We start from the raw sequence: 72,089 nt of genomic DNA, 5'->3' as shown, positions 1-72,089 counted from the left end.
GTTCTGGAGGTCTTCAACTGTCAAGGTTCTGCTTAGGGCAGGGAGGGAAAGGAAACCTGTCCCCTCCGAGGGGCCCCAGTGGGTGAAGACAGCCAGGCATGGGGGGCAAGAGACTCTGCGAGAAAGTCTGCAAGAGACTTTCCAAATACAAACACAGAAACATTTCCAAAATTTAAAGAAAGCCTGATAGATGTAACAATAAATGAGGAACTGAAATTCAAATTTAAAGTCAGCTACCAACAGTTCTAGCTGCAAAAATAGATGCTTACAATTTATCCAGGATTATGGGTCCAGAACAAAAATCTTAATCTGTATTCCATTCATCATATTAGCGAAACATGGTTCAGTATGGGCATAAACCTGTTAACTAAGGAAAAAACTGTCTTTAAATAGCTTGAAATCTTTAATTCACACCCTGAGTTGAACGCATTGACTACCCAGCCTAAGTCTGAGATATAAAACTCTTTTATGTAGCAATAATTTTCAGCTCCACCCCACCATTTAATATTTATTTAGAACAGAGGCTGAGAATTTTTGAGAAGCAGAGTAGAGAATTAATTGTTACTGTTCAAGGAAAATATCTTCTTACTTCTATTCTATTGGTTCCAAACCTTGGGCATGAAACAATGGTCAAAAATAAAAGATCTCAAGAACCAAATGAGAAAAGACATACTAAAAGAATGGATGCTTAAGAAGAGACCAGAGATATTGGGTGACCAGAGATATTGGAAAAAATCTAATGCAGAATCTTGAAAGAACACAGGGAGAGAACACTGAAAAGAAACTCCACAGTAGTGACAAATATGAGTGAAGAGTACTCACTGTCCAAGTCACATAGTATATCTAATCAAGGTAAAGTTGAATATGCCAGTGACTTATTTTACCACAGCACAGATAGAAAGTGGTTGAGCCAGGATTTGAACCCAGAAAGTCTGATTTCAGAGCCACATTCTGTCCAGTGGAGTATAGACTTTATGGAAAAAGGAGGGAAGAGATCCAAGAATACCCTAGATCATAAATACAAAAAGTGGAAAGAATTTCAAGAAGATAAGGGTCATTCACAGTTATAAACTTTAGGAGGCTTCATAGCCTTGCACTGAGTAAAGGTCTTTAAAGGGAGTATTTAGTTTTGGCCTCCAGAGTCTGCAAGTTCAAGAGCACAGAGTCAAAACTCAAAGGAGTAAATAGACAGTAATCAGTGAGACAAGAAAGCAGCAAACACAAACCCCTTTGCTTAGTAGTTGGGGGCCCAGAGAAAGGAGAGAGAGAACAAGAGCTGAAAAAAAGATGGGTAAATTTGAGAATTTCTTCTTTAGGCTCATTTAATACAGAGAAACATTGATGGAAAGTGGTAGAGAGAAAACAGTGGAAGCACCAAAGCCCTTTATGAGGTGGAGGATAAAGAGATTAAGGATTCTGAAAATAGTTCAGAAGATCTAAGAAAACTTTTTCTCTGAGACAGTTGTTGGGCAGGCAAGGAGTGGAAAGACCAGAGCCCAAGAGGTAGTACAGTGGGTATGGAGTTTGTTTTGCACATTGATGACCCAGGTTCAATCCTCAGCACCCTAGATGGTCCTCTGAGCCTGCCAGGAGTGATACCTAGGAGTAAGCCCTGAGCACTGTTGAGTGTGGCCCCAAAACCAAGCAAACCAAAAAAGAAGTGTAAAGACATCTTCTGAGAAGCCGCTCCTGGCATGCCTGCCTAACAGCTTGGTGTTCAGGAACCACCAGGGCTATACTGGTGGTGCTCAGGGACCCTATGTGCCAAGGATCAAATCTGGGGCATTGTGTATGCAAGACATGAGGTATGCCTTGTATGTATATATGTATACTCTGGCCCTTAGAGCTATTTCCCTAGTCATAAAAATATATTTATCATGAACTTAGCTATAATTTTATGGTGACAGTAATAACTATGAAATAAAATAATTAATCATAAAAAAATTAAGACATCTTCTGAGATAGTGAGGTAAAGATTGAGTATGTCTACTTTTGATAACATCAGTGTCCACAGAAAAGGGTAGGTGGGTGAATCTAGTGCTGAAAAGATGTAGGTGGGGCTGGGGGTAAAGACTTAAGAATTAAGGTAATGTTTAAAGCAATCAGTACAAAGTCAATAAAAGTCATGTTGGAAAAAAAAAAAGTCATGTTGGGTTTAACTGGTGGAATTAATCTATCAGGTAACCCTCATCCCATGACTGTGATACCAGCCTTGTAAGAGCTCATCTGTAGCAACTTCACCTTTCTTTTCTCCTTTGTTTGGGACCAGCCACTGCCAACCTTCAAGCCCTCTGCAATGTTCTCATTACTGTCCTCACTCTAAATCCTTTACCCTCTCCTCAAACAGCTTTACTCCCCAAACATATACTTGATATTCCTTTGCTGGCCAGATCTTGCATCTAACATCTCTACTCAATGACAATTCCCACTTATCTTTTTGGATCCCCCACTTTGAAACTCACTATTTTTCTCAGTCTAGCCTAAGCCTTAGAATCTTTAGCAATATCTGCTTAAGAAGCATAGCATGTGGAAGAACTGCCAACAAACTCTAGTGGCCTGCTTTAGATCATCTGTGTTCTAGATAGTCGCAATTTACCCTACTGCTCCACTCTCCGTGTTTTTCTATTGACCACATGTACCCAAAAAGCAGATGGTCGAGAATAGTACCAAGAAGTTTTCTTGCTCACTGATTTCCAGATGAATTTATCTGCTAGAAGTTGGGTAGGAATTTGAGGCATCTAGGAAAGAGAGGGCATGGGGGTTTAATCTCTCCCACTTTTTCCTATGTGACTGCAGATTGCAGTAGCTGCCTTTGCTACCCCTATCCTCCTCACCACACACCATGCAGCTACTCTCCAGCAGCTACTACAGTTAAAACCACAGCCGCCCGGGGCTGGAGCAATAGCACAGCGGGTAAGGCGTTTGCCTTGCATGCGGTGACCCGAGTTTGATTCCCAGCATCCCATATGGTCCCCCAAGCACTGCCAGGAGTAATTCCTGAGTGCAGACCCAGGAATAACCCCTGAGCATCGCCGAGTGTGACCCAAAAAGAAAAAAAAACAAAAAACAAAAAAACAAAAAACACCACAGCCCCATCTCCACTCTTGTCATTTCCAGTAACACTTTTGCCCTTCCAGGACTAAGACATATGTAGCTAGCTCCTAAGTGCTTCAATATCTCTGTTATTTTCCCTTAAAAACTTTGTGAAGCATCCACTTAACCACTTTAGTTTCTTCACTTAAGTGTGGTAGCACTTTCCTGCTTAATTGATACAGTTCCATAATTGAATGATCCCAGTTAGCCTCACTTCAAGATATATGGGCAGGATTGGAAATCCAACAAGGTGTGGGATAAATTAAATATTGTAGATTATTTACCTGAATGTCCCATTGTAACTCTCAATTTTTTTTTTTTTTTTTTTGCTTTTTGGGTCACACCCGGCAATGCACAGGGATTCCTCCTGGCTCATGCACTCAGGAATCACTCCTGGCAGTGCTCAGGGGACAGTATGGGATGTTGGGAATTGAACCTGGGTCAGCCACATGCAAGGCAAACGCCCTGCCCACTGTACTATCGCTCCAGAACCTAGAGCGATAGTACAGTGTATCTAAAATAAAATTCCCAATTGCTTTCCCTTTATCTAAATGTTTCTTCCCTCAAACTTCCCCATATCACTTCCCTTTATTTATTATTTAATTCATTGAAGTAGTCACTTTTCATAGAATGTTCTAAGCAGCAGGAACTTACAGATGCTCAGAACATGGGTGTTTAGCATAGTGGTAGAGAATTTGGTTGCAAAGATGCACAGAACAATGACCCGTCTCTAACATCTCACTTACAGTAGAAGGAACCAGAGTTGATCATAAATGATATAGGTGCTGCTTTTTATTAAGTTGTTTTTATTTGTGTTTTATTTTTTTTGCCTGCAGAGACTATAGGTAGAGGGTGGGAAAGACAAAGAACCCAAACCATAGACCAAAAAAACTTTATCAAGAAAATAATGAATAAGGTGAGCCTTAAAGAATACATAAACTTTCAACAGTGGAGGGAGTAAAAGGGTAGAAGAATGTAAAAAACTAAAGCTCGCCGAGGGGGCGCGTACACTCGCAGGCTCTCCGGGCGGCTCTGTCTCACCACCCGTGTTCGGTGCTCTGGAACCGCAGTGTGTGGACTGGATCGGGATGGCCAGTGGTCAAGGACAGGCGAAGGAAGAACGAGGACCAAGCTGGTTGCTGATTAGTTACCGTTTATTCAATCTTCAATCTTTCTCATCTCCCGCACTCCCAGCTCCGGCCTCTCTCCGGATCTACTGCTCAACTGCTGCCTCTCTCTGGCTTCTCTCTCTCCTCCTCCTTGTCTCTCCCGGTGGATCTGCCCCGTGGATCCGGTCCCCGGAAAGAAGATACAAAACCAAAACCGAAGCCCTCTTTGGGCTGAAAGCACTCGGATTTACATCCCAAAGACCAGGCTGGGCTGCAGCAAGAAATCTACATGTCAATTACAAACTAGACAGCACCTGAAATTTACATCCCAAAGACTAGGCTGGGCCAGAGCCTGGAATCTACAATGTCAAGTCAAGCTGGCTAGCACCTTAGATCTGCAGGTCAAAGATCAGCTAGATTTCTGTGACAAAAGGTTTCTGACAAAACTCCAGAAGGCAGCTGGAAAAGGGGAAATATTCCAACAGAAGAACATACTGTAGGCAGAGGGAGCCTGAGCAAAGAAAGAAGGCATGAAGGATAGAGCAAGTTCAGAAAATGAAAACCTAGTCCAGGGGCCAGAGCGATAGTACAGTGAGTAGGGCATTTGCCTTGTACACAGCCATCCCGGGTCTGATCTCCAGGATCCCACATGGTCCCCAAGCACCACCAGGAGTAATTCCTGAGTGCAGAGCCAGGAGTAACCCCTGAGCATCGCTGGGTGTGATGAAGGAAGGAAGGAAGGAAGGAAGGAAGGAAGGAAGGAAGGAAGGAAGGAAGGAAGGAAGGAAGGAAGGAAGGAAGGAAGGAAGGAAGGAAGGAAGGAAGGAAGGGAGGGAGGGAGGGAGGGAGGAGGGAGGGAGGGGGGAGGAAGGGAGAGAGGAGGAAGGGAGGGAGGAGTGAGGGAGGGAGGAGGGAGGGAGGAGGGAGGAAGGGAGAGAGGAGGAAGGGAGGGAGGAGTGAGGGAAGGAGGGAGGGAGGGAGGGAGAGAGGGAGGGAGAGAGAAAGAAAGAAAGAAAGAAAGAAAGAAAGAAAGAAAGAAAGAAAGAAAGAAAGAAAGAAAGAAAGAAAGAAAGAAAGAAAGAAAGAAAGAAAGAAAGAAAGAAAGAAAGAAAGAAAGAAAGAAAGAAAGAAAGAAAGAAAGAAAACTTAGTTCAAATAGTTGGACCATGGAATTAACAGAGAGTGGGCAAGAAGACTGGGGTGGAGGTGGCGTGAGGGAGGAAGAAAATAATTGATAGAGCTTAAGCACAATGTAAGCTAAACTAGATACTGAAAGGTGCTAGCTATGTTTGATTGGTATAATACCTAATGTAGAGATACACTTCTGAAGTCAGTTCCCTTTTGGCCCCTGAACAACACTTGCTCCTGCTCCCTTTGCCTTAGATAAGAGGTGTAAAGATAAAAGAATCTCTCCCCTCAAATAGTAAGCTCTAGAATTTTTATTTATGATCAAAGTCTCAGTTCTAAGAAAATAAAAGGCCTCTGCCTTGTCAGTTCTTTACCTCTTGGGTCTTGAGATAACAAAAGGGTGGGGTGGGGATGGGGGTTTATGCCTTAAATTATACTTTTAGATAGAATAGCTGGAGAGACACCACGACTATCTTAAGAGCATTTCCTTTCCCCTTTCTGATGCCAGATTCACAGGACATTGTGGGGAATGGGAACAAAAGAGACCTAAAGAAAAGGGGCCCAACTGGCCAAACAAGTGGAAACAGAGATAAACAGATGGGACTACCTCAAACTGAGAAGCTTCTGCACCTCAAAAGATACAGTGAACAGAATTAAAAGACAACCAACAGAATGGGAAAGAATATTCACCCAATACCCATCTGATAAGGGGTTGATATCGAGGATTTACAAGGCAATGGTTGAACTCTACAAAAAGCAAACATTGAAACCCCATCAGAAAATGGGGCAATGAAATGAACAGAAACTTTCTCAAAGAAGAAATCCAAATGGCCAAAAGGCACATGAAAAAATGCTCTTCATCACTAATCATCAGGGAGATGCAGATCAAAACAACAATGAAATATCACCTCACACCACAGAGACTGGCCCATACCCAAAAGAACAAAAGCAACCTCTGTTGGCTTGGATGTGGGGAGAAAAGGACTCTCATTCACTGCTGGTGGGAATGCCAACTGATTCAGCCTTTTTGGAAAACAATATGGACGATTCTCAAAAGATTAGAAATTGAGTTCCCATTTGACTCAGCAATACCACTTCTGGAAATATATCCTGGAGAGGAAAAAAATGTATAGTAGAAATGATATCTGCACTTGTATGTTCATTGCAGCACTGTTTACAATAGCCAGAATCTGGAAAAGACCTAAGTGTGCCAGAACAGATAACTGGCTAAAGAAACTTTGGTACATCTCCACAATGGAATACTATGCAGCTGTTAGAAAAGATGAAGTCATGAAATTTGCATATAGATGAATCAGCATGGAAAGTTTCATGTTAAGTGAAATGAGTCAAAAAGAAAGGGACCGACATAGAAAGATTGCACTCATTTGTGGAATATAAAGTAACAGAATGGGAGACTAACACCCAAAATTATTAGAGATAAGTACTGGGAGGATTACTCCACAGCTTAGAAGCCAGCCTCATATACTGGGGGAAAAGGCAGTTCAGTTAGAGAAGGGATCACCAGCAAATGATGCTAGGAGGATTTTCTAGGGATGGGAGACGTACCCTGAGAGCAGACTATAGACTGAACATGATGGCCACTTAATATCTCTATTCAAACCACAACACCCAAAAGGAGAAAGAGAGCAAAAGGGAATGCCCTGCCATAGAGGCAGGGTCGGGGGGAGGGAGACGGGGTAGGGATGGTGTAAGGGATGCTGGGACCATTGGTGGTAGAAAATGGAAAATGGTGGAGGAATGGATACTCGACCATTGTATGCCTGAAATGCAAGCACGGAAGTTTTGAAGTCTGTAACTGTACTTCCCAGTGATGCCCTAATAAAAAAGTGGGAAGACCCATACTTTCCTGATGATTGTCACTGTGGTCATCAGGAGAACACCCAGTAGGAAGGGAGCAGGGCAGAGAACAAGTTCTCTGGACAGAACAAGGCATGTACATTAAACTAAGAATATAGCATCATGAGAGTCTTCTTTTCACATTTTCTTACTACTTAGATATGTTTGATTTGCCCTGTTATTACCAATTGTGTGAGCTTTAATAAATGTGCAGAAGAAACACCATTTGAAAAATTTTTAAAACACATGGTTGAAAGCATGATATGGGCTTCAACACTTTTGCTCTTATTTCTTTATTCATGTAAAACATTTTATAAATCATAAAGTTCCCTGGGATCTAAGCAACTTGTGCTTTTCAAAGTCAAAAATTATTGCAAGAGTTACTTTTAAATGGTAATTTTTGGTTGGGTGCCCGAATATCTGTAAATAAAGTGATTTAAATAAGTAAACTAGCATTTTTAATAAGCTCATGTTACTGTGCTACAGGCTTAAAGTATTTTATCAGATGATAAATGTGTCCTAGTTTCTAGTTTGAGTGAAGTTCCAATTACTTACTATGTCTTCTACTTCTCTTTGTCCCCATCATGTTGAAACCAAGAGAGCTCAGAAATGTTCAATATAATTTCACAGTTGAGATTTTTGAAAACACTTGCCTGGTTACTCTTCTTACCCCATTTATCTTAAAAATTTTCATGCAGTCCTGCACTGAAGTAATCATACATTTTATGGCAATAGAATTTTCAAAACAAATGAATTAATAAACGTAGACTTAATGCATAGTAATCATACTCTAATGTTTTGTCTTTGTTTTAATGAACTGACACTGTTGTTTTCAGTTACTTAGCTTCATAAGCTTCTTAAGACATAAAAATTTCAAATTCAAGAAAGCACCACAATAGTTGAGGGTTCAGAGTATTGATTTAGAGAGTAGAATTGCAGGGTGCATTTCAGCCTCTGATCACTTTCTTACCCAGGTAGCTACAATGAAGTCTCAAGTCAACTCAATCCCTGAGGAATCTGTATTCAATCTAGTTATTCACTAAAGAATAGATGAGCCCACTGTGAAGAAAGATAACTTTAGCAAAATCTCTACAGATTTAGGGGCTGGAGCGATAGCACAGCGGGTAGGGCGTTTGCCTTGCACGCGGTCGACCCGGTTTCGATTCCCAGCATGCCACATGGTCCCCTGAGCACCGCCAGGAGTGATTCCCGAGTGCAGAGCCAGGAGTAACCCCTGTGCATCGCCAAGTGTGACCCAAAAAGCAAAAAAAAAATCTCTACAGATTTTCCATGATGTGCAGCACTTGATCAAAGTTTATCAGAACTTGAAGCGGAAGAAATAGAAATAGTACAGTGGGGGGCTGGAGCAATAGCATAGCGGGTAGGGCGTTTGCCTTGCATGCGGCCAACCCGGGTTCGAGTCCCAGCATCCCATATGGTCCCCTGAGCACCGCCAGGAGTAATTCCTGAGTGCAGAGCCAGGAGTAACCCCTCTGTGCATCGCCGGGTGTGACCCAAAAAGAAAAATAAATAAATAAATAAACGCTATTATTAAAAAAAAAAAAAAAAGAAAGAAATAGTACAGTGAGAGGGTGCTTACCTTGCATGCAGCTGGCCCAGGTTTGATATCTGACACCCTACAAGGTCTCCTTAGCACCACCAGGAGTGATCCCTGAGTGCATAGTTAGGAGTAAGCCCTGAGTACCACTGAGTGTGACACAAAAAGTATTTTTTTAATTACCAGGACCAAAGATATAGCCAAGACCAAAAAAAAAATACTTATAATGATTAAGATATAGAATAATTGACCATAAAGTTTAAAGAATTATGATTACAATGTATTCAACACGCCAAAAACAGTAAAAGAAAAGTCTCACAATGGAGATGTTACTGGTGTCCACTCGAGCAAATCGATGAGCAACGGGATGACAGTGACAGTAACAGTTCAACAAAAGACATGAGAATAGAAAACTTTACAAAAGAACTAAAATAGTTTAATTACAAAGAAAACCCTTTTAGAACTCCAAAATTTTGTGCTACATATCTATAGATTATAATGCATAATATTATGAATGAATAAAGTTTGAAAGAGAGTGGAAATCATTTATATGACAGAGCAACAAAAAAAAAGTCTCTGGAAAGCAGCTATAGGAAAATTAAAGAACCTGAAGTAAAATCTTCCTAGGTCTTATACCTCATTTCTGATACTGCAGTGTGGAGAGAATGGAGTTGCTAGAGCAGCTGTGCACTGACGTATGCTGGAGGCAAATTGGAAGTATTTACATTTTCTGAGTCGAAATGGGGAAAGATATTTGAAATATATATATATATACATATATATATTATGGATTTACATAGGGAATTGTGAGTTCAAACCAAGATCCTTCATTTTGTGTTGGGAAGCAATGAACAATTCCAACCATAACATAAAGAAAGTGAACTGTTGAACAAAGGAATAGACACAGGCAAAGAAACATTCCTGTCTCAAAGGAAACTATTTCTAAAATAAAAATAAAGACAACTTAACAAAACCTATAAGATGCTGCAGAAGCAGTACTATGAAAGAAATTTATAGTAGGAATAGGAATATCTCAGCAAAATCAGAAGAATAACCAATAGAAAATCTAAGCTTATATCTAAAAAAACCTGAAAGTCAGTAAATAAAAGGAAATAATAAAAATTCAACAGAAATATACAAGATAGAGATCGAAATAACTATCAAAAACAACAATGAAACCATGAGCTGGGTCTTTGAAATAATTAACAAAATAAAGAAACCAAAATAATAAACTCTGAATACCAGAAAAATAAATGATATAATATATAATAAATTATAAGAATATATTACATATTGTTATATTATCTTATAATATGTAATATATTAGATATGTAATATCATGATCACAAAATCCCATTAATCATCGATTTCTCGAGCGGGCTCAGTAACCTCTCCATTTGTCCTTTCCCTGAGATCTTAGAAGTCTCTCTCGACTCGGCCCTCCCAATGATGTCACACTGGAGGCTCTTTCAGGGTCAGGGGAATGGGATCCAGCTTGTTACTGGATTTAGCATATGAATACATGATGGGAAGCTTGCAAGGCTGTCCCATGTGGGCAGGGAACTCTCAGAAGCTTGCCAGTTTCTCCCAGAGGGAGAAGTAGGTTATAAGATATCACACAGCCGCAAAGCGGCCACGCGCTTCTGGGAGCTCACTTTTAAGTCTCTGGATGTTGGCTGTTGATGGGATTACACACACCTGGGTTCCTCTGCCGGTACCTTCATGCATGAGGCCCATCCAAACGTGTGGAGAGGGGCCTCTAGCATGGCTGTAGCTAGGTTCCGGTGGTCTTCAGCCGCCGGGAGCTCTGCTCGGGGTGGGGAGGGAAGCTGGAGCCCATCCCTTCCGAGGGTCCCCGGGGAAGACAGCCAGGCATGCGGGCAAGAGACTCTCTAATGTATTATATATATGTAATATATTAGAAATATGTAATATATTAGAAAATGAAAAACAATAATAAATACCAGTGATAAATAAATACCAATAATACCAGTACCAATAATATAATGCCAAAACCAATAATAATGCCAATACCAATATTAATAAATACAAATAATAATTAAATATTAATAGTAAATATAGTAAATACAGTAAATTAATAGTAAATATAATAAATAGCAGAATAATAAATTCTGAAAACCAGAATAATAAATTATTCTAACCAGAATAATAAAGGAGGAAAAACACAAATAAATAAATCATAAAGGAAAAATAAATAACAACAGATACTCATAGAAATACAAACATTTGTAAGTAATTATTGGAACAATTTTGTGGTGATAAAATAAACAACACAGAAGAAATGGACATATTTTTAGAAACATGCAGACTACCAAAGAAAGAATTAGAAAACCTCAACAGACATCACAAATACTACCACTGAGTCAGTAGTCAAAAAATACACAAAACAAAAGTCCAGGTCCAGATGGCTTCATTAGTAAATTTTAAAACTTTCGAAGAACTGAAAAGAGAAGGAAAAGGTGATTGTGATGAGGGCTACAGTCTTCTCTCTGTTACATAGATATAAAAATTTTCAATAAAATATTATGAAATAAAATTCAACAGTATAGCCCCTCTCAAAGAGCCCGGCAAGCTACCGAGAGTATCCTGCTTACACGGCAGAGCCTGGCAAGCTATCCATGGCATATTCAATATGCCAAAAACAGTAACAAGTCTCACAATGGAGACGTTACTGGTGCCTACTCCAGCAAATTGATGAGCAACAGGATGACAGTGACAGTGATTAAAAGCATTGTATATCACCATGATCAGGTAGGATTTATTCCATGATGCAAAGATGGCTTGATAGACACAAAACAGCAAATATAAAACAACATATCCACAAGGAACAAAAAACCGTATGATCATCTCAGTAAATAAAAAAGTCATTAGACAAGATACAAAATTTATTTATGATTTTAAAACTCAACAAAATAGTATAGAAAAAATGTAAATCAGCATAATTAGGGCCATATGTGAAAAATAGACCGCTAGTATTATTCTTAATGGTGAGAAACAAAAAAATTTCCTCTATGATCAAGAATAAGAAAGACAAGTCCATTTTCACTACTATTCAATATAATCTTAGAAGCAAGAGTAATTAGACTAGAAAGGAATATTATAAGGAATCCTAGAAATAAATAGAATGATAGTTTTATCATGATATAATAATATACATTCCAAAGGGTCAAATGAAAGGCTTTTAGAAATTTTTTAAAACAGCACAGTGACAAACTGCATTATTAGGACAAAAAAACCATGTTGTTTTCTTATATGCAAATAGTGAAACTAGAAAAAAAATATAATACCATTTACACTTGAATCCAAAAAAATCTGACAATAAATTTAACCAAGCAAGTGAAAGACCTACAGGTAATAAGCCATTGTTAAAAAAATAGAAGATACTACGAGATGGAAAGATATGCTGTGCCTCTGGGTTAGAAAAATTAATATTGTTTAAAAGGCTATCTTACCTAACTAGCATATAAAGTCAATACTAGAACCCCTACCAAATTCTCAATGGTATTCTTCACAGAAATAGAACAATCTTTCATGAAATTTGTTTGGAACTACAAAAACCTCAGGTAGCAAAAACATTACTGAAAAAATAAAGGCACAAGAATGGAGATATCACTGATCCAACAATACTGTGAAATAGTAATAATTAAGACAACATGAAATAGGAATAAACATAGACATTCAAATGTTAAGGGAACTGAGAGTACCAAAATAAAACCACAGGTATATGGACAACTAATGTATGACAAATGAGCTAAGATCTTCAAAGGAACAAGGGAAAAATATTTCAATAAATGGTGCTGGGAAAACTGGAGAGCCAAATGCTGAAGATAGTGGTCAAGTTAGACACTATGTAATATGTGAGGCTATGAGTTTGATCTCCAGTGCCCTCACGTTCACTGAGTGTGACTCAGCCAGCTCTGCTGTTTGTACCTGGAATTCTGCTGTCTGTGATCCCAGCATCACAGGTAATTCCAGCTGCCCCATAACCAGGTGTGTGCAAGTACTGTGGCTAAAGGAAGCAATCCCTGGTGAGCACCTCCACTAAAAGGATGTGCAAGTCTGTGGTCAGGCGCATGACCCCTAAAACGCCCACGTGTGAGCATTGCAGCAATTCCCATCAGGCACCAGAAAGAGAACATGAGCATTCTGGTGGGCATGTATGACAGTACCACAATTCGGGGGTGAGGAGGGGCTCAGTGAGTACTACAGTCCTATGTCCACATACTGCAGCCTGATGTGTGTGACCCATGGTAAGCACCACAATGACCATGTGCAAGCACCTGAAACAAGTATATGCATAACCCCTGGGCACTGTAACAGAGGGATGGGCAGGGGTGGGAGAGTTAAAAGTAGAAATTTCATAAAAATATACGGGTAATTAACCCCCACCCCCAAAGAAAACACACAAATTCTAAGCTGAATACACTGCCACATTTATCACAGCACTATTTATAATATCTAAGAATTGAAATGCCTATTGAATGATGAATGGGAAAAAATGTTGTATACACAAAACTGAGCTCAACAAGTCAGGGGGGATGTGGGTAAATATAAAGATAATGGTGAAGGGAAGCAGACATTCTTCTGGAGAGTGTGGTGGTGGACAAGTAATCATTATCACTATCACTATCATCCTGTTGATCATTGATTTGCTCGAGCAGGCCCAGTAGTGTCTCCATTCGTCCTAGCCCTGAGATTTTTGCAGCCTTTCTTTACTGTTCTTCCCAATGGTGCCACATTGGAATGGAGAATGAAACCCATCATTGTTAATGTCAGGAGTCAGGATTGTTAATGTTAGGGTCAGGAGAATGAAACCCATCATTGTTAATGTATTTGGCATATGAATACACCATGGGGAGCTTGCCAGGCTCTCCCAGGACAAGTAATGCAAAAAACAAAAAACAAACAGAAAAAAACTATCATTGACAATAGTGCAAATCACAGTGCCTCAAATTTCAAAAAATTAAAATGTTAGATACATATATGTATGTATATCTATATCATATAGACTCACAATGAAATAGTGTTCTGCTATAAATGTAAAGTTTTGCTTTTTACAACAACAAGAATGGACTTTGATTTGAAGAATATTTTCACTAGATATAGAATATCAGGTAGGCACACAGGGGTGGTTCTCAGTCTCCTTTTCCTGATTCTAGAATTTAAAATAACTTGGCGCTTCCATGTATATTGGAAAACTTCCCTCCAGTGTACATCAGCATATTTCTGCACAGGTTGCTCTGCTGCATTCTCCCTGTGCTGGCAGAATGCAGGTGTGAGACTAGAAAAACTATGGCTTCGTGCTCTTTTACTTTGTAATGCCACATTTCAAACACCTCATACACTTCACCTCTCGGAAAATTTTCTCAGAAAACTTTAATACTGAATATTCAATATTCAATAATATTCATTTTTCAACATGAAACTTACATGCATATTATTCAATAGCTCTATAATTATATAGTTATGGCAAAGGTATTAAGAAAATTAATGACTTAAAACTTGGTGTATAGAAATAGAGGCTGGGAAGGCTTTGCTATATCTCAGTTAAGATAGCAGCATGATTATTAATTAACCCAACTTCCCAACTGATTAATAACTTGATGCTTTAGGGGCAGAAAAAACTAGTTGCCATAACAAATCTCAGAATCTAGAATTAACATAATAAATGTTTGCACTCACGTAGCAGTAAGAAATTGCTTGCTTACAGTCAGCCAGCAGGAGAAAAAGAGTAGCTGTAAGATCATGGGCTGGGTCCATAAGTGGTGTACATAATTTCCACCAACATTTTATGGGTCAATTCTCAGTCAACAGTTACATCCGCATTTAAGCAAGATTGGGAAATGCCATTAAGTTCTATATTCAAGAAAAACAGGAGACAAGTTTCATATCTCCACCATAAAATCGATTTTATTTTATTTTATTTTATTTTTTTGCTTTTTGGGTCACACCCAGCGATGCTCAGGGTTACTCCTGGCTTTGCACTCAGGAATTGCTCCTGGCAATGCTTGGGGGACCATATGGGATGCCGGGGATCGAACCCGGGTCGGCCGCGTGCAAGGCAAACTCCTTACCTGCTGTGCTATCGCTCCGGCCCCATAAAATCAATTTTAAATCACTAACTTTTCCTCTTTGTAACTCAATTATAATGTAAAAAATTATAGCTATCAATGCAAACTAGAGCAACATATATATTAGATATTTTGTAAACAAACAAATAACATTTTGTAAGGTCAGTTCTATCATATACTTCACTTTTCACCTTTAACAACTCCTGATCTACATACACCACCTTCACATTCTTAACTCCCAATGTGGGGAAAAATCACCCCTCTCCCCCACATGGTTCATTTCTTTGCCACTGTATTTCATTTTTTGGATTTACTTCTTTAATCATTTTCTCTTTCTTCAGTATTTTTACCTTGTCCTTTTCCATTAGTTTTGCTTTTTCAGCTTTCAAAATAGCCACCATTTCCCCTCCATTTGGAAAAACTTTGTTCTTCCTCTTGATCTAAGTGCCTTTTTCTTTCTTTTCTTTTACAGCCAGATCTAATTACTGACCCCAACGATTCATTGTCCATATACTCTTTAAGTTTTTACAATATGATAATCATTCCTTCTTGGGCTCTAAAGGTCATCAGCAAGTTCCTACATATCAGATTAAGATATGCTTTTCTCAGTTCTTCCTTGATATCTCAGAAATATCTGAGTTATTACAGATAAAAACGGCAGAAACTACTGGTTGACCGCCAATCTCCTATTTTTTCCCACTTCCTTACAACGTAACTCCAATTTTATTGGAAACAGTAACATGACAACCAGAGGGAATATATCTCAGTCTCTCTGTAGTTGAGATGGCCTGATGAAATGTAAGCCAGCATTCTTGTACTAATCGGGATAATCAGGTTAATGTCAGCTGCTGTAGTAGAAAATTCTAAAATTTCATACACTTAATGCAATAGTAATTTTTTCTCACATAATGTCTGCAATGTATACTCTTGGCAGCAGCAAATCTGCACCATGGTCATTCCATAAATTGATCTATTCTTTTCTGTATTTTCAAAATTCTTTACATAGTAGATGGAGGGAGGGTATAAAAAAGAGTATGAGTGGGGCTGGAGAGATAATACAGCAGGTAAAGTGCTTGCCTTGCACACAGCCAACCTTGGTTTGGTTTGATCCCTGACACTCCATATGGTCCTGCAAGCCTCACCAACAGTGTTCCCTAGGTTCAGAGCCAGGAGTAAGACCTGGCACCACTGGGTGTAGCAAAACCAAAAAAAAAAAAAGAAAGAAAAAGTATATGTGGAAGTTATAATTTAGCAATAGGTTGACATATAGCTTCAAGAAGGGCATAAAATTAACTTACCTGAATGCCCAGGAGGAGGAAACAGATTTGGTGACCAACTAGTAAATCCTTATTCCATAGCTAAGCCTTTAATAGAAGATTCTAGTCCTATCAAATTATCAGGCATGATTGAAATAGGTCATACTTAACAAGGCAAACTAGAGCAGAAAGCTAATGTGATAGCTTTTAAGCCAAAGAGCAGTTCCTTCTTTAGTCTGTCATAAATTTATCACTCCCAATTATTTTTTATTATTATTTTTCACAAATTATAAGTCAATCTGCATCCAGCCATTAGATTCAATAAATCAGACTCAAGATTTCCAAGTTTTAAAAAGTAAAGTTTGAAAATTATTGAGATATAAAGAAATGAGATAAGATGTACCATGAATTTTCCCTCCCCAATGAGAGTCACGACTGCACAACTTATGTCATTTGGTTGATTAACCACAGTAATTGTTTTTCCAATTGAAAAAGAAAAGTACAGATGCAGTTTATATGACATACAGATATCATAATGTCTCACTGATCAGATCAAAAATTCTCCATTTATTTAATTCACACTGTAAAGTCTAAAATCAAATGCACCACCTTACCCTATTTACTGTCTTACCATTTTTACTGGAAATTTATTGTCTATTCCTTACCCACTAAAAGTGGATGACAATTCCTTCAGACTATAAGGTGATATTTATCTGTGTGTAAGTTGAAGATGATCACAGACACATTTGAACTAAATAATTTCTACCTCTTTATCCCATCTTATTAATCATGAATCACGAAATCCCGGTAAACACCGATTTCTCGGGTGGGCTCAGTAACATCTCATTTCATCCTTTTCCTGAGATTTTAGAAGTCTGTCTGGACTTGGCCCTCCTAATGATGTTGCACTGGGGGCTCCTCAGGGCCAGGGAAATGAGATCCAGCTTGTTACTGGATTTTGCATATGAATACACCATGGGGAGCTTGCAAGGCTGTCCCAAGTGGGCAGGAAACTCTCAGAAGCTTGCCAGTTTCTCCCAGAGGGAGAAGAAGGCTAAAGATGCGCTTCTGAGAACTTGCTTTTAAAAATAACAATAATAATTCTTATTAAAAGCAACAATAATAATTCAAAGCTGAAAGTTGAAAGTTTCAACGCTTCCAATTGTTTGTTCTCAATAAATTTCAGCTTTCTTGCTAAAATCATGTTATTTTACATCATTCATCTTCCATATATATTGCATGACTATTTTAAGTTAGTCTCAATTACTTCCTTCAGGTTTTCCTTCAGAGTCACATCCAGGTAAACAAAAATTATTCAACTTATATTTATGTAACTAGGGCTCTCTGCTGGGTAATTTAATAAAGACAAAACATTCTTGTTTCTTAGAATATAAGTCCAAAATTGTTTAAGATTCAAGGAGTACAATTAACAAAAACCTACTGTGTTCTTTTTCTCTTTTATTGGTGGTGTGGGAGAACTGAGCCGCACCTAGTGGGCTTAATCCTGCCTCTGTGCTCAGGAGGCACTTCTGGTGGTGCTTAGTGATTGAACTGGGATTGTGAGATTGTTGGTATACCAGGAAAGTGCCTTAACCTCTCTAGCTCACACCTACTGTATTTTTAGCATTTTGTCCTCCTATGCTAGGGTACAGGAGGACGAAGTTGAATAAGACATAGACCCTGCCTTTGAATCATTCACACCCCAACAAGCAAATACACAACAATATATACTATAGTAAATGCTATGGAGCATTTGAGGGATCCCCAAAATGTCAAGTTTGAGGATGAGGATGAGAAATTTATGGGGACGACTGTTAAGAAATCATAGAGATGAAATTAAAAGTTAAGACTATGCTAAGGAAAGCTAGAGAAAAAATTCTATGAATAGCAAAATAGCTTTGAAATGTTAGGATTACACAGTCCTAACTTGGCTGGGCTATCTAGAGAAAGAGAAACGTCTTTATGCCTGAGGAAGGTACAGGTAGAGTTTAAGGGCCCACTACCCTTGTATCTCAGATGAGAAATCTACCAACATTGTACTGAAGGACCGTCCAGTCTACTTTGGCACTTTTAGGGACTTAGTCTTCCTGATGCGCACACTCAACTCTTAGGTGTTAATGGTGTTAATACAGCCCTATTGTCTTTTTTATTTGGGGGGCGGGGCGGAGGAAGCACACTCTGCTGAGCTCAGGATTTATTCCTGGCTCTGCATTCAGAAATCACTCTTGGCAGGGTTCAGGGGATATAGTGTGCTGGGGTTGGGTCTACAGGTAAGTACCCTACCTGCCATACTATCACTCCAGCCCCATCAGCCCCACTATTTTGTCTCAAGAGAATTGCTATACTCAAGGCCATGTGCTGTTTTCATGGTCACTAGGGCCTCACCAAGTCCCCTATTTCCAAAATCAGGAAAATTCTGGGGGTCCCTTTCAGCTAAGTTTTCATTGGGGTTGGTTAAAACCTTCATTAAAATTTTGTTGGAGCCAGTTTCTCTCTCTACCCAATCTTGCTTCTGTTCCTTCCTTTTAGTGTTGATCCTCAAAGCACTCCCTAATAAATATCCTACATGATTTTATCTCAGAGCCTACTTCTCAGGAAACCAGCCCCCACCACACCTGCCAACTCCTTCCCTTACAACCACAAGAAAACAACTGGGGGTATCTCAGTAATAGTGAACCATCATAATCTATATTGGGTTAGTAAGTGAATGGCCTTATGACCTATTTATTCCCAGATAATCACCTAACAATATTTTTAAAATGTTGATCTTTAGAAATTAAACTATAGCTAAGCTAAATTGAATTTTCTCCAAGTCCTGAACATAAGTGATCTTAATCTTGATTTATATGTGGATACAAGTCAATTAAATTTTGTTAAGGCACACTTACTCCCCGGGTTCTCTGGTGGGTTTATTCTCTCCCTTTGACAGGAAAAGCACTATTACTGTAGCACTGTTATCCCGTTGTTCATCGATCTGCCCGAGCAGGCACCAGTAACATCTCCATTGTGATACTTGTTGTTACTGTTTTTGGCATATTGAATACATCACGAGTAGCTTGCCAGGCTCTGCGTGTGGGCGGGATACTCTCAGTAGCTTCGAGAGAAATGGAGGAATCGAACCCAGGGTGGCTGTGTGCAAGGCAAATGCCCTACCCGCTATCGCTCTACCATCAAAATAAAATTTATTGCTGAATGAAAGGTGGAGGGAGTGGTCGTTGAAAAGACACAAATCAGAATTAAACAAAAATCAACAACTTAGAGCCAAAGAGATAGTACAGGGGTCAAGGCACTGGCCTAGCACATGGTCGACCCTGGTTCGATCCCCAGCACTACATGTGGTCCCTGGAGCATTACCAGCAGTGATTCATGAACACAGAGTCAAGAGTAAGTCCTGGACAATGCTAGTGTGCCCTCCCCTAGCCCGCAAATGAAGACATCACTAGCCATCTGCAAATCTTAGCACAAGTTGCTGCAAGGACTTTTATGCAGAAATGGCCAATAGACATTGCACAAAGAAAAGGAAATTGATATGCAATGGCCATTCTAACTTCTGAACAAATACAGGAAATGACAGGCTCCCTGTTTTCTCACTTTCTTGTCTTCTGTTTCTTCAAAATATTTCTTCAAAATGCACTCACAAGGTATCCAAAGGCCTGAATGTCATCGACCTTCAAGAGTTATTAGTTATGTGGAGCTGGAGAAATTACTAGTCTGAGTCTCATTTTCCTTATCTGAAAAGTGAGATAATGCAAGAGAAACTCTGGTACAAGGGCTACTCTTGTACTAGGTGTCACTTCTATTGGTGCTAAGGGCCCTATATGGTGTCAGGGGTCAAATCCAGGCCTCCCCCATTTAAAGAATCTGCTCAACCCACTGAGCTATTTCTCTGTATATGCCAATTGGGCAGTTTAATACAGCTTTGCGGATGATGGAGATAAATTTATCATGTAACTGGGCCCAAGTGATTTTCACTAAAGGTTTCCCTCTTAAATGTGTGCGTTCTTAATATATTTACATTTAAAATAAATCATGGTCCACAATTATCTAACTTGCTCTGAATAATCTACAGCATTCCTAAATGCTTTTAATAATTTAATCACCACTTCCCCAAAGATAGTAGATAAATAAATATTTCTCTGTTATAAAAAGAAAGCGCCTAGGTGCTGGGGAGATAACACAGCAGGTAGGGTGCTTGCCTTGAATGCGGCCGACCCGGGTTCGATTCCCAGCATCCCATATGGTCTCCTGGGGCACCACCAAGAGTAATTCCTGAGTGCAAAGCCAGGAATAACCCCTGATCATTGCTAGGTCTGACCCAAAAAGAAAAAAAAAAAGTGCTTAGTCTGCTACCCTGAAAGCTGATATAACCATGTGAAAGTCCTTTGCCCTTTCTTTTATTTGCTGTTTGCTACCCCCACACCTCCTGTCCCATGCCCACATGTGTCACTCCCACAAACATCTCTCCCATGGCTGGCACAAAGGAAGAACGTAAAAGACACATGATGCATAAACTAGAGCACCTTTATAGAATTTCTTAGTAGAAGGGAAGAAGACTCCAAGGCTAAGCCTGAGAGTGGTGCAGGTTACAGAAGAGGTGGCAGTCAGGAAAGCAGTTGGAAATCCAAAGGCAAAGGCCAGCTTCACTGGCCTGGAGGAAACATGTGGTTTCCTGAATTGTACCCATTGAAGCAACCATCCTTTGAAGCATGACACATATATATCATGTGAGCATGCTACTATTATACCTTTGGTCACATTGGGGTTTTGTTTTTGCCTCCTCTCTTCCTCAGAATAGAATATGGTAGATAAACATAAGTTTGCAGAGGATTGAACTTAGTGTAATTCAGAGTATACTCCTCATCCAACATCTTTAGAGGGAGCATTTTAAACAAGATTTTATTGATCTTATCTAGCTATAATAGTGAGATGTTAAGAAACAGTGAACAAATGTAAAAAGAGAGTGTATGAGTGTGTGCGTGTGTGTGTGTATGTTTGTGTGCAAGCACATCCACCCAGAATGACAACTCAGATTTCATCCAATTCTTGTGTCTTTTTTTTCCCGAGGATCTGCTCCTTTTTCTATGCTATCAAGTGGCACTTTCTATGCTCAACATTATTTTTTAATGGCTAGAAGTCTGGTAAAAGGCAGGGACAAGAAAAGAAGGTAGAAGATAAGGAAGGAAGTTTCTTATTAACCGAATAGGATAAGTGGGAAGTTTCTTATTAACCGAATCAATACTGGGTTAAGACATGCTGGACACATGAAAGCCCTATGGATGTTATCACTGTTATCAGTACAACTCCATACTAGTCAGTCCTTCTGCTCCCTTAGTCTCACAACAGCACTACGAGGCTGGCATGAGTTCCATATTCTTATGAGGATACATTCAGAGAGATGTATAAACAACTAGTGGTGTTGTTTAGAATTGCCTAATTCCAAAGAGTGAACTTTTTGTCTCCATCCACAACCTTAATTACTGGCCAAGCTTTCCGTCTGAAGAGATGAGACTCTGGCTCCGCTTAAGACTTTCACAACTAAAGCTCAAGGGTTTTACCCACCCTACTCCCTGAGCCTGTCATCTGTTAGGCACTAAGCCTAGCACCACGGCATAATCTACTTGATTACTATAATAGGCCCTGGTTGTCCCACCCAATTACCAGACTCAATGCCAGTGTTTCTCCAAGGGTCTCGAGTGGTTATGCAAGAAATAAAGCAAAGCAGAAAACTCTCTTGCCTCTTGGTGCAGCCAAGTTAAAGTTCAGAAGGGGAGAAATGTTTTCTAGCAGTCAGAGTTGAAAAACAAATTATTGCTACTATTTTCTGGTTTCCAGATCTATTCTAAAAACTGGCAATTGAACACCAACCACTTAATCATCCTTCCTAAAAGCTCAAGAATCATGACAAACTGCACTGAGTACTTGCTTTGAACTGCACTTCATCCCTCTGTCACAGCCTGGCTAGCTGTTACTTCTTTAGCAAGCAATGAACCCAGCTCTAGATGATATGTTAGTGGTTTACACCCTACAGACACTCTGTAAGCCACGGGTCCCAAGCCAACAGCATCTTTTCTTGGTTTTCTTGGAACCCCTTTCCTGAAATCTGGCCAACGTCTCTCAAAGACTAACTTCCAGGATTCAAATAACTAGCTCTGTGAGATCACCTAACCGTCCAAGTCTTCATTCTTCCTGGCTCATGCAATTAAGATAGCTGTACCTGTTTCAGTCTAGAAAAAAAATTTCTGCTTTTGTTTTTCTGGGTTAAGCCACAACGGGAAGTGCTTAGGTGTCTCTTGACTGTGAACTAGGACCATTCGTTGATGCAATGCCTGGGACTAAACTCCTGAGTCTCTTACCCTTAACCGCTTCACTTTCAGGCCCCAAGGAAAATTCTAAATAAGACTTAAGTGGTATGCAAATGTCAGTTACACTTGCCCCCTCCTAAATCCGCTAATTTTAAATTCAAAAGGTGGTGGCGCCTTCTCGGTCTCTCCCCTGCGTGCTGTGTTCTCTTGTCCACTCAGACCACCACCACCAGCAGCATGGCCCCACCATCACCTCCTCATACTCACTCCTTCCAAGTGGCTACTCTTTCGTTTCTCCATCTCCGCAGTTCGCTTGCCTCAAAGACAGGGCTGGCCTGGGTTGCTCTGACTCTGGACCCGATGTTTGTCTCCCCCCAGGCTCCAGGAGCACTGCACGTCAGCTCGACACATCTCTGCAGAGCCTGCACGAGTTAGCCGCGGGCTAGGATCCCGCCCCTAGAGGAGGGGTGTGCCCCGAGAGTTTAAATAGGAAGCACCAGCTATCCGGAAGATCCGGAGATCCGCGGAGTTTCCTCTGGGGTGCAGCCTCTCCACCCGGAGCCCTGCGAGGAGAAGCGGCCCGGGACGTCCCCTCTGCAGCCTACTGGCCTTCGCTCCGGCCCCGCCGCCGGGTCGCCTCGCCATGACACCGTCGCTCCACCGGTGTCACAATTTTACCCTGGTGGAGGGTGGCAACACGGCGACGATGAGCTGCGTGCTCTTCAGCACGGGCCTCCTGGGCAACCTGTTAGCGCTGGGGCTGCTGGCGCGCTCGGGGCTGGGGTCGTGCCCGCCGCGCTCCAAGCACCGGTCGCCTTCAGTCTTCTACGTGCTGGTGTGCGGTCTAACGGTCACCGACCTGCTGGGCAAGTCACTCGTGAGCCCCTTCGTGTTGGTCTCATACGCGCAGAACCGTAGCCTGCGGGGGCTGGCGCCAGGCGCCGACAGCTCCGTGTGCCACACCTTCGCCTTCTTCATGACCTTCTTCGGACTCGCCTCCACGATGCAGCTGCTGGCCATGGCCCTGGAGTGCTGGCTCTCGCTCGGGCATCCTTTCTTCTACCGACGGCACATCACTTTGCGCCGGGGCGCGCTGGTGGCGCCCGCGGTGAGCGCTTTCTGCCTGGCTTTCTGCGCGCTGCCCTTCGCGGGGTTTGGGAAGTTCGTGCAGTACTGCCCCGGCACCTGGTGCTTCTTCCAGATGGTCCACGAGGAGCGATCGCCTTCGGTGCTGGTCTACTCGGTGCTCTACGCCAGCCTCATGGCGCTGCTCATCCTTGCCATCGTGCTGTGCAACCTGAGCGCCATGCGCAACCTCTACGCTATGCACCGGCGGATGCGGCGGCGCCCGCGCTGCTGCGCCAAGGACCCTGCAGAGCCCGAGGCGGCGAAGCCCCTGGAGGAGCTGGACCACCTCCTGTTGCTGGGGCTAATGACGGTGCTCTTCACCATGTGCTCTCTGCCTTTAGTTGTGAGTAGCTCGGGGCCAAAGGGCAGTAGGGGTGGGGAATGGTGAGCGGCGGCGGCGCGGTTGGGGTAGAAGGGGAGGGAGAGAATGTGGACCAGAAGGGAAAGGAGAGAGTGTGGACCCTCCTAGCGCCTAGGGGAGCTGCCCACCCTCGTCCTGGAGAGTTTCTGCCTGTGCTGAGCTCGGCAGATCACGTTCACTTCCCCAGCCTGGAGGAGTTAGAATCCCCAACTATTGAAAGATGAAAGGAAACCCTGGAGAGGAAGGGCAAGAGTGGCCAGGCAAAACGTCTCCAGGTGTCTGCTTGCCCTGGGGAAGGTCTCTGGTTGATTATTTTTGTATCTTATAAGACTTGGGAACAGATTTCGTTCCTCTGGGCAATACTAGTCCTCTGGTGATAGCGTCTGTTTTTGTTGTTGTTGTTGTTGTTGTTGTTGGGTTTTTTGGTTTGTTTGTTTGCTTGCTTGCTTTTTAGGTCACACGGCATTGCACAGGGCTTACTCCTGGCTCATGCATTCAGGAATTACTCCTGGCGGTGCTGGGGGGACTATATGGGATGCTGGGGATCAAACCCAGGTCGGCCTCGTGCAAGGCAAAAATGCCCTACCCTCTGTGCTATAGCTCCAGCCCCTAGTCTTTTTTTTTTTTTTTTTTAAATTTCAGCAGACTGGACAGTGATTTCTGTGCCTTCAGAAATGGATGGGTGTCATCTGAGATTTCTGCTCTCAGAGGCAGGTGTGCAAAGGTAATGAGGGATCCTCTTGCGCAGAAATTTCCAGAAGGGAGTTAGTAAACTAAACGCGTAGGTTTGAACTAGAATCTGGAGCAGTGGTGGACCCGGCTTCTGGGGCGGCTGCGGGGGGACTTGGTGATGGCGCGGGAGACCCATGTGTGTCTCTCAGTCCCCGTAGAAAGTGTCTTGGCAGGTTTCGTTTTTGCTTTGGCAAGTGAGGTCATATGAAGGTCATCTTCTTGAGTTTTAATGAACTGATGAGGGTGTTGGTAGTGGAGTTTTCAAAACCCTGGTGCTTTTGAAACTGTTTGCTCCTGGGCTCCCAGCCAAGACGCCAAAGAGTAACTGAGACTTAAGGCACTTTTCCATCGTTGCTCCTGGTCCTGTCCCTCCCTCCCCAGCCCCAGGTTTTTGGTTCAACCTGAACAGCAAAGTTCCGATAAATTCATTGTCCACAGAACGTTTTTGGAGTTCTGACACTCCTGTAAAGAGCAAAGTTACGGATTTTCTTATGCAGGATTGACGTTGCTTTCCCAGGACAAACAGAAAATGAACTCTTAATTTGTAGGGAAAGAGTTGTCTCTGAGGTTAGGATCAGAACTCCTCCCTCCAGCAAATAAATCCATGCCTACGTAAGTATATAAATATGGGTATAGACATTTATATTAAACAATGATTCTCAAACTTGAGCATGCTCATTCACCAGACTTTAAAAAAAGATGTCTGTGCTCCATTTCCTGCAGTTTCCAAATCTGATGTTTTTGAAGAGTTCTTTCACAAGTGCCCAAGTGAGGTGGAAGCTGATGACCTCATTTGGAGAGCCACACTCTAAAGTCCAAGTTGGCATATCACAATCCACAAGTCAAATCAGTCCTGCAGTTTTCACATAACTGTAGCATTAAGAACAGTTCTTTTTTTTTTTTTTAGGACAGGTTTTTTTGTTTGTTTTTGTTTTTTTTTTCTTTGCTTTTTGGGTCACATCTGGCGATGCACAGGGGTTACTCCTGGCTCTGCACTCAGGAATTACTCCTGGGGGTGCTCAGGGAACCACATGGGATGCTAGGAATCGAACCCGGGTCGGCTTCGTGCAAGGCAAACGCCCTACCCGCTGTGCTATCGCTCCAGCCCCTAAGGACAGTTTTTACAGATAAATGTTCACAATAAATTTGATGATAGGCTAAGTGTACTCCTATCCTTGATTAAATCAAATACTGTTCCAAAGGGAAGACTTTCATTCCTTTCCTTAGATAGATATTTAAAAAAAAAATTGGACTAAAAAATTAGGCTAAATAATTATTATAATTTGGAGTCCATTAATATTAACCATTTGCCTTTGACTCATGAAAAAATATTTACAGAAAACATTTATAGATCCTTCTCTAAATTAACAGTTTTACTCATCAATACTGAGATAAATGCAGATAAAGCCATAATATAGACATAATGTCCTGATATTGAATGTTTTTATAAGAGTAATGCAAAAAGCAGCAGTATTCAAAGAAAGAACACAGTATGTGGAGATAACACTAAAAGAATTTTAATAACTCATAAGGGATTGTGAGAAATAAAGGACATGCATTTCAAAGTGATTTTCTAAAATAGTTGTAAAGTTCTAAAGCTGTGCAATGCAGGCAGCATTTCCCCAAGATGTATTCTCTCCTAGAGAAGATAAGGCTTTCAGTGTCTGACCTGGGCTCAATCAGGCCTCATCACTACCACTATGATAGTGGCCGGTTTATCTCTTCCAACTTTTCCCCTGTTCTTTAAAATGAGGATAACATACTCAGTGAGCATTTATAAGGTGATTTTCAAATCACTAAAAATTTGAGATCAGATTTTTAGTGATCTCAAAAATCAACATCACTGCTCATAACTCTCATGTATTATTATTGCCTATAAAAGTAGAAAATTACGTACTATGATCTCAAAAGAGAGTGTGGTGATTTAATGCAGTGACTACCAAATTTGTTTTAGTCTAAGGACTACTTTTTTAGTTTTAAAAACTATTAACGATCCTGAGAGCTTTAACTTACTTGGATTGTTATTTATCAGAATTTTTCAATAAAAATGAACATTTTAAAAGCATTAGAATTTAAAACATTATTGAAAAATTAATAAAATATAGTTACTTCTTGTGTTTTGCATAGAATGTATTTTTGCTCCTGTTATAGTTCTTACCAAATATTCACTCATTGTGTGTTGGCTCATAACACCTAAAATAGTTACTATCTGACCTTCACGGAAAACTTTTAAGCCCCTTCTCCAAAGTAATAGAGTTTTCTTACCTGTGCTGTGACTAATGCAGATAACAACTATATGCATTGATACTGTATTCTGCATAATAACTATGGGAAAGCTTTGAGAGTTTCTGTAGGTAAATTTTCAGATTTCAAAATTATTTAGCTAATGATAATAAAGTTACAGAGATGACTTCAGACAAAATAGGGGAAATGCACGGAATATGAGAACATATTCTGAAAAATACACATATATATCCTAAACCTATTACCATACAAAGATCTTAAAATCATAAGGAAGAATATATATGCATATACTCTTGTCAGTCAAGGGAGTCATTATTGTTATCACACTCAAGTTACCTTCATAAAGTGCATTGTAAGCTTACGTAGGAGAGGATGAAAATGGAAACATTGCTTCATAAAAATAATTTTGAACCTGTGGACACTCTAAAAGGATTCTGGAGAACTCCACTCAGAAAACTACTGTTCTAAGGTATTGATCTAGGAACTGGAAGAGGGCAGATTTTGAAAAGCATCTGAGAATAAATACTATGTTTCATCAGCTCAGTTAAAAGTTTCTTTGAGGTATTTTTTGTGATTATTTTTTAAATTTAAATTTTCTATCATACTAATTAAAGCTTGAGCAGGCACCAGTAATGTTTCCATGTGAGACTTGTTGTTATTGTTTTTGGCATATTAAATATAGCACAGGTAGCTTGCCATGCTCTGCCATGTGGGCGGGATACTCTAGGTAGCTTGCTGGACAATCCGAGAGGGATAAAGGAATAGAACCCGGGTCGGCCACGTGCAAGGCAAATGCCCTACCTGCTGTGCTATCAGTGCTACATTGCTACTGATTAAAGCAAGAGACTAACTAGATTAGATTTCCAAATTTCCAATTTGACATAGTAGGAAGAAAGTATAGAGAACATAAGTTGAAGCACTTTCTCTATAGTACATATATTATCATTGAAATTTACTTTTGATAGCCAGAATGTGTTTTGGAGATGGGCAGAGAAGGAGGAGTGGATGATAAGATGTATAGATTAGATATAATAGAGGATTTGAAGTCAAGTGGGGACAAGTACAGGCTTGTGTAAAGGCACAGATCAGAACCCACTGAAGTCAGAGAAGTGGGAGAGGATGTCCAGCATGGGCAGAAAACTCAGTGCCTGTGTGTGCTTCCTTTTATTGATCCTCCTTCCACAGCAGGCTGCCAAAGGCTGGAATGTTGGGCAAGAGACTAGCTCAGAGATAAAGGGTCATAAGTGGATTTAGAGGAAGAGAAAAGCAGATTTTGTAGGGCATAATGATGAAGGAACCAGGGAGAAGAGTGAATAAAAATCAAGGGCAGTAGTCAGGAAGCCCAGCAAGAAAAGTACATCTCGAGTAGGTAGATCACAGTGACATTTTGGGAGAGACTTTAAAATCTAACAAAAGGTGCAATTCCATGTAAATTGAAATCTCCTTTAAATATGTCAGGTTTGCATTCTGCAGATATTCCTTATTCTAGCCATCTCTGAACAGAAACAGTTTATAAAGTATATTCTAGCAAATACTATTGTTAAAAGGTTTTTTCAAAGGTCTAAATTGTATTTAAAATAATATGTGTAAATTAATAGAATATATTCATTGATCATGATTGTGAATTATAAATTATCATATTTTAGTAAGTTCAAACAGATTTAAATATATTAGAATGAAGATATAAGACATTTAAAAGACTTTCAAAACAAATCAAGTAGCTTGAAAATACAAATAGCCTAATAAAATGTAATAGACTTCACAGGAGTAAGTGCTTTATAGAATAAAAAGGTTTATTTGGGGTCTGGAGAGACAGTACAGTGAAAAAGGTGCTTGTCTGGCATGTGGTCAACCTGGATTCAGTTCAACTCAAGTTTGTTCTCCACATCCCATATGGCCCCCTGATTCAGGCCAGAAGTGATCTCAAGCGCAGAGCTGGAAGTAAACCTAGAGCACAGCTGCATGTGGTTCCCCAAAACACCCTCAAAAATTTTTAGAACCATATAAGTTTTATTTACATAATCAGATTCCAACCAGTCAAGCACTTTCAAATAATTAGAATTATAATTTGCTACCTTTTTCCTCTAAGGGGGAAAAAAGGGAACAAATGTAAAGACAAACTCATAAAAAGCTTTTGAAATCTAGTTAAGTGTAAAGCCTATTATCATCCATTTATCCATTCAGCGCATATCTGATCCCTAAAGCATTCAAGACTGTAATTCCTGGGGGAGATGAAAAATAATGACAGTATCACCTCTGTCCACATATATTATAACAGCAGGGATGGGAAGGAGAATTAACCCATAAGGGAGGTTAGAAGGAGTTCCTCCTAACTGATACAATAGCACAGTAGTAGCACTGTTCATCAATTTGCTCAAGTGGGTTGTTCATTGATTTGCTTGAGTGGGCACCAATAACGTCTCCATTGTGAGATTTGTTGTTACTGTTTTTGGCATATCGAATATGGCATGGGTAGCTTGACAGGCTCTGCCATGTGGGTGGGATAGTCTAGATAGCTTGCCAGCCTCTCTGAGAGGGACAGAGGAATCAAACCCAGGTCAGCTGCGTGCAAGGCAAATGTCCGATCTTCTGTGCTATCGCTCCAGTCCAATACAATAATAATAGCTAATTATTGTGTTATATGCTAATGATATGCTAAGGCCTGTTTTCAAAACTCATAACATCATTTAAATCTCACACCAATAAGGGGATTCAATCTTACCCAGACAGTTGAACTCTAAAGTTGATATGCTAAGTTGCTGCCTGAGAGAAGCTTCTTGAGAGGGAAAACATATGACATACCATATGAAGGGAATCCTGATTGAGGTGAATCTTGATAGGAGATAGAACTTGGGGCATATAGTCAGTGTCTATATCTATAATATAGAGATAGTGACTGTATTCCACAGAAGTTTCATGAGATGAAATTAATAAAGTAAAAATTGTCAGGAAAGATTCTAGAAAGAGTAGTCTTAGATGGGCATTAATCATCATTAAACTATGATAATAGGGTTTCCAGGGAATATGCCTTCCTAAATGCATGTGGTGGAAGCAGCAAATCTGCTGAAATAAAATGAAATCTAAATTAAATAATATAGAAAATAAAGTAGAGATGTAAAGAAACACGGGAAAGTATGCTTTCTCCAAGAGATTTTCCTTGATTGCCCTAAGTAGATCTAATCTGTGCTCTTATTCTGTGCACTCTCCCACAAATGCTGAGTTTACAAATTATCTGTCTGACTAGATTCCACTGTGTCCCAGTATGGTTTTGAATCTCAATCACTGTATCACTGTCCTCCCCTTGCTCATCAATTTGCTCAAGCGGGCACCAGTAACGTCTCCATTGTGAGACTTGTTGTTACTGTTTTTGGCATATCAAATACGCCACGGGTGGCTTGCCAGGCTCTGCCCTGCGGGCGAGATTCTCTCAGTAGCTTGCTGGGCTCTCCAAGAGGGGTGGAGGATTGAACCCAGGTCGGCCGAGTGCAAGGCAAATGCCCTACCCGCTGTGCTATAGCTCTAGCCCTAAATCTTAATAGCACTTGGAATATAATATAGTCAAGAAAAAAGTGGTGGTTTAATAGCATGGGGAAAAGTGGTAGTTCAGGTCTAGATAGTGTTGGTTGAATGGCTTCCTGCCATGGATGGGGCTTTGAGGAAATACAGAGATCTCAGGAGAAGATCAAGACAATAGGAATGGTTGGGCATAGACACCTAGACTTAATTCTCTGCCTGTCTGTCTGTCTCTCTCCTTCTCAAGTCCAAATAGACGGAGCCAACCACTAAAAAGAATAGGAGAGATAATCTAGGTGAATCGAACATATCCTTTTGCAAACCTGGATTTTCACTGGAATGTTTCCAGTCCCCTACACCTGGATGGAAAGCTTCTATTTCATTGACACCTTATGTGACATTCCACAGGAGGACTTCTGTACTAAGGATCTTCTTTTACTTATGTACTAAGAATCCTCTTATACTAGGCAGAAGGAGTAAGAGAGAGAATGAAACATAACAGTCTATGGAAAGAGAATCTGTTTTTACATTAGTAGGAGGAGTCTAGAAAAAAGTCAGTGAACTGCTTTTGTCCTATCTCAGCTCTTCCCCTTCATGGCTGGATGGGAGGGGGGAGCTCCAGCCCTGCAGCTTCACAGCAGGTAAAGATAAACTTTGGGTCATGGGGACTTTATCTGGGTCTCTTTGGAGCTCCCCACTTCCATGACATTCCATGTCTGCTCTGAACCCTCCAGGCACCTCTCTTGCAGCCCTCATCTGTGGCAGTTTTAGCTGTTCCTAAATTTATCAAAAAATAATTCTTTCAAGCGAAGCTACCTTGTTCTTAGAGAACAGTGATGTTTCCTAAGTAAAGTGAATTTATCACTCCCATAAACTATTTTCATATTTTAATGAAATTTTTTTTCTTTTAAACAGTATCGTGCTTACTATGGAGCATTTATAATCGACCCCAAGAAAACTGAAGCCTATAAAGAATCAGACGACCTCCTTGCCTCACGTTTTTTCTCTGTGATCTCAATCGTGGACCCTTGGATTTTCATCATTTTTAGAACATCAGTGTTTCGGATGCTTTTCCACAAGATCTTCATAAAGCCTCTTACATATAGGCCTTGGTACAATCATTCCTGCCAAACAAAAGTGGAATCAACTCTGTGACAATCTTTTATGATCTCTGGTAAGCTGCAGAACCGATCACATTTTACATCAACAGCATGATGAAAAAAATCTACATTTTAACTTCCTCAAGGTAATCTTCTGCAATAAAACATTCAACTGTATTTTCAAAAACATTTGCTATACCTAACACTATTGTCACTCCAGATTCATGCACAAGTTCACTCTTAAAGTGATGAGGCTAATTGTCTCAACACATGTGCTTGGTGTCCCAACATTTTTAGAAAGATGTTGAGACCTCTGGGCCTTGGAGTCCAATAAGGAGCACCATTGTTGGCAATTATATGATGGACATCCTTAAAAATTCTTACCTTTTCCATTTCTAGTGAAGTTATTTGTTTCTTTCATGTAAGAACTGTCCCTATTTAATTCTGTTCCTTGCCACCTGAATTTAGGCTTGCCTGAATTCAGAGAACTGAGTGCTACTCAGAGCACTGAGGTGGAAAAATGAGCAATGCAGGCAGTCCCCAGGACTTGCTCCAGTTACCATCTAGAGCACCTTCCTGACTCTGGTGGGGAGAAGTTAAAATAAGGGGATGCAAGATAAGATGTCCCACATCAGAAAAGAACTGAATTTTTTTTTTCTTTTTTGGAGTCCTGTGTTTTGTGTATTGATGCAGGGACGCCCACAGGAGTCAAATTTGGGAGTGAGGGACAAAATGTTACTTCAATATAGGGGACGTTTCTTTTGTAGTTTTATCATATCGATGGATTCACTGGAGGAGAGAGATTTATGGTTCTATGTAAAGCAGTGTTACTTAACTTACCCAAGAGCTACCCTTAGCTCTAACTCTGAGAAGCAGCAGGGCATTTGGCACAGGGTGGAGGCAAGGACTTTAACAGGGAACAGCTTCCTGCTAACAGCCCGATTCTGCTCTGTGGATACCTTCAGGTCTAATTGAGCATCCTGAGAGCGACATGCTATCAAACTCAGAGCTGAATGTGGCTCAGCTAAAGCAAGCCTAAGCACTTTAATGATACATGTAAATGTTTACAAAGGTTAACAATACTATAACCAAAAGGAAAAAGTGGGGAAATACAGCTGACGCTGTTAGACTCAACTGTAAGCGTAGCTTGCAGGTAAGAGCTGTCCTCTTTGGTGAAAGAGCTTAAGAGGGATGTCAGTATACTAGGGTTCCTGCGTGCCTCATGAACACAGATGCCATGACAGAGAGCCAGCTCCATGACGACAGCCCTGAGCTCCCCACACAGGCATTCTTTCCAAAGATAGGAGTATTTGCTTTATTTACAACTTTGTTGCAACCTCTATTTCACCTCTGATTTATCTCAGTGACGGTATTAATCTGGAAATGCACGTGTAATTTTTTTAAACTGTGAAATGACCAAATTTCAGGAATAATTGAGACTATGATATGACAGAAATGTAGTGGTTTTCAAAGTCGAATGTCCATTGAACTTAATGTGTTTATATGTCTGTGTTTCATTGTCAGAGAAAGTGCATGTGTCATGTTCTCACTTTGGAAGTAATTGCAAAAATATTGTTAAGCCCATTTTAAAAGGCCCCAAGGGAATCAATAAACATAATTTTGTAATATTTTTGGAGATGACTTTTCTTCAAAAGAAGAGGTTGAACTTTTCTGAGTAAACAGTGACCTACGGTCTTTCATCCCCGGGTAGTTTAATGGTGAACAGTTTCCTATACTCTTCTGTTAGCGTTTCATTACTATTAAGTGAATTTGTGTAGCTTTATCCAAGAACTTAGTGACCCTTTCTGTTTATTACAGCATGTAATATCCTACCTGATAAAATCCATGTGAACCTGGCAGGTGGAGGCACCCAATAGGGTGCCAGTGGGTGTAGGGGTCTATGCAATTGTGCTTCTGTGCATCAGACCAGGCTGCTGGGTAAGGATGAGAATAGAGCAGCTTCAGACCTAGTCCCACTGTTCTGGTTGTGAGCTACATTTGCTAGATAAAGGAATCTATTTTTCATGTTCTTTTCACTTGGAGAGGAGAGAAGATATAAAGTCACTGCACATGCAGGCCCAGGAGTCTCTGCTGCATGAAGGGAGAGAGATGAGCACTGAACCGGAGAACTGAGAAAGAGAGGGTGCATGAACTCTCAGTGTCGCCTGGGTTGTCCTTTCAAATATACTTAATTTCTTTCTGTTCTTAGACTCAATGTACTTAGAAACAAGAGCAGAAAAGAGGAAATTATATGGGTTGGGGGAGTTTATTTTTCCCTCTTGTTTTTTTCCTTTGCGGCTTTGTGGCCACACAATATCTTGTAGCCTGCTTCTCCCTCTGGGAGAAATTGGCAAGCTTCTGAGAGTTTCCTGCCCACATGGGACAGCTTTGCAAGCTTCCCATGGTATATTCATATGCTAAATCCAGTAACAAGCTTTATCTCATTCCCCTGACCCTGAAAGAGCCTCCAGTGCAACATCGTTGGGAGGGCCTAGTCAAGAGAGACTTCTAAGATCTCAGGGAACGGATGAATGAATGAGAGGTTACTGAACCCGCTCGAGAAATCGACGATTAACGGGATTTTGTGATTCATGATTCGTTTTTTCTTATATCCCCAGGGTATCTGGACAGAAATTGCAACTACTGATTTCTATGATGTTTCTGGAATATTTTTGGATTTGAATTTTAGGCTACTCAGCCAGTTTAATAAAGGATAACAATTGGAACTGTTATTTTGGTTCCAAAAGTCCATCAGAAACTGAGTGGACCAGGCATTACTCAAATTTTAGGACAGAGAAGGAATCCCATAAAACCCAAACACTCGGATGAACCAGGCATACACTCGCCATCTAAATTCATGCTCTCTGAACTGAACATCTCCACACTCTGGACTGTGACTCTCAAAAGACAGCGTCAGCACCTGCTGGAACTTGTTTGAAATGCAATTCTCTGGTCCCACCCTGGGCCTGCTGAATCAGATCCTCTGTGGGGCCAGCCAGCTGGCTGTGGGTTGACAACCCTCTGGGTGATTCTCAAACATGTTCAAGTTTGAGAATGAAACAGATAGAGAGGGGAAGTGTGGGTGGGCATGGGAGAGAAAGATATGGAGAGAGAGAGGGTGGTGCAGGAAAGTAAAGGAAAAGGAAGAAGAAAACAGTATTTTTTAGTTGAAACAAGAAAATGTACAGTACACTGTTTAGACTATTTCTTTGTTGATCTTTGGCTATGTAATTACTCATATCTGACTCCCAATTATATGTTTCTATAATGTTCTTTTTATTTTTCAAGGGGAGGAGGAGGAATGTTTCGGGCCAAAATCAGCTGTGTTCGAGGCTTACTCCTGGCTCTCCACTGGGGATCTCTGGGGATCCCCATTGATCACATCAGGGCTCTGAGAATCATGCTAAGGATTGAGTCCCGGTCAGCTGAGTGCAAGGAATTACATGCTGTACTATCTCTCAGTCCTCTATAATATTCTTAAGGCAGTTGCAGCATTCTTACAGAAGCAGCCTTTACTGATCTTCTTACTTGCTCCAGGAACTGAGGTCAGGGGAAGACGCAATCTGAGATGTGTTTAGTTTCTGCAGTTGCCTCTTTATAAGACCTAAGGCTGGCAGTTTTGTGCAATGAAAGAATGCTAAACCACTGTCAGAGATTATATCTAAATTATACCTTACATTTGAGATTTAATATTTTAGGTCTCTGTATAATAAAATACATATTTTAATAAATTAAGCTGTTGCAATGTGACCCTTTCAACTATTTTTAGAAAGTATCATCTGTTACATCTTTCTTTCGAGTTCCCCAAATTCACCATTTTTCCCATATTAACAAACACACACTACAGAAGACTATAAATATATAATAGTTATTAAATAAAAGGTGTTTTTCAATAATATCTCCTAAAATATAAGTAAATTCAGGAAGAGTTTACTAAAACTTACTCAGAAGTTCTGTAAAATAACAGGAATTTTCTCATTGTGGCACATGAGGTTTTTTTCTTGTAGGCTATCCAAAGATGAAAATAATAAATGCCTGAGAAAATTTCTTATGAATATAGATATTCTTCCTATTGTTGTAGACATTAAGTAAATTAAAATGTTTCCGTTTCATTCAGGTAATAGCCACTCATAGTCAACAAAATTAAACAGATAAAATTTTGTTTACTAGATAATTTAGCATTGCGTAAAGAACGTTATCTTCCTGAAACAGAATCCTTCCAGTCTTCTCTTGTCATTCCAACACTAGGATTGCAGTTCTGGGTAGTCTCAATACTGCGTTCAGGCAGAGGAAAGCTAGGTTCAATCCCTGCCTTTCTGTAAATGCCTAATCAAGGAAGCAAATCAACAGGTCTTTCGTCATATCAGTAAGGTGAAAATTCAATCTTCCAGAGAATTTTTGAAATCTGCAAATACTCAGGAATTAGTCTAGTCTCAACAATATTTGCCTTGATGGCAAGGAAGATAGCTAAGGTGGTGGAGCAATTACATCATACAACGTGTGGGATCCCGAGATCAACCCACCCCATCTCAACCCTTGACAGCAGCTGGGGTCAAGCCACAGATGGCAGGGAATGACCCATTAACCTCAGCACCACTGAGAATAGTCCCTTTTCCATCATGACTTTTGTTATGAGTATCAGAAATCAAATTTAGGAAAATGTAGCCCTATAGCACTGTCATCCCATTGTTCATCAATTTGCTCCAGTGGACACCAGTAATGTCTCCATTGTGAGACTTGTTACTGTTTTTGGCATATCAAATACGCCATGGGTATCTTGTCAGGCTCTGCCATAGGGGTAGGTGGGATACTCTTTTTTTTTTTTTTTTTTTTTTTTATTTTATTTTTTTTTAATTTTTTTTTTATAGTTTATTTTTAATTAGTGAGTCAACGTGAGGGTACAGTTACAGATTTATACATTTTTGTGCTCATGTTTCTCCCTTACAAAGTTTGATAACCCATCCCTTCACCAGTGCCCATTCTGCACCACCAGTAAACCCAACATCCCACCCCCCCTTCCCAGTCCCGTCTCCCCCCACCCCACACTGCCACTATGGCAGGGTATTCCCTTTTGTTCTCTCTCTCTGATTAGGTGTTGTGGTTTGCAATAAAGGTGTTGAGTGGCCATTGCGTTCAGTCTCTAGTCTATATTTGGCCCGCATCATCTTTCCCCCACATGACCAACAACCACATTTTACTTGCTGTTCCCTTCTCTGAGTTGCCCAGGATGAGAGAACAGCCTCCAAGCCATGGTGACAACCTCCTGGTACTTATTTCTACTATTCTTGGGTGTTCGTCTTATAGTCTATTATTCTATATTCCACAGATGAGTGCAATCTTTCTATGTCTGTCTCTCTCTTTCTGACTCATTTCACTTAGCATGATACTTTCCATGTAGATCCACTTATATGCAAACGTCATGACCTCATTTTTTCTAACAGCTGCATAGTATTCCATTGTATATATGTACCAGAGTTTCTTCAACCAGTCATCTGTTCTAGGGCACTCGGGTTTTTTCCAGATTCTGCCTATTGTAAACAGTGCTGCGGTGAACATATAAGTGCATATGTCACTTCGACTATACTTTTTGGCTTTTCTGGGATATATTCCCAGCAGTGGTATTGCTGGGTCAAATGGGAGCTCAACCTCAAGTTTTTTGAGAATTGTCCATACTGTTTTCCAAAAGGGCTGAACTAGCCGGCATTCAGGTGGGATACTCTTGATAGCTTGCTAGGCTTTCCGAGAGGAACAGAGGAATCAAACCCGGGTCGGTTGAATGCAAGGCAAACGCCCTACCCGCTGTGATGAAGAAATGATAATTTTTTAATTTTTGCTAGTAAAATGCTAAAGCCATCAAATACAATGTCTAGTTGAAGTAAAACGAAGTATATTTTAAGCAAAGGTAAATGAATCTTACAATGACCCTTAACTCATAGGAAGTGCTTAGAATCCAATTGGAAACAAAAGACAATTTAAAAATATTACAGAGTGGAGGCCAGAGAGTTCAACAGGCTGATCATACGCTTTGATGTGGGAGGCCAGGTTTGATTCCTGTCACCCCATGGTCCCTTGCACAATACCAAGAATGACCCCTAAGCACAGAACCAAGAGTAGCCTCTAAGTACTGCTGGTGAGGCCCCAAAACCAAAAAATTTAAATACACTGTAGTGAAATGTTACCATGTAATTCAGTGAGACATAGATTTTAATACACAAAACCTCAAAGATGATTTATGGGATTTTTTATTTGGCTTGTTGATTTTGATTTGGGGAACCACACCTTACTCCTGGCTCTTCACTCAAGTATCACTTCTGATGGACTCAGGGGACCAAATGGGGTCCCAAGGGTTGAACCCTAGTCAACCATATGCAAAGCAAAGACCCTACCCACTGTGCTATTTCTCGGGTCACTGAGGCTTAAGATTAGTCTGGTAGTACATTATATGAACAGCTGGATAAACAATGAAGTTGTTAGCATGTTGGCATCGGTTTCTTTTTGGCACAATATTTGGTATGAAAATACACGCAACATAGTTTATAAAGAATTGGAAGACTTCTTTCAATCCTCCCAGCTTATAAACCACCTGAATTGAGAATTCTCAATTCAGCTGAAAGACAAAATATAATGACTTATTGACTATGAGTGGCATATCCAAGGTAAAATGACTTCCCAGAAAACTAAGCGGAAACCAAAAAGCTATCTTCCAAATGTGAGCAAAATGTCACATCAGGCAAGCTGGAACTTAGAGCAGTGAATTTTAAGTGTTTTAAAAGTTAATCTGTGACTGTATGATATAGTTGGCAGTGAATATCTTCAACATTGACTTATTTAGAAAACTAATGTGAAAATTAAAGTACAAAGGGAAAAAAGAATTATAAACATGAGAAATGGAAAATAGACTTTCATCTGACCATCAATCGAAAGTAGACCAAATAGACAAAAATGTTTTCTCCTTCAATGTGTTTATATTTTTGTTATCTTCACTCAAAACTCAGATTTTTCTTCAAGAGTATATTTAGAAGGGTCTGTTTTATGCACAGGGTCTGATTTACGTACAGGTCTCTTTGGGGTGGTGAGGGGGTGTGTGTCTTAGAGATGCCTCCAGAAAAGCAGACAAGAGACCTGCTCTACCCATGTGTTGCTTTTCATTTGTAAGTCTTTTTCACAGAGCCTGGATTTGGTCCAACAAGAGGCTTGAATGACTGTGACAGAGACAGGCCATCTGTGTTTCAAATCTAGATTGTTAATAATCCTGCTTACTTGTGCTGAAGGAACCAGCGTTAGGATGAGAGGTGATAGAGGCAAAGACTGAAGATTGGCAGCCAAGAGTCAGCAAGGAGAAAAATGCCTCAAAAACAGCAAAAGAAAAATAATCCCTTATTAGCACTGTAGCACTGTCATCCGTTTTTCATCGATTTGCTCGAGCAGGCATCAGTAATATCTCCATTGTGAGACTTGTTGTTACTGTTTTTGGCATATCAAATATGCCACAGGTAGCTTGCCAGGCTCTGCCGTGCAGGCAGGATTCTCTCAGTAGCTTGCCAGGCTCTCCCAGAGGGACGAAGAAATTGAGCCTGGGTCGGCTGTGTGCAAGGCAAACGCCCTAACTGCTGTGCTATCGCTCCAGTCCTTTATTAACCCACTGATAATTTTTACCTTCCACATCATGCTTAAAGCAGTCATAATGCCAGCTTCATATTTACTGTAGCTTTGGGAATGGCACAGAGAACCCAGATTCTTGACCCACAGAAACTATGAGAGAAAATGTTTTTATTGCTGCAAAGCAGGTGCTAAAGCAAGACTGAGTAGCTTTGTTTTTTTGGTTTTTTTTTTTTCTTTTTTGGGTCACACCTGGTGATGCACAGGGGTTACTCCTGGCTCTGCACTCAGGAATTACCCCTGGCGGTGCTCAGGGGACCATATGGGATGCTGGGATTTGAACCCGGGTCGACCGCGTGCACGGCAAACGCCCTACCCGCTGTGCTATCTCTCCAGCCCCAAGACTGAGTAGCTTTAAGCTAAGGGTTTTTGTTTGTTTGTTTTTGTTGTTGTTGTTGTTGTTGTTGCTTTTTGGGTCACTCCTGGCTCTGCACTCAGGAACAACTCCTGGCGGTGCTCAGGGGACCATATGGGATGCTGGGAATCGAACCCGGGTCGGCCGCATGCAAGGCAAACACCCTACCCGCTATGCTATTGCTCCGGCCCCTAAGCTAAGCTTTGAGATAATTTTTCTGTAGTCATAGATAACTAACACAATCATCACTACTAAATGAATTAATGTCAAATTATTTGTACTTTTGTTTTTGTTTGGGGAGCCCACCCTCACTGTGCTCAGAGGTTACCCCTGGCTCCGCGCTCAAGGATCATTCCTGGTGGTGTCAGGAGGGCCTTAATGGGAGACCCTCAGCACCCTTGTAATATATAATATCTGAAAGTAATATTAATATCTATAGTGACATTATGAAGTAAACATTATAATTGTTTTTTTAAATGAGTCTTGAGGCCCATTGGTGTTACTGTTGGCGCCTCAAGACTCATTAAAAAAAAAATCTGTCTCAATGGAACAGATATCTCCAAATGCAGCAGCTATGTGTACCTGGGTCGAGAACTCAACATGAAGAACGACTTGGCGACAGAACTGCGCAGGAGTAAGAGAGCAGCGTGGAACGCCTTCAAGAGCATCGAAGAAGTGGTTAAGAGGATGAAGAAACTCTGGCTCCAGGCACATCTTTTTGACTCCACCGTTCTTCCTGCACTAACATCCGCCTCAGAGATCTGGGCCCTATGAAAACAGGATGAGAATGCTATTCGAATATCCCAAAGAGGAATCGAAAGAGCTATGCTAGGAGTATCACGTCTTACTCAAGTGAGAGAAGGAATCCAGAGTTCGACCTCCGTTGATGGTCAAGAATCAGGGATGCTGTCTTGTTTGCCAAGGCATCAAAAATCAGATGGGCCGGACACATAATGCAATTCAGAGATGACCGCTGGACTAAAGCTGTTACCAGCTGGATTCCACGGACGTCAAAAGATCGCGTGGCTTCCCACCAACAAGGTCAGACTTCTTCGTCAAAACCCTGAATGAACAATTTGAGGCTCTTCCTGTTCCTGGAGTGAGCAGATGCCATTGGGCTACCCTAGCACGCAACAGGGACAAATGGAGATGTTACTGGCGCCCGCCCGAGCAAATCAAAGATCAAAGGGATGACAAGTGATACAAATGAGTCTTAGGGGACAAGGAGGCAGTGAGCATCAGATATTTCCCTGGCACTGCATGTGATCTTCCAGCACTAACACCAGGGGTCACTCCTGAGTACCCTGGGTATAGCCCAAACCCTCCTTGTTAAAAATCAGATAGAAAGAAGACTTACAAATATACATATATATCTATATATATATATATATATACACACACATATATATATATCGTGGTCACTGTCATCCCGTTGTTCATCGATTTGTTTGAGCAGGCACCAGTAACGTCTCTCATTGAAAGACTTATTGTTACTGTTTTTGGCATATCCAATAAGACATTTTAAAATGTTTTATTTTATACAATACAATAAAAATTACATATAATAAGACATTTTTAAAAACTACCAAATATTCATCCTGGTTAGGAAAGCTGAATAAAAAAATAACTGTCTAAATAATAATTGGGTTTAAATGTAGCCATAATTAAAATCTCTACTTCTTGAGTTCTTTATTTAAAAGAAAAATAATTTTTGCCTACGTTGACAAATTTATACAAGTTTCTAAGCTTGTTTTTGTTTCTTTGTACACACTTGGTGGTGCTCAGGGCTTAATCCTGGCTCTGTGCTCAGGGGTCTCATGGCGGGGCTGGGGGAACCATATTGTGGTCTCAGGTAAAACAATATTTAGTCCTACAAAGATAAATGCTGAAAGAAGGTGAACTGAGAATTCTGGTTTTTGCATCTTTGCTTGATTGGTTTTGGTTTGGGGCTATACCTGTGGTATTTGGGGCTTACTCCTGGCTCTGTGCTCAGGGATCACTCTTGGTGGTCTTGGGGACCATATCTGGTGCCAGGAACTGAACCCACGTCACCCTCTGTGCTATATCTCTGGCCCAAACAGTGAACAGAGAATTCTGAAAGGAGGAACTAAAACAAACTTGGCAGAAATATTTAGCTTCACCAAAATCTAAGGCATGCAACTTAAAATGAAATAGCACTTTTTCTTTGTCTATTAAATTATTAAAATATTTTTAAAATAGTAGTCTCCAGTGCTGAAAGGTGTGTTGAAACTGATATCTTTAAACTTTGCTAATAACATGTAATTTGATACAAACCTCTTAGGAATTAACATGGAGATATAATTTATATATATACATATATATATACTATCAGTTCAGAAGAGATAACATTCCTCAATTCATTAATTTCACTGTCGTGATTCAATCCTAGAATAGAATCCCTGACATAGGAAAGCAACATGCATTAAATGGGCAGTATGGTTCTTAAATAACGTAAAGATGCCTAGAAATGGATGGAATGATTAAGACTTACCCAAGATACACAATTATTACACTAACTAATACTATATGGAAAGCATTTATAATGAAAGAAGCCAAGTAAGAAGCAACGTTTTCTGTGTATTATCTCATAGACAATACTGAAGGGCATATTTCAAATTTAAAACATCATATTGAAATAAAATAATTATGGACTACTAATTTTATAATTTTGTATTATAGTTATTTAGTATTCTTTTTTATTATCATTATTGTTATTTCCAAATGGGTTATTTCTTTTAACAGCATAAGAAACTATGAAACACTGGACAAATGCTGACAGCTCTGATGTTTTCACATTATTCCTCTAGAGGGAGCCCAAGTGCTTACAATACAGCATACCCATACCCATCTCTTTAAAAAAGGGCAGTTTTATAAGGGACTTCGAGGATATGTTTTTACTAGTCCATAAATGAATTAGTCTGTGTCTTATTAAAAAAAACAGCATCTCTATAAATCATTTCATTTCTATTATTAGTACTGCTATTTTTTCCTTAAAATATTTTTAAATTAAGTTATCTTGAGATAAACAGTAACAAAGTTTTCCATGATTAGGTTTCAGTCATACAATGTTTCAACACCCATCTCTTAAACAGTGTATATTTCCCAAGACAAATGTCCCCAATTTCCCTCCTTCTTCCACCCCCTCCAGTCTGCCAGTACTGTAAACTCTCCCTCACCTCTCTCTCTGTCTCTGTGTCTCTGTCTCTCTGTCTCTCTCTTTCTCTCCCCCTCCCCCTTTTGTTCTTACAGTTGTAGAGTTTTAAATACAGATACTGTAAGTTTATCATGTATATCCCTTTGCCTTTTTAAAAAATTTATTTTATTGAATCACCATGTGGAAAGTTACAAAGTTCTCAGGCTTATGTCTCAGTTATACAATGCTCAAACACCCGTCCTTTCACCAGTGCTCATATTCCACCACCAAAAAAAAAAACCCAGTATACCTCCCACCCCCCCACCCCCCAACCCCCCCTGCATAACTGATAAATTTCACTTCCTTTTCTCTTTGCCTTGATTACATTCCATATTTTAACACAAAACTCACTATTGTTATTGGAGTTTCAACACAGAACTCACTATTCTTGTTGGAATTTATCCCCCAAGAATACGGTCATATTGACAGGGAAACATTTGATAATTAGTTTTCCACTGATGAGAATGAAGCAATATAAAGTCGCTTTAGGATTTCTGTATTTTAGTAATTAAGTCCACGGAGATTTAAGTTGGAAATTGAATCATTTCCTTTCCTGGAGCAGCATGAAGCAAAAGCATAGTTCACAGTCTGGAGACATGGCTGCAAGCACTCGCTGGGACCCTGTCATATAGCTGGCTCTGGATCCTGGTCGTAGAGCAGCAAAGCAGCTGTGCAAAGGCATGGTCACCCGGGTCGAATCTCGGCGGAGCTCGAGCCGGCACCAGCCCCAGCTTGAGACTGCCCAGGCGTCCAACTGTTTCAAGTTCAAAGCACATTTTTTTTCCCACGCCACCAAGTTCATACCTGTTTAAAAGTTCCATAAAATCCTTTGCCTATTTTTATAATATTGCTTTTAAATGATATTTTTTCAGTGAATATATAACCTTTTGAGTAAAAGTTTTAGTAGAGAGGGAAATTATTTTTTAAAAAAGAAAGAAGGGAAAGGGCTAGAGAGATACTAGGGTGCTATCTTTGCATGTGGCTTACCTGAATTTGAAACCCAGTACCCCATGTGGGGTACCCTGAGACCCAACAGGAATGGTCCCTGAATAAAGTATAAGAATAAGCCCTGAACAGAGTTGGGTGTAGCCCAAAAGCCAAAAGAGAAAAACAAATCTGGGCCAGGAAAATAATAAGGGGTTCTACTCTGGATACCACATGACCACTCATGCATCATAGGCTGAATTAAGTGCTATCTGCATTTCTTGTTTTTGTTTTATATCCAATTGGGTTGTGTTTCACAGAGCACTGAGTGAAAGAATTGGTAGCTTTTCTGTGTGGTTAATCTGGTTCATCTCCCTCTGCATTCAAGCCAAACTTCCTCAACCTTTGGACTGAGATGTTTGAAAAGCCCTATTTAAAACTAGTAATCTCCTTCTTGTTCCGGAGGTCTTCGACTTCGGGGGCTCTGCTCGGGGCAGGGAGGGAAACTCAACCCACCTCCTCTGAGGGGCCCCAGTGAAGACAGCCAGGCACGGGGGCAAGAGACTCAGCCACAGCCATGCTCAAGTCCCCTCTCCACACATTCAGATGAGCCTCACGCATGAAGGAACTGGCAGAGGAACCCAGGTGTATGGGACCCGGGGCTGAGATCTCCAAGCCTGCTCGGATCAGGACTGGGCCTCTTCCGCCCAGGTCCCCGACTTTCCAAGAGCTAGGCAGTCACACCAGGAAAGTGCTCCCGGCGCCGTGTAATCCCACCAATGGCCAACATCCAGAGACTATAAAACCAAGTTCCCCTCCCCGGAAGCGACATCTTATAGCCTAGTTCTCCCTCTCAGAGAACCTGGCAAGCTACTGAGAGTTTCCTGCCCTCATGGGAGAGCCTGGCAAACTCCCTGTTGTGTATTCATATGCCAAAACCAGTAACAATGATGGGTCTCATTCCCCTGACCCTGAAAGAGCCTCCAATGCGGCACCGTTGGGAAGGACGAGTAAAGAGAGGCTTCTAAAATCTCAGGGCTAGAACGAATGGAGACATTCCTGAGACCTCTCGAGAAAATAGACGATCAGTGGGATGCTGATGAATCAATCTCTTTCTTGTAACTGATGTTTACCTTAAAGCTATTTGGACCAAGAACAAGTGAAGAGCCACAACTTTAAGTGTTTATTTCTCCTTCTATCATCTATCAATCAAGTCATTTTTCTATCCACCTAGATGGCATCAAAAGTGACAAAAGATGGGCATATCTGGAGTTTGGGAGGTTTATCATCGGACCTTGTACCTGAATAATGAAAACCTCCTTGGGCATCTAACAAGTTCTAGCAGCTCTCTGGACCCATGGAGGAGTAGCATGTGGGACTATGTTCGCGGAATCCAGGAGCAGAAAGCTTATAAAACACTTCTCTTTGGGGATATTATCCTCAGGACACTTGTTGTCTCTGATGGGTACAATCTCATGCACAAAGTAGGTCAGGATCCTGGACTTCTACCCAGCTGTGGAATCTTGCCCCCAAATATAGGGGTTATTAACCTGTCCCTAAGGACTTTCTTACCTATCTTCTTTGCTTTTCAGCAGTCTCCCCTTTTATTACTATTATTTAAACATATGCTCATTATATAAAATTATTATTGTAAGGACAACTGAAACAAAACTATGTTTCTATCATCTATAGTTTGTTGTTACCTTTCCTAATAATCTAGTATGTATACTCCCTGATAATACAAATGCAGGTATGTATATCATTTTGTATATATACATATATGTTCACATATATATTCATAAGAATCACTCCCAGTGGTCCTGGAAATGCTGATAGGGGTCTCTAGGGCCACACATAAGAGTGCACAGGACTCTTTTCAATGATAGAGATTGAACTCATGCCTTGAATATACTAGGCATGTGTTTTACCACTTGAGTCAGATGCTGGTTATCTTTCTGATATTTTTGTATATGTGTGTGTTTTACCAAACAGAGAATTACTGTGCTATTTTTGTCATTTGCTTATTTTAAAGTTCCCCAACTTTCCATGTAAATATATTATCATCTTGCCTAATACATACTCTCTATATAAAGTTTTTGTAATTTCTTAACCAAGAGTCCTGTGCAGTACATTTAAAAAAACCTGTCTGAACCACATGTTGCATCACTATGTCCTTTAAATTTCTTGATTTTTCATGATCTTTCTTTTTCCTTTATAATGAAACCCACTTGTTAAAGAGCTAGACAGTTTTCCACACTATTTGGACTATCTGCTTGCCATATGTTTTTCAACTGCTGAAATTTTATATCTGAAAGATAAAAGTAAAGACACTATAGATTCAAGTGGATTTTTAAGAAAAAAAAGTGTATTGATGATATTGTACATTATCTTGAATTTTATTATGTTAGAGATAGATATTATTGGTTGCTAAGATTTACCTCTGGCTTTAGGTAATAGTTTGAACTTTATATTGAACAATTAATATCATTTTCAATAAGAAAGTGATTTTTGTAAATTAGTTTTGGTCTTATATTAATGTCCAGTTCCCATCAATCATAGTCCTACATGGTTTTTTTTTGGTTTTTTTTTTGTTTTTTTTTTTTTTGCTTTTTGGGTCACAGCCAGCGATGCACAGGGGTCACTCCTGGCTCTGCACTCAGAAATTACCCCTGGCGGTGTTAGGAGACCATATGGGATGCTGGGAATTGAACCCGGGTCAGCTGCGTGCAAGGCAAACGCCCTACCCACTGTGCTATCGCTCCAGCCACAGTCCTACATGTTTTTTAATAATAACCAAATCTCTTGTTTCTGTAAATAATTTTAATAGAGATGACAAAGTGATGCTTTTCTAATTTTGTCATTCCTGCTATGTTCTAATCCCAAATTGCCAATGAGGGATAAGAATTGAGGCACATGGAGGCACATGGAGGTAAGAAACTTGCCTATGAAAGAAATAAAATTTGGAATAAAAGCAAATCTACCTCCAGAACTTAGGTTCTTAAAATTATTTTATTGCCTCAATAAATGTGTGCTTTATTAAATTATATTTAGTAATTAAATGAATTCTAGATTTCTAGAATCATAACCTGGGTCTCAGAGCATGCACAATTTTAGTCCTCTGATACAAATTAAAATGAAAGATATTCATTACTATTTTAATATTTTGAAAAGCAGTGTAAAATTTTATCACAACAATGGAACAAAGAGTGCATAGAAAATGATGGAGACATTAAAATGTTGAGTGAACTTTTTTGATGGCTACATTCATATATGATTTTTCTCCTCTGCTTTTTCCAAAATTTCGAGGGTGAGTTATTACTCCAGAGTTTTCCAAAGTAGATGATACTGTCTCCTGGGCTATGTAGAAATGATCCATGGGGGCTGTAGTAGCCTTGTGCAATTGAGGTTCTTGCTGTTTGCTCACTTCAAAAAAGATAGATTTTCAAGGAGGTGCTTAATAAATTTTTTTAAGTAGAAAATTAGTCAAATAAGTAATTAGTCAAATCAGGAGCCTCTGCTGACAAGTTGAATACCCTTACTTCCTTGTATATGTGCTTTTCTTTCTGCCAGATGTTTTGTTCTGTCCTTGAAAGCAAACTAAAAGAGTTTCAACCTTATGTTGAATTAGGTTCAGGTAATTTGTTTTCCTAAGTTTTATTATTAAAATGACTCATTTGAGCTCATTCCTCATGCACAGGAGATAGTATAGCTTTACCTGCTATTTCCTGTCTGAAGACAAAGAGAACCATTGTACTCTATTTGTCAAGGCTTTTTCTATTGATTCAGGGTTGTACAATCACTTTATCAACTATTTCTCAACCAGTCTTAGGAGCTTATAAGGTCCACCAAGCCTTGGGTACACACATCCATATGTATGCAAATGTATCTGGATAATAATTTGGCAAGGTAACCTATGTATTTCTGTTCAATACTTCCTGATAGGACTGGAACAATAGAATGGGGTAGCGCATTTGCCTTGCACTCGCCTCATCCGGGTTCAATTCTTCTGCCCCTCTCGAAGAGCCTGGCAAGCTACCGAGAGTATCCTGCCCGCACGGCAGAGCCTGGCAAGCCACCATGGCGTATTCAATATGCCAAAAACAGTAACAACAAGTCTCACAATGGAGATGTTACTGGTGCCCATTCCTGCAAATTGATGAACAAAGGGAGGACATGCTACAGTGCTACTTACTGATGATGCCAGAGTCTAGCCCTTTTCCTGGTTTTAAGCTAAGATGTTCTATGCTAATGTCCTCGTAGAAAGAACAACATGACATCACAGGTGTTAATACTTGGTTTATGATTTTTGAAAGACTAGGGTTAGAGGTAATCCCAATCAAAAGAGATGAGAAAGAGCTACTTTACTATGTCTCCTCAAGCCAATGCTACAAGCTATGAAAGAAAGTATAACTTCAAAAGACCAAAGAGAATTTATGTGTTAACTCAAAGGTTTCTTAGATAATGTGGCGCAAAATCTCAGAGAGGTTTATTTGAGAACACAGAAAATACACACTTTGTTTTAGGGCAAGCAGCCAAAAATGAAAGTTCTGAGTTTCTTGTCAAAGGTTAAGAGTGAGAATATTTCCAACAAGCACAAGAGTAATGATAAAATAAAGAGTGACCAGGTATTATTGGTCTTCAAATTTGTTGTGTTCTACTTTGAACTTCAAGCTGCTATAAATTTCAATTCCAGAATTTTTCCTCTGGTTCTGCTTCTCTACTAAGATGCCTTATTGTCCAATTATAATTTCCCTAAATTATGTGATCATATGTATTAAATAGAAAATATAAGTGACCTGAAGGTTTGTTTCTACTGAAACTTTTAGGCTTTCTCATCTAAAGGGAAGATTTTGAAATGGATGTTCTTGAACTTCCTTTATTTACCCTTTACCTTTTTGTTACCACCTTTAGAAGAGTGGGACTTCCTAGTGGTAGCAGTGTTAGAATTGTCATGAGATGACATAAGGGATGATGAGAAGCTAGTGTCAAAGCAGTCAAGGACATGAGAGATAGTACAGCAAGTAAGGAACTTGACTTGCAAATGACTGAGCAGAGTCTGATCACTGGCACCCCATATGAAGCCTTGTAGTCCTTCAGGAGTGATCTCTGAGCACAGAGGCAGGAATAAACCCTGAGCACCTTTGGTATAGCTTAAAGAAAAAAAATAGGAAAGAAAAAACAATCACTTGAAATGGGACACGGAATCATTTCATTAGAAATTCTGTGTAATATGATAATTTCTGATCTTCAAATAAAAATTTGAAATTGAGAAACCCTTATGGAAATTGTTAGCATAACATTATTGGTAAGTCTCAAACAACTTTCAAGATCTCATTAAAGAATCTAATTGGAAGAAATTTACATCAATCCTAATTCCCTGCCTTCCAATCAAGTAGATAAAATAGTCTTCTCAAATAATATTTTTCTAAATAAAAAGCTTCCTTGCATTTCCCAATTTGAAAGTAACATATATTCTTAGAAAAATCAACCAAAAGAGACAAAAAAGTACTTACCAGAGAAATTAATATATCGTTAAATATTCTTCTAGAAGCTACTCTAGGTACATAATTATCTAGATAATTTTATATAAATGGAACTACATGCATGTTTTAACTCAATATGTGCTGAATATAATTAAGAATACAGATTAATACATATCATTTTTGAAATTAATGTATATTGCATTTCATAGGCATACCAACATTTAAACCAGTCCTTTTTTGGAAGGACTGTCTAGATTCTTGCAACCATACATTCTTCCACCTTCTGTATATATGTTTATAACCTCTTTGTGTACTTTTCAGAAGATGGGTCCTTGGGGATAGGAATTTTAAAAAATGTCTCCTTGGGATAACACATTCCTATAACATTATTTAGGAGTTAAACATATTCATAGTTTATAATAATGTATGATCTGTTACTGCCAAAAATGTTTGTACCACACACACTTACCCAGCAGTGAGTCCATTCTCTCTGGTTATACTGAGTTTATGCAAATTTTTCTAAATTTACTGACAAATCAGTCAAAAGGAGTATCTAAATTATGTTAAGTATTTTCCAGTGAGTTCTCCTTTCTGGCTTTACATAGACCGTCTGTCCATTACACAGGGGCCTAGAATAGAAATAAGATGGTCTGACTTCCATGCTTCCAGCTTTATTGAATTTCCACAAGCCCCTCAACATTTTAGGCTTTCGTGTCTAAAGGAAAGATTTTTGAAATGAATGTTCTTGAACTTCCTTTGCAGCTATGAGGCAGGGTTGGTGAGAATTATTGCTTGACTAACTCAGTGCTATTTTCAGGACCTTTTCTCCTACCTACCTCTACTGTACAAGTCACTGGGAACAGTCTATTCCCCCTTTCTCAGACTTCTTGGAGCTAAGGGATGGCCAATTTACTATGTTCTATCCATAAGAAGGGACATTTTATAGGGATGGTTCAACAAATCTTTTGCTTTCCTGATTAAAACTTTAAAAACAGGCATAAGAAAAAACTAACTCACCAATACTAGTCCTCCTACACCCTATGCCTTCAGCACTAGATTTAACCTGAACCTGCAGGGCGATGTGGTGACATAGTAGTAAAGCAGGGCTCCATGCATGGTGGAACCCAGCACCCAGCAAGGATCTGTAGGCTTATCTTATTGGTGTGAGGTGGCACATGGTTAGAGCTACTCTGACTCCTACCATATCTGCTTCAGGTTCTTCACTTGATCTTAGCCAAAAGGCCGAGAAGCAGTTGCTTCAGGTTCTTCAAGTCCTATGCCAAGCACCTGTGAAACTCCTCACAGAGACCAGCTTCCCCTCTGGCATGCCTACGCAGGCACTCCTGACAGACACAGCATATCCTGCTTGTCTTTAAGGTTCTCAGTTGTTTATGAGTTCCAGTTTGTTCTCTTTTCCCCACAACACAGTTGAAAAGAAAAAAAGGGCTTTATTGGCAGGAAGAAATCTAAAAAAGTTGGGAAGTTTGTCTGGACAGCATTGGTTATAGAGCAAGTTGCAGAAAGAAAGAGGAAGTGGGAGTCTTTATGCTGAATAGAATGGTGGTGGCATAATTGTTACCCTAAGTATATATTTAGAAGTAGTCCAGAAAAAAATCATGTATGTTTATGAGGGAGACAGACGAGCATGCACAGTTGAGGAACATACTATGACTATGCATAATTACATATTGCATGGAAAAAACATGGCCGAGAAGCATCATCAGGAATACCTTATTATAAATTAAGGAGACAAGTGATGATAGCTCAAGAAGGGTCCCAGTGTACAGCCTCCACTGACTAAATTCTGTCCAGCCGGGGTTCTGGTGTCCTATCAGTATGAAGCTCTATCTTGGTCCAATCAAATCCAAGTGAATTTCTCCTGGAGAAGGACTGTCATGTCATCCAAACTACAGACCCTTTGCTAGTGTTGCTTCTGCTTCTTTGATCCTAGAGAGTCCCTCTCAGTTTTGATTAAAAAAAAAAAAAAGGAGGCACAAGGGTCAGAGAGATAATTGAGCAGTTGGGAGCACTGTCTTACATATATGAGGCCCTGGGGAGATCGTCCCTCACTACATGGGCCCCTGAGCACCAGCCAGGAGTAGCCCCTGAGCATCGCAGGCTATGACCCCACAACCAAAAGCACAGAGGCACAAGATTGCATAAAGCTTTGATTATTTGATCACAGTCCCTTGGGTTCTGTTTCTCTGGCTGAATCCCAGCTATTCCAAGAAGCAGTGGTGAGCCCAGAGGGAAGAGCATGCACAGAGAAAGGCAGCATTCAAGAATGGTAAGGATAGGGAAAGCAAGGACAGGGCTAGAGAAAGCAAATAGATCTCCTGTTAGCTTGCCCTGTTGGGAACGGAATCCCAATACTGATTCCCTAAGCCAAAATTATTAAGGTGGGCCAAAATATTCACGGGGAAGAAACAGGCTAAGGTAGGGTATGTGCCCTTTAGCTGTCATTCTCAACTTCAACAAGATGAACTTGTTCTAGTAGTTGTTCCCTGTGTGGATCCTTCTACCTCCCAGTCTCTCTGCTCGAGACAGGATCGACATTCATCACCACTATCCAACTGAATGGTTTGGCTTTAATGATCATACCATTTTCACGAATCTGCAAGTATGGCAATAAGCAGAACACCACGATTTATTGGCAGGTTCAGTTCCCGAGACTGGCCAATTGACAGTACAACGCGACCAAACTCGGGTCTTGCTAGATGAAACCCACGCAAAGAACCGAACACGAAAATAAGCAGAACAACATGGTCTTTCACAGCTGAGTTTGGGAAGAGAATAATGTGCAGCGGTTTCAAATCCGTGTACTTAAAGGCAATTTTACAGAAGCACAAGGAACATTTCTTTCATCTCCTTAAAAAAAAAACCCAAAAAAACAAAAAGTTGCTCACACAAACGGTTATCCGTTGTGATGTTGACATAGGAAAAGGTGAAATGCTGGCAAGAGAATCAAAGTAACAAACAGCGCAACCGTCGCAGGCGGTGCGCTGGCTGTGGCTCCCGGGATGAACAAGCTTGCGCGCGCCCCACTTCCTCCTAGTTTCGGAGCCGGGTGTTTGAAAAAGAAAAAAAAAAAGAAAGAAAGAAAGAAAGGGAACTTGTTGCTCTAGCAGTCGGCCGTCTTGGGTGGCCTTTGTTCCCTTCTTTTCCACGCACCGCGGTACCAGGTCCTTCCGGTTTCTCTGCTGTTCGGTGAGTCCTGTGACTTTTCCTCTCATGGCCCGGGGCCTGCTGTGGCTTTTGCGCAGACCCCGCAAGGGCCCCGCGCCTCCCCTTCTGCTCGCTCTGCCAGCCCGGACGCGCTTTCCCCGCGCCCCAAGACCAGCCCGGACGCGCCACAGCCCGCGCGCGCTTGGACCTTCGATGGCCCGGGAAGACCGCAGCTGCTCGCGACCTGTTCCACGTCCGGGGGTGCGGCGGCTGACTGCATCCACCTGAGCTCTCCCCCGCCCCTCCGCCCTCCCTCACCCGAGCCGGGGGACCGCGGGGGCGCGCCGCCCGGATGCTGCAACCCGCCGGCCTCTCCGCGAGGGAGCGCCGGAGACTCGGGGCGCGAACTTGCCCTCGAAGCGCGCGCCGAGCCGGAAGGGGGCTCTGGACTTGGACTTGGATCCCTCCCCCTTTCTGCCTGGGTCTCCCCGGCCACGGGCGCTCAGACCCAGCTCCTGCTCCTCTTCCCAGGTACCGGCGGGGAGAGGAGGGCGCGTCTCCCCTCCCGGCACCCCCACTATGTGCAATAGCTCCGCAGACTGGAACCAAGTCTTTTTGCTCCCCGAAGGGCATAGCCCCGCCATCAGTGCGCTGATGTTCTCGGCCGGGGTGCTGGGGAACCTCATCGCGCTGGCGCTGCTGGCGCGCCGTTGGCGGGGCGACTCTAGGCGCAGCGGGGGCTGCGGCAGGTCCAACTCTTTGTTCCACGTGCTGGTGACAGAGCTGGTGTTCACCGACCTGCTGGGGACGTGCCTCATCAGCCCCGTGGTGCTGGTGTCCTATGCGCAAAAGAAGACGCTCCTGGCGCTAGGCGCGTGCAAGTACTTCGCCTTCGCCATGACCTTCTTCAGCCTGGCCACGATGCTCATGCTCTTCGCCATGGCCCTGGAACGTTACCTTTCCATCGGGCACCCCTATTTCTACCAGAGCCACGTCACGTGCCGCGCGGGCCTGCTGGTGCTACCGGCCATCTATGCCGCGTCCTTGCTCTTCTGCTCGGTGCCGCTGCTGGGTCCCGGGGAGTATGGGCCGTACTGCCCTGGGACGTGGTGCTTCATCCGACCGGAGAGCTGGTACCTGAAGCTGTACTCCTCGCTGCTGCTCATCCTCTTCGTCGCCGTGCTGCTTTGCAATTGCAGCGTCACCCTCCAGCTGGTCCGCATGCACCGTCGGAGCCGGAGAACCCGCCGCGGGCCTTCGATGGGTAGCAGCCGTGGCGGCCCCGGGTCCCGCAGGAGAGCGGAGAAGCTGTCCATGGCGGAGGAGATAGACCACCTTATTCTTCTGGTTCTCATGTCCCTCACCTTCGCTGTGTGCTCCCTGCCTTTAATAGTAAGTGGCTTACTTCTCTAGCCTGGGTTGGGTGGCTGGCTCGGGGCGACCTTCTCTCTAACCCTTTCCCGACTCGCTCCCGCCCGGTCCCACACACCTTTGCAATGTGTGCAAATACATCCTGGTTGGTAAAGAGGTTTCTTAAAAGGGAGACTTGACCCTCCACTAAAGCTCGCTCAGCCCCGCGGCCACCCTCCATGCTAGAGTTTAAAAATCTTTCAGTGTCTCCTGGGCTCAGTTGTGTCTAAGAAGGTGTCTGTCACTCTGACTCTTTTGAATGGTGGTCCCACATTAGACAACCCCGAGCAGCAGTTTACCTTCTGAAGATCCACAGCACCCTGCCTTGGTTTTTGTGTTTGGTCTTATTTCTCCAAGGGCAAAATTTCCACTCACCCCAGGATTTTCTAGTTGCTGCTAAGGATGAGCCCAGGAGGAAAGGATCGCTGTTGCAAAATTTCAGAGCATTCATCATCCCAAACTTTGTCAAAAACAAGTTTACAATTTCCCAAGTTACTGTTTGTGTTTTTGATTTTGAGTTTGGGGCCACTCCTGGCCAGTGCTCAAGGGCTTACTTCTGGCTCTGTGCAGTGCTCCTGGGGCCTTGTGTCACCCCTGGTCCGCCCCATGCAAGGCAGACAACTTACTTGCTTTATGATCTCTGATGCCCAGTTTTCCCAAATCTACCTGTGGGAATCTAATTCCTTTTGGCCGTGATAATTCATAAAAGTAATTAGAGGAAAGATGGTTGCAGGAACCCCTTGATTATTTTCTGAGATCCTTCTGGAGGAGGCAGTTTCTCGTTCCCTTTTACATCTCTCCATGTTGCTTCAGAAATGGATACAGGTACCCTTCAGCTTAGAGTTGTACACTTTATGAGCATAATGCCCTGTGCAGAAAAGAATGGCTGTTCAGTTCTGGGAGCACATATAGAGGCATGATCAGTAGACTGGAAACTGTTCAGGAATCTGAAAAATAGGCACTTGGACCCAGGAGAAGGAATAACAACCCTTTCTACAAGTGTGTGGTCACCTCTGAGCCCATTCTCAGGATTTAAGTAGCCGGGGTAGGGGGATATTTTTTCTAGAAATACTCACAAATAGATAAAATCTTATCATCAACATCTGAACTTCACTAGTTCAAGATAGGCATTCTCCAATTCAGAAAGGATTTCTGTCCCCCAAATTGAATTCCAAGTTCATTAGTCGTACTTGCAGTGTTTTCCTTCAGAGATAAACATTTTATATTCTAGTACCAATTTGCCTCAGCCAACTCAGCTCCTAATATAAGTGAAAGATCCTACCAGTAAATAAAACAAATACATAGAAGTCACGTTAGTCTCACACCATCACATTACCTTTAAATTTGGGGGATTCGGGGACTACAGTTGGCTTATCCCTGGCTCTGTGTTCAGGGGTCACTCATATGTTGAACTCAGGAGATCATATGGGATGCCAGGGATCCAACTCAGGTTGGCGACATGCAAGGCAAACACCCTATCAACTGTATCTTTCTTTTTTTTAAAAAAATTTTATTTTATTGAATCACCATGTGGAAAATTACAATGATTTCAGGCTTAAGTCTTTGTCATAAAATGCTGAAACAACCATCCCTTCACCAGTGCCCATATCCCACCACCGAAGACAAAAAAAAAAAACACAGTACACTTCCCATCCCGTCCCCCCCCACCCCCCCCCCGCGCCTCCCCCCCGCCCCCGCCTTCTCGTGCAGCTGTGGAGGAGCCGCACACGCGTGCGGCCCCCAGGATCACATGTCAGCAGCGGTGGGAAGGGCCGGTGCCTCCCACCTTCCCAAGACCACCCTCACACCCTTTTGCTGCAGTTTTTGTCGTAAAATCCCATCTGTGGTCGTCATAATATGGAGGTCCCCACGCCCTTCATCCCCGGGAAGGGACAGGCGAGAGAGAGAAATACCTTTCCCCTCCTGGGCGGGCATGGGGTCGTGGCTTAGTTCTCTGGCTGGAGACAATCTGCAAGGAGCAGTCCATGTTGAAGTTGGTTCATCTGGGTCTGGATTCATGCTCGTGCAGCTATGGAGGATCAACTGTATCTTTCGCCCTGCATTTCTTTTGACCAACTCAAAATGGAATTTTTGAGTTTGGCTCAAGATGGAATTTGAGATTGGCTAAAGATGGAATGGGATACACAGCAGCCCATAGTGCTGCTGCTTCTTATATGTCACCTTTTATATATTATATTCTAATCCCGGCAAAGTGTAACTTAGTGATTCAAACCACTTCCTGACCTATGTGAGAATGGGATAGAAGGGTGAGAACAGGCTGGGTTCAGGGTGGGAAAAATAGCCAAGACAGGGAGTCTAATTGGTGAAACTTGGGCTCTTATGTTTTCTCACTGCTGAGGATAATCCATTAGAGACAGCAATGGAGGTAGAAAATAGGGAAATACCACTTCTTTTTCAGCTCCTACTGGTCAGACTGCTGATAGAAGGCAGGTCTGTATTTCTTTTCTCCAAGACAATGACAGGTGGTAGTCCCTGCCAACTGTTTACCAACTTCAGGATCAGCTTGTTTGAAAGATTAGGGAGCAGAGCTGCCAAAACTCATAGTTTTTCTCTCTATGAGGTCAGCACATTTTTGAATGCATCCCAGATACTGCTATTGAGTTTCCACCTTAGTAGGCCCAAATTTATATCATCATGGTAGGCTCAAACTTCAGTATCAAACTGCTAAAGGTGTCTCAGACCATGACAGTCCCCTTCCTGGGAGGCTGGAGCAGTAGCACAGCAGATAGGGCATTTGCCTTACATGCGGCTAACCCAAGTTCGATTCCTCTGCCCCTCTCGGAGAGCCCAGCAAGCTACCAAAAGTATCTAGCCCGCATGGCAGAGCCTGGCAAGCTACCTGTGGTGTATTTGATATACCAAAAACAGTAACAACAAGTCTCACAGTGGAGATGTTACTGGTGCCTGCTCGAGCAAATTGATGAGCAACAGGATCACAGTGATATAATGTATATTTTATTTAACATTAAATTGGAGCAGCTCCAGAGTTGCCAAAAGGAAGAAGCTCAGAGCTAGAATTCTGGTTAGCAGTGTTGGGGTAGTAGTAGATTTGCTTAGAAACCTTTTATTTAGATTAGTTACTTACAACTTGAAGAAGGGGGAAGATGAAGGTCATGAAGCAGGCTTAGTTCCCCTGTGCCATTCCTTGGCACTGAAACTATCAATAAGCATCATCTAGATTTTCTTCTTCAAGTACTCTTAGACAAAGAGCAGGGTTAAAACCTAGCATGGATACAATCCCAAAACTACACAAACTAACTTCTTTCTTTTTTTTTCTTTCTTTGGGACTAATTTGACTTGTCATCCAAATGAACTATGGATAATCCACTAGCCCAAAGAGAGTCTTACTTACACCATACCTTCCATAGAAACATCAAGTTGTTTCTTAATAGGAAAATCCACATTGGCCATTGTTATCTTGTTACTGAAATACTGGTACTATCATTTACTCGAAAACAGGTGCCTAGATTCTAGGCTTTAACCCTTATAAAATTCTGTACTACCCCATTTAAATTATTTCTTGGAGACAAACTGTTTAAAATGCATGACTACTGTTTAGTACATTGATCAAAATCTTTGACATGCGCAGTGGTGTAAAAAAGGTGCTTTTCCTTATATTCATTTCTTCTACATCTCCCACAATGAACTTGTAGTCAAGACAAGGTGCGAATCATTTCTCCAGATTTTTAGTTGTTAGACAAGACAAAGTCTTGTGGTTGCTTTCTAAAATTCTCTTGTTCCGCTAACAAAACATAAAATCTAACAAAAATACAGGATGGGCCACACATATGAGCCACATATGGAATTTTTAAATTTCTAGAAACCACATATCAAAAAGTAAAAAAAGAAACAGATGAAATGGATTCTCATCAATCTATTTCAGTGAGCCCATATATCAAAAAATTAGAGATTCTAAATGTAGTCAATGTAAAGTAATTACTAATGTACTATAGTTGTCTTCCTGTGTGCCCCAAATACTAGCAATTTATCTTATCACAGCCTCCTCCTTCCTCAAGAAAGCAGGGCTGTTCTTTGTATTCAAAGAAGTGGGTCCCACCCATTCCAACCAGGAGGAGCTTTCACAACTGTGTAACCAGTGGGACACCTGCTTTTTTCTACAACATTCTAAAAGTGGGCACAGGGAGTATGGGGAATTCAGGAAACTTGGAACTATTAATAACAGCTATTATTCCAAGGTATGGGCAGGTTAGAATTACTGGTTCTTCCAAGAATTCTACACTTCTGAAGTTTGGTAAATGATGTAAAACTATTAAAATGTATAATTACCCCATAATAAAGTCAAGTTCAACCTCAGCTGTCATCACCAACATCAAAATAAGTAGCATTTTTAATTTTTAATTTTTGCATATATGAACCTACTACCTTCACAACATCTGTAAAATTAATGATATTATATTCCATTTTATGTATGTAGCAAATAATTTATACTGAGTTCCACAGCTAGTGAGTGATGAAATCAGAATTTAAAGCCAGAAAGTTTTAAGCATAGAGATCTATGCGCTTACTCATAATACTATCAGAATACTATCAGAGAGGAGTTGTGTCAGTAGTATCATAAAAAGAATAATCCAATATTTCATAACAGAATTGTGAAGATGTTAGAAATATCTGGACCACTTTTTCTGAAATTATAACACAATGACTTTAGACATTGACAAAGACCATTCTCCATGTCGGTTTCAAGGGATATATAAGCTGGGACCATGTATGTGGTTCACTTTTACTTCTCCAAAGACCTATGAATTAAAAGGCTGAGACTGGGATTTAAGGAGATTGGCTAATGTAAATACTACCCTAAATTAAGAAATAATCAGATCCTCCCTCCCACTCCCCCACACATAAAATCTTCCACTGTTATATTTGTAACATTTCTTAAGCAATGTTTTTTTAAGAAAAGCATGTGGTGTTTAGGAAATGACATTATTTTGTCTGTCCAATATTAAATTATGGATGGGACCAGCAACATATTCCAAACAGCTTACGCACAGAAGGGATATTGTATAAATTAATAAATTCATCCTTATGTTAATAAGCTATTTCACAGAGATAAATAAAATCTTGTTTTCTTCCTGAAATGGAACAGAATACAGGAAATATATCAGGCCTCTATTCTTGTCTCAGATATTGTCTGTGTCTTAATTTCTAACCTATACTGAGCTTTCTCATTATATTATACTTTCTCACTACTTTATAATAATTGTGGGTAGCCTGGTCATTTTAAACTGTTTTCCACATTCCACCAGGATAAAGTACTTATATATTTTATTCAGTTCTGAAATTTCAAGAGTGAGCCACTGACTCATTCTTAAAATGTCTTCATCTTTAGAAATTCTTTACGGCTATAGTTTCTAGGTAAATCTGATTAGTGGAAATATGATCTTTGCAATACAGGAGAAATTCAGATAAACAGTTCCAGGGCTTCCTGTTCATTTCTGGTACTCCCTGAAAAATGTACATAAAGGACGGCTGTAAACTTGATTATGAAGTTGCTCAGTTACATACATTTACAGTCCCAGGATTCTAACAGGATTGAAAGAGTAGTCCAGGACTCTCTGTATGACCACCATGAACTTTGGTGATACTGCCAAGTTAATATCCATGAACTATAAGAAGACTCTTTATCATAATGAGGTGTTTTGATTGTCAAAATAATTTTAATACACATTCTCTTTTAAGAGGACGTTCTTCAGTTGACACGTTTTCCTTTGCCATTACATATTAAAAATGGGACTAGAGTGATCGTAGAGGAGGGAAGGCACTTGGCTTGCATGTGGCTGTTAGTTATGACCTCGGTTCAAATCTGAGCACTATCTATGGTCCCCTGAGTACAGAGCCAGTAATAGCCCCTGAATGCTTCTGCATATGTCCCTCAAACCCATATCCCCAAAATCAATGCTAGTTGTGAGCAAAGACATTATTACTCTGAGTTTTCAAACACTCGACAGAAAAGACCATAGTCTTTTTTTCCCAAAAGAGAGACTGTGAATTGCAGCTACATCCCTGATCAAGTTGATTATTGTTGCTATGACAAGTGATTTAGGCCAGATTCTTAGCTTAAAGAAGAAACTGTACTTTTTGATTTTATTTCATGTTAATTTTTTAGTTTCATTTATTTGAATACAGGTGTCTTTTCTCAGTGCTTCTATATTTTTTTCTTTTTGAAAGCAAATTAACATCATAAAGGACATTGATATTCCATAAAATACAATATACATCAAAAATTATACCTTTGTTTTTAAAATTTTTTATTCACCATGGAATAGGACACTTACAAGGCTGTTCATGATTGGGTTTCAGTCATACAATGTTCCAACACCCATCCCTCCACCAGTGTAATTTCCCAGCACCACATACCTATATTTTTAAATTGAAAGTAATGATGAAAACTCAACCTTTAATTTTCTCTTCATAATCTTTTCTGTCAATTTAAACCATTTTATAAAACACCATTAATTGGCCCTGCTAAAAGCCCTATTTTTCTTATTAATTTTCTCTACAGCTTATTTTTCTTACTAATTTTCTCTACAGCTTATTGTTTTGCTATAGGCCTCTATAAGAGCTGCATAATGGCTCAGCACTGCCAGGTGTGACTCTAGGCACCCCCAGAATTGCCAAGTGGCCTGAGTATTCCAGCTCTACAGGGCCCGAGCAGCATCACATCTTCTGGTTGTTGTGCTGAAACAACATCTTGGATGACTGAGAATAATAGAGGGGGTTCCTAGGCCTCCTGGGAACTGCTTGGAGTCTATCTACCTCCATACATGCAAAAAAATTAAAAATAAAAAATTAAGAGAACCCCATAATGGTAATGTAGCAGGTTGATTCTATGAGGTCAAGATATTCCTAAGGAAAAAACTGTTTTGGGAAATGACATATTTCTTTTTCAGGATGTCAAGAGTTCATCACAGTCTTTTTTGTTTTATTTACTTATTTATTTATTTTGGGCTATACCTAGTGGGTCTGCTCAGGAATCACTCCTGGCCCTGCTTGGGGCAACAGAGTGGTGCCAGGGATCAAACCTGGGCATCCTTGATCATATGCAAGGCAAGCACTCTAAGTCTTTCATTGGGGAAATGAAAAAAAGAAGAAAAAGTGAATAAAAATGGTGAATGACTGGCTGAGAGACAGAATTCTAGGAACTCGCTCACAAATCTCTTTCCAGCTAAGGAAACCCAGCGACTCTACTTCTTGGTCTGCTGGGTTTCCGTAGTTCCCATGCTGTGTTTCCAAGTTTCTGATTCCATATTCTAATCTGGAGCTCAGGTTTCTTGTGTTCGGATTTCTAGTACCAAGGTATACCAAGCTTCAGTTATCTTCGAATAATTTACTGCCTAAGACACAGAGCTGGACTTAAGACTTCTGCAGTTGAGATATAAGTGCAAAGGGAAGAACCAAGGAAAGGGTAAAGCTGAAACAACTTATAGAACAGCTTTTCTCAGTTAAGGACAGTATGACTACGTGGGCTCCCAAGGGGCTACAATAAAAATCATGTAAATGGGTAAGTCACGGTATGAGACTAAGAGGCCAATGGTAGGACTTGGAGTAAGGGCACAGGAAGATAACAAAGTCAGAAGGGGCCACAGTCAAAAAATGGTTGAGAAATATTAATCCGGAACATGATTTCTCACCTGTACCCCGTGGAGAGCATGTATATTGTTTCAAAATCATTGACAAAATCTTGTGTTGATTAAAGCATTTTAATGCCGCTCAGAAGATTTCAATGAGCAGCCATTTTAGAGTTCTCATTTGCTCTAAAATTCTGAATTCAATAGGTAATTGCTTTAAAGGTAAGAAAGTAGCTCAAATAAAAAGTACCTTGTCAGTATCAAGATGAAGTTTTCCGTGAACTACTCCAAGGCTTCTAAGACACACACTTAAAAAGCACACACACAAAACTAAAAAACTAATATTCACCAGCCTATCATGTAGTCTCATAATCTGTAGCCCTGCAGATCAGTGGTTTTAAACCTTTCACACTTGCAAGCCAGCTCTGGTCTGTGGACTGGTGGTTGGAAGATACAGCTAAAGATTGTGTGCTGTTAGGAATGAAAACTCAGTTCACAGATTGAAGTTAGCACTTGGTATCATTTCTCCTAACAAACGTATTGACAGTGTATACAAAGACAACCATTTTTTTTCCTACCAATCCCTGAAGTCAACTTCTAGAATATCACCACAACTCTATTAGTAGTTAATATATCCATTGTGTCAGCCTTTACATTTCTGGATTGGCCAGAAGGATTAGGGAATGTGGTATTTTTGTTTAATGACTACCAAGATTCAGTTTGATGAGGAAAGTTCTGGAGCTGGATAGTAGAAATGGATGGTGGGTATGTTCTCTTAGGTGGTTATCAGCCAGGGTGACCATAACAGGGGCACAGAAAGGCTCAAGAAGACAACAGTTATCCTTCTCTTGGTTTCTAGAATCAGGATACACTAGATGACTCATAGGACCATTCATAAGATCACTGGAAAGTGCTAGCAGGAGGCTGAAGAATAATCAAGGGCAGAGCCTGAGCCATAGACTTTCCTGGAGTTGTGAGGCCAAGCAGGTATGACAGACATTTTAGGACTCACTAATTTGAATCATTTTAAGATGACTTCAAGATACAGGGCTGATCCATAGTTGCCTGGTCCTGCTCCCTGGAATGACTAAAGCAGAGGAATACTGCCTCTTGGAGTACAGAGAGAAGAGCAAGGGATCAGTTAGTTAGTGCATCATAATCTTGTGTCTGGGTGAACCCTTGAGTGTTTCAAAGATGGGAAAATTTTTTTTTTAAATCTCAGAACATCACAATCTACAGAAAACAAAAATAATGAAAACACAGGTGCACAACAATGAGAATGTTCTTAATTCCACTGAATTATACATTGAGAAATCATTAAAAGGGTAAATTTTATGTTAGCAATGATTTCTACAGTAAAAGTCTGAGCCGCAATATCAATAGTGGTGAGTTCTAAGCAAAAGACAAAAATCAGAAAAAGTAAATGGGAAGTAGAAGATAAAACTTATGAGGATTTCATGGGTCACTGAAATATGTTTTTTTTCCCAAGTGTTGAAAAAAAATCTTTTACAAAATGTTGGCCACGTCCTAAGAGATATTTCTAAAGATCATTTAGCCAAGTCAATGAAAAGGAAAGGAAACTTCGTACAGGATTACTTCATCCTCTCAAACCAGTTTTCACTTCTGCTTGCTCTCTCACACTCTTAGGGGACTGGGAAGTATGGAGTGGATTATTCTACCCTGGAAACCTGACTCATCATGTGTGAAGACCACAGTTACAATAATGAGACCTTGTTGCACTGCTCATGTTATCTAGCCAGTCTGGGGCTATTATATTCTTTGGTTAAAGTAGATAATAAACTCAGTTACAGAAAATATAAAATTTTCTACATTAGAATGCTGGGGGGGGGAGGCGGAAACTATTATATTTATAATTATCAGATTTATGTCCACTGTTATCCTGACTTTCCAAAGTCTGAAATTACTGTGGATTCCTCATCCCAAGTGAAAATGTCAAGAAAAATTTTACTTCGTTGCATTCCCCACTCCACCCCAACTTTCTCCTTCTCTACAATTGAGGAAATACACCAGCAATTCTTTGTCCTTAACTGCTAAGTATCTTCTCCATTCCCTATGCCAAGATTCTCTGGCATAAACATTGCGAGTTGCCAAACCTTCCTGCTGTTGTCTTAACATAAGCAACTGAAGATGACTCTTCTCCCTCTTTCAGTTTTCTTTGTGTTTCCAGTTGCCAGATGCCTGCAAACTAAGTACCCAGAGAAGGAAAATAAGCCATTCCTTCTTCTAGGGAAGGAAGGCAGAGAGAAGTAATAGCTCTCCCTCACAGGCCACCAGTGGTTTTAAAAAAAAAGAAAAAAAAAGTCCTTGGAGTATTATAAAGAACTGACTTCAAGCTACCGAGTTTGATTTACATTGTTTTCCTATTTTCTTTAAGCTCAATGGAAGTAGTTTAATCTTAATCGAGCACGAGCATGAATTTATGGTGCCATTTCTTACAATCTCACCAAAACATTGCTCTCTAAAATCTCTCATCAAAATATCTAAATTCCTAAAATCTAAGAAATCATCTGAAATAGGCATAGCACTTAAAAACATAGATCAGAATGTGAAGATGCATAAGATTTCAGTGTTTAGGACATTATTCTAAGTATTTTTGTCTAATATAAGTGCCCTGTACTGAGCAAATGTCCTCGACACTGCATGAGTATCAAGGGAGGTAAAATTTGTGTCCAGACTCAGTTACTTACCCACTTCTGGAACCTGGGAAAGTTATTTAACTTCCCTACACCTTGATGATGTGCTCATTGAGGAAATGGAAAAGACAGCAGCAAACACAGTGGAGGCACTTACCCAGAGATCACTGTTCTTCTAAGCTACAAAACTTTGTCTTCCCATCAACCTTTTCAAGTAGACAGGTCTTATTATCACCATCACCAATTGGGACCATAAGTGTTACTCCACACCTGACTCTGCTCAAGGCTTACATGCTTTGTGCTTTGCAGTCACTCCTGGAAGTATTCAGGGGACCATGCAATGCCAGAAATTGAACCAGGGTCACTTGAATGCAAACTAAGGGCAGTATCTTCTGTACTATCTTTCCACCCTTATCACCTATTTTGAAAATGTAGAAACTGAAACTTAACTTACTTTATTAGGTCCCTAAATTATATCCAGAGCCACGATTACGACCAAATCTAGGCAGTCCAATGGCCATAATCCATATTTTCACTAATAGTACTATGGTATACCCTCTGGATACCATAGCACTGTAGTACTGTTGTCCTGTTGTTCATAAATTTGATCGAGCGGGCACCAGTAACATCTCCATTGTGAGACTTGTTGTTACAGTTTTTGGCATATCAAATACACCACAGGTAGCTTGCCAGGCTCTGTCGTGTGGGCGGAGTACTCTTGGTAGCTTGCTGGGCTCTCCGAGAGGGAAGGAGGAATTGAATCTGGGTCAGCCACTTGCAAGGCAAACACCCTACTGCTGTGTTGTCGCCCCAGTCCAGACTCTGAATACCATATATTACCATATGTGGTATACAATATATGGTATACATACAATATATGGTATACCTTCTAAATGCCTCTTGGAGAGCTCAGCAAGCTACCGAGAGAATCCCGCCCACACAGAAGAGTCTGGCAAGATCCCCCTGGTGTATTCGATATGCCAAATGCAGTAACAATAATAGGTCTCATTCCCCTGAATCGGAAAAGAGCCTCCAATCATTGGAAAGAACGAGTAAGGAGAGGCTGCTAAAGTCTGATGGCTGGGACTTTACTGGTGCCCACTTGAGTAAATCGATGAACTGTAACAGGATGACAGTGATACAGTGATACCCTCTGAATTGTGACAATTAAACCAGATTATGTGTTTGGAAGTAAATAGTTAGGGTATTAATTTTGAAATTTACTTTCTCATCTGCCAAAAAGGAATACTTGTCTCAGGTTTTTATTTTATTTTTTTTGCTTTTTGGGTCACACCCGGCGATGCACAGGGGTTACTCCTGGCTTTTGCACTCAGGAATCACTCCTGGCAGTGCTCGGGATACCATATGGGATGCTGGGAATTGAACCCAGGTCAGTCGAGTGCAAGGCAAATGCCCTACTCTCTGTGCAATAGCTCCAACCCCTGTCTCAAGTATTTTTTAAGAAGGCATAGGAATAAAGTGGATTTAGTATCAGGTACCATTCAAATGACATATGTAAGGTTATTGATAAATGGGACCCCACAGTGCCATCTCATTGCACTGATATTGTTAAAGAGAAAATTCTGTAGAAAATTCTGAAAATTCTGTAGAAAATTCTATAGAAAATTCTGTTCTAGGTGCCAAGGCTAATTTATTTATTTCCTTTCATTTCCAATAATAAGACCAGGATATTGTTCTTAGTAGTTTGTGATAATCATAATCAAAAACCTGCCTTTCCTCCATTATGCTGTGATTTACATACAAGAGTGAGATTTTGCTCCCGGACTTTCATCAGCATTACTCAATTCAAACATATTTTAATCTTTGATTTTCAATTGCACATAAATCTAACCTTGTCCTCTGCTGCAAAATTAAACTTACATTATTCCCCCTTTTGCTTCTTACAGGTATTTGTATTTATGGATACATTCAAGCACAGCGATAAACAGTGGGATCTTCTCAGTCTTCGATTTTTATCACTCAACTCAATAATTGACCCTTGGGTCTTTGCAATCCTTAGACCTCCTGTGCTGAGACTAATACGGTCAGTCCTCTGTTGTCGGGTTTCGTTAAGAACACAAGATGCAACAGAAACTTCCTCTTCAACACAGTCAAATGCCAGTAAATTGACTGACCTCTGTGTACAGTAGTTAAGAAGTGCTTAGTTAGCCTGCATCTGGAAGATATTTTTGAAATGACTTCTTGGAGAAATGAAAAAAACTTATAAACAAAATGAAGCTACCCTAATGAATCAGAGTCACCAACATTTCAGCCATGGTTTGAGCTATAGATGAGCTGATAAGGCACTTGGAAGGTGCCCAAAGGATTGGCAAGTTACCTGGCCTTAGATCCAGTTGCCTTTGATTTAAGATTTCCTGTTGAATGAGAAAGCATGTGGTTTTGTAGTTTGTTTAAAAGTCCTAGTTACTATGTTTTTCATTTTCATCTGTTACTATTATAAACAGAGTACAGTCAGACTAGACAAAATTTCATGTATTTTCTCTAGGAAGTCTCTATGTGGACACAACAAGTTTGATGTCTTTCTTATGAGTGTTAACAAATCCTTTCTAAAAACAATGAGGTTGGAAATCCAAGGAGGCACTGTGTATTATAATGTTTCTATATGTAGAAGTCCCCCTCATCACCACAGTATTATTCTTCACAGCGTGCGTTCAGCTTTCCCTTAGTCCTCCAGAAACAACATGTCAAAGTGTCAGGTTATTTATTTTATAATATCTGTTGTGTATATAATAGTCAAGAAGATTTTAGAAACTTTCCTCTCAATAAGAAAAAACAAATGTTATTCAGAAAGTTAATTTTGATAATTCTCTTTTTTTTCCCCAGGGGAGAATATATGTAGCTATGTCTAAGTCAAGTGTTAGTATTAAAAAACTGAAAATTCTGGCTACTTCTTCAGATACACTGGAAATCCTTTAATGCTGATGCCGAGGGCATGACTAACATATACTTAGGAAGTAAACTGTTGCAGCAAAATTCCTCTGACTATATTTTGATCTGTGATTTGACTCATATAGGAAATCATGTTACAGTGAGTCATATTTTAATGCATTTCTAAATCTAAATATTTAGCATGCCATAAACGTGTTATCAAAATAGCCCAATGAATTTTTCACTGTTAAAAATCATAATGTAGTTTCTGTGTTAACTCATCTAAAATGCTGCAAAAATAAATTATAAACCAAAAATTTAAGAATGGAATAGTATTTGGTGAAATTCTCAATGACATTTTACAATGTAAAGATATACCTTCCCCCCACCACTTTGGGAGTACTAGATATCAAATTCTGGTCTCAGTATAAAACCTTTTAATGAGTTAAAAGTTTTTTAAAAAGTATTTTATTTGGAAGATAAAACACCATACTTAAAAGTATGGTTGAATTATAAATTAAAATTAAAAATTTAAATTTAAATTTAAAAAAACTATGCAACTTGGTAATAGACGATTTTTTTCTCTTTACTTTTTACCCTTATAATATGATCTCCATGCTATAAGTAGAACCATCTTTTTTTCTGCAGTGAGTGTTATTATAAGCTACTTGTTATTTTAAAAAGAAACCTCACAGGAATAGGGTTTTGCTGCCCCACGTTCTCAGTAAGTTGCTTATGCAAAAGCATTTCCTACAAATAGCTATCAAATTAGATGATCACTTAGAGTAATGCCAAACCAATGGAAACAGTATATGTTGACACAGCAATCTATGTCATATCAGCTGTTATTTTACAAAGAATAAATAAATGGTTTGTTTTTCTACTAATTTAAACAAGACAGGCAAAATTTAACGTGTTCAAATCAAACTTGTAAATAAATATTCTTTGTCCATCATGTTTTTTAAAGTTCTAAATTGAAGTAATTAGACCCATGGGTAATTCCTAAACATAAAATTATGAAGTTACTTGGAAGCTGAAAGACTGATTTCCAGATGACTGTTTTTCCCAAATGAAAATGTTAACTATAACCCTTCATCTTACTTTACTAACCTCCCAAATTCTGAAATAATACCTGATAACTTAAAAAAAATAAAGAAAGAATTGGAGGCTAAAGAGACAGTACAGTGGGTAGGGCACTGCCCATCTGGGTTCCATCCCTGGCAGTACATATGGTCCCCCAAGCCCTTCCAGGAATGATCCCTGAGTGCAGAGCCAGGAATAAGCCCCAAGCCCTGCAAGGGTATACCGAACAAAAACTAGATTTCTAATGTATTACTTCTTCATGTAGTCATATTTCTTGTACTTAAATTACAAAATTCTATTATTTCATTTACAGCAGTATAAAGAAAGACTTGAAAATTAAAATCCAACGTAATTGTCAACTTCCAATTATCAATAGCAATCAGAAGAATCCTTAGAAAAATTCACTTAGATTAGATATGAAAGCACTTCTGAAAATCCCATCAACCAGGCATACTTAAGTTTAGTGACTCATTTTCAAGTTAAATGTAAGTAAGAAATACAGGATTTAGTCTGGCATTATAGAGAGTTAAATTGTGATTAAAGAACTGCATTTTATGCTTGAGCCTAGCCATTCAATGCCATGAAAAATTAAAGGAAAACTTCAGAATTCAGCCCTGCAAAGGGTTTAAGAAATGGTCTGAAGCCAAACCATTCTTCTGAGCTTAACTGTTTCCTGGGTGATTCATTATAGTTGCATGTCATTAGAGATTTTCCAGGAGAGAACCTGGAAATTTAGGTACTACATTTTGGTCTTGAATGTCCAAAAGTCTGATAGGGATGTGGAAGAGGTAGTACAGCTGGCAGGGCACTTGCCTTGCACAAAGCCAAGTCAGGTTTGATCCCCAGCATCGCATGTGGTCCACAAGCCCACCACAGGTGATCCCAGAGTGCTGCTGAGAGTAAATCCTGAGCACTGTTGAGTGTGGCCCCCAAATACACACACACACACACACACACACACACACACACACACACACACACCACCTGATAGGGACTTGAAATGGAGTAGAAGCTATTGAAAACTTCCGAAAGACTTCGATCCCAATGTATCTTGGACCCATAAAGACCTAGAATTAGATCAAAGAAAGCTCCAGAAAGCACTGACACCCTTACTCTCTCTCCAACTGCCATGCTGCAGAGGGGGCGAGCCCTGAGCAGTGGGGAGAGTAAATCTAATCCACATTTCTATGTTGATCCACACTACTATGTTCTCAGTGTAGTTTATTTAAACGTTTGGTGTCCCTCCCTGCCTACTCACAGGTACATCTTTGTACTTTGGAAAATGATTGCCCTAATGCTTGTGCAATATCAGCTTTGATTTTAACCGAGAAAAATCAACATATTCAAGTTTAGAAATTGATTTCTTTGAAAGCCAGAAAAATAATTAGCTTGTCCTTAACCAGAGTCTTATTTATTTCACACAGCCAAAATAAATGGTTTTCTGAATTTCTCAACTCCACTGCTGCCTTTTATATACAGTCTCCTGAGCAAATGAGTAATTTATAATCATAGATATCCATGCCCATTCTTGCAGGTACTGATAAAACTTGAATATTTGATAACATCTTATGCCTTCACCTAATTTCCCTGGAATTTCTCCCTAAGTATATGACTATACTTCCAAACACCAAACATTTAACATTATTATGAAAAATTTATAATGCATTTTATCACCTGAGCTACAAATGTATTTCCATTATGGAAATAGAATATAATGGTCATAATTCACAAAATCATAATCTAATGTATACATGAGTCCAAAGCCATACTTAGGCATTAACTTTTATTTCAGAAAGTTGCCTTTTATTTCTGATAGCCTTTTGTGATTTACTTTATTACATATAAATGTTCTTAATTAAATGTTTTAATTTTCTATAAAATATATGTAATAATAAAGGCCAGTTTTATTTGGGTGTTGTAATTCTATGAGCTACATGCTTGATTGGGGGTGGGGAGTTGGGCCACATCCAGCAGTGTTCAGGGCTTACTCCTGTCTCTGCACTCAGGTGTCACTCCTGGCAGGAGTCATATGGGGAGCCAGACATTGAGCTGAGGTTACCCACATACAAGGCCATGCCCCTATACTATCTTCCCAAACTCACGTGTTTGATTTTTGTTTATAGCCCACCTCCTATTTTGCCCAGGCATAACTTACTACTGTCTCTGTCTCAAGGATCACTCCTGGTGGTGCTCAGGGAAATATAAAATGCTGGCTAGGAATTTGGTCTGAAAAATCTAGCAATAGTCAAATGAGTGAGAATTCCAGAAGAATGGCTTACTGGAAAGAGTGATGGCTGATGAATGAAAGGAGTAGTTACAGAGGGAATCAACAGAGATATTGAAGTATCCCTTGGAAGCTATTACTCCTCTTTTCCTAAAGGACAAGAAGGAGCAGATATCAGAAACTAGTGAAAGCTTCAGGCGCTATCATACAGTAGGGCTGTGGCCTTAAGACTGAAACAGTTATAGAGGACAGAGAGAAAGTACGTGAGGTAGGGTTCTTGGCCTCCATGGCATTGACCTAGGTCCTATCCCAGCACCACATATGGTCCCCCAACCACTGCCTCCTTTCTACCTATTCCTCCCACTGGTCAAAACTGACAGTAGGATTGGAGCAATAGCATAGCAAGCAGGGCATTTGTGCTCAGCCGACGTGTGTTTGATCTCTGATATTGCATACAGTCCCCCAAGAATTCCTGAGAGTAGAATCAAAGTAATCCCTGAGCAGGGGTATGACCCAAAAACAAAAAGCCAAGACAAAGAAACAAATAAACAAAAACAACCTGACACTAACCCAGAGAGCCAAAGGGAACCCACAGGATGAAGTCCATAAATTACAGGTGAAGAGTACATTTGAGGGAAAAATGGAGACTATGCAGTGGGAGTAGATTAGATATCTTTGTTCTCACTTTTAAAAATTATAATACAAAAATAGAACCTGTGCACTAGCTATCCTCTCTTCCTGTCTTTTCACACACAGATAAGCTATTTGTTCTTGGCCTTGCTCCCCGGAGGTTCAGCATTTCTCCAATTCTGGAGACAATTGATTGGGGAGAGGTCAGTGGAGCCGCTGAATTTGACATTCAAGAGAACCTGAATCTCTGATCTTATTCATATTCACCATGTCCAGGTAGGCAAAAAATGCTCTAAATGCTTGTACTCACTGAATCCTCAGAGTAATTGAGAAGGTGACAAAGTTATCTTATTCATTTTTTAGATGAGGTAATAGAGCCAGAGAAGTTCAATAATTTCCCTGGGAAAACTCCAGCAGTCTGATACAAATCATAATAAATCATACCAAAATGTATTTATTTCTGTTTCCCTCCACAGCAGTACAGATTGCCAGCTATTCCTAAACCACATGAAAAAGAGTCACATATAACGAATATCTCTAAAAGTGGACTGAAACACTTGTGGGGGGGCAGGGGGCTATCCAACAGGGTGTCTGGGGGCCACTCCCAAGATTCTTAGACAACCAGGCCAAATAGTTAAATGCTTGGGAACGGCAATGGATACACCCCAGGCCAAGTGATGCTAGAGGTCACCAGAGCCACTCTGATTGGTTATATGGGACTAGAGTTTGAACTAGGGACCTAAAGGGTTTAGGAAGCAATTCAGCATTTATGCATATTTAAAAATACCAATAAACATACCAGCAGAAATGAGACTTTGACGAAATGGTAAAAGATTGGAAAAATTATGACTTTGAAGACCCTCTGTCAAGGTTACCCTTTCTGCTACTTAGCTTTAGTTCTTTTACTCACCTCCCATCCTGCACTGGTTTTGTCTTTGACCTCTATCTGCTACCACTAGACCCTCTCTTTGATGCACAAATTCAGCCTTCCGCCTGTCAGTAAATTCTAGATCTCTCCATTGTTATTAAAGGTTGGACAGACTGCTGGAGTTTTCCCAGGGAAATTATTGAACCTCTCTGGCTCTATTTCCTCACCTAAAAAACAAATAGGATAACTTTGTCACCTTCTCAATTACTCTGAGGATTCAGCAAGTACAAACATTCAGAGCATTTTATAACACACCTGGACATAATGAATATGAATAAGATTAGAGATTCAGGTTCTCTTGCATGTCAAATTCAGTGGCTCCACTGACCTCTTCACACATGCTTGGTTTATTCTTGGTGGTATTAATATTGCTCAGGGCAATAGTCTGTTA

General features: G+C 40.4%; 2 protein-coding genes across 2 annotated transcripts; both read left to right on the top strand.

Annotated features, from left to right (window-relative positions):
- The first annotated feature begins 23,038 nt into the window (after window positions 1-23,038).
- PTGDR (prostaglandin D2 receptor) lies at window positions 23,039-31,657 on the top strand. Its single transcript, XM_004601740.2, has 2 exons — window positions 23,039-23,866; window positions 31,289-31,657. Exons 1-2 carry the CDS (start codon window positions 23,039-23,041, stop codon window positions 31,526-31,528), a joined length of 1,068 nt encoding a protein of 355 aa, XP_004601797.1. The 3' UTR covers window positions 31,529-31,657.
- Window positions 31,658-44,881: 13,224 nt separating this feature from the next.
- On the top strand, window positions 44,882-66,276 carry PTGER2 (prostaglandin E receptor 2). Its single transcript, XM_055132077.1, has 4 exons — window positions 44,882-45,109; window positions 52,291-52,804; window positions 52,902-53,665; window positions 65,852-66,276. Exons 1-4 carry the CDS (start codon window positions 44,882-44,884, stop codon window positions 66,092-66,094), a joined length of 1,749 nt encoding a protein of 582 aa, XP_054988052.1. The 3' UTR covers window positions 66,095-66,276.
- The last annotated feature ends 5,813 nt before the right edge of the window (window positions 66,277-72,089 follow it).

The sequence above is a fragment of the Sorex araneus genome, chromosome 3 (assembly GCF_027595985.1).
Source record: "Sorex araneus isolate mSorAra2 chromosome 3, mSorAra2.pri, whole genome shotgun sequence".
In the NCBI taxonomy this organism is placed as follows: domain Eukaryota; kingdom Metazoa; phylum Chordata; class Mammalia; order Eulipotyphla; family Soricidae; genus Sorex; species Sorex araneus.
This window is presented reverse-complemented; position numbering and strand designations above follow the sequence as displayed.

Excerpts from the sequence above, each read along its gene's own strand:
- PTGDR (XM_004601740.2), top strand. The coding sequence starts at position 23,039 with ATGACACCGTCGCTCCACCGGTGTCACAATTTTACCCTGGTGGAGGGT. Across the intron at positions 23,867-31,288 it reads TGTGCTCTCTGCCTTTAGTT|TATCGTGCTTACTATGGAGC; the intron begins GTGAGTAGCTCG and ends TCTTTTAAACAG.
- PTGER2 (XM_055132077.1), top strand. The coding sequence starts at position 44,882 with ATGGGCATATCTGGAGTTTGGGAGGTTTATCATCGGACCTTGTACCTG. Across the intron at positions 52,805-52,901 it reads GCTCCTGCTCCTCTTCCCAG|GGCATAGCCCCGCCATCAGT; the intron begins GTACCGGCGGGG and ends TGCTCCCCGAAG. Across the intron at positions 53,666-65,851 it reads TGTGCTCCCTGCCTTTAATA|GTATTTGTATTTATGGATAC; the intron begins GTAAGTGGCTTA and ends TGCTTCTTACAG.